The 72,089-nt window shown below is 35.5% G+C and overlaps 2 protein-coding genes across 4 annotated transcripts; one reads left to right on the plus strand and one right to left on the minus strand.

The window, feature by feature from the left end:
- Positions 1 to 29,907: 29,907 nt before the first annotated feature.
- On the plus strand, positions 29,908 to 36,173 carry LOC107941659 (MLO-like protein 10). Of its 3 annotated transcripts, none has more exons than XM_016875235.2 (16): positions 29,908 to 30,299; positions 30,393 to 30,626; positions 30,856 to 30,913; positions 31,046 to 31,266; positions 32,288 to 32,404; positions 32,519 to 32,579; positions 32,712 to 32,800; positions 33,278 to 33,352; positions 33,437 to 33,525; positions 33,646 to 33,695; positions 33,802 to 33,842; positions 33,923 to 34,096; positions 34,970 to 35,005; positions 35,146 to 35,213; positions 35,337 to 35,397; positions 35,597 to 36,173. In XM_016875235.2, exons 2-16 carry the CDS (start codon positions 30,435 to 30,437, stop codon positions 35,987 to 35,989), a joined length of 1,725 nt encoding a protein of 574 aa, XP_016730724.1. In that variant the 5' UTR covers positions 29,908 to 30,299; positions 30,393 to 30,434; the 3' UTR covers positions 35,990 to 36,173. The 3 variants fall into 3 exon arrangements, with proteins under 3 accessions (XP_016730724.1, XP_016730725.1, XP_040952544.1); XM_016875236.2 differs by having other exon boundaries at positions 30,028 to 30,322; XM_041096610.1 differs by having other exon boundaries at positions 30,064 to 30,148.
- Positions 36,174 to 38,716: 2,543 nt separating this feature from the next.
- Positions 38,717 to 41,847, minus strand: LOC107941662 (plant intracellular Ras-group-related LRR protein 4). Its single transcript, XM_016875237.2, has 4 exons — positions 40,568 to 41,847; positions 39,516 to 40,429; positions 39,258 to 39,425; positions 38,717 to 39,060 (listed from the first exon to the last, which is right to left on the minus strand). The coding sequence occupies exons 1-3, from the start codon at positions 41,190 to 41,192 to the stop codon at positions 39,279 to 39,281; spliced, it is 1,686 nt and encodes a 561-aa protein (XP_016730726.1). The 5' UTR covers positions 41,193 to 41,847; the 3' UTR covers positions 38,717 to 39,060; positions 39,258 to 39,278.
- Positions 41,848 to 72,089: the final 30,242 nt, after the last annotated feature.

A 72,089-nucleotide genomic window follows, 5' to 3' on the forward strand; every position in this document is an offset into this window, starting at 1 on the left:
AATTGAATTATGCTATTCTAAGGTGGAAGAAGGATCTTTTTCAAGAGGGAAATTGGCAAGGGAAATGGACAAGAAAAAGGGAAAAATAAATAGAAGAAGCGAGTGAAAGAGAGAGAGATGTGTGGGAATGAAGGTGTGTTGAATGAATAGATGAATGCGGTATTTATAGGTGGGATTGGCTGTTAAAAATAGTAAATAAGAAGCCAAACACTCCCCTTTTCCAGCCACACATAGAGCAAAGTTTGAATGTTTCAAACTTTGCTACATTTAGCTTGGGGCAAATCTTCAAAGGCACAAAAAGTGGAAGGGTTTGAATGGAGTTTAGGGAAATTTTGAGGGCTGTTTTGTAAGCATAAAAATTAGAAAAATTCAGCTAATTGGTTCAGCTTGTTAGATGGTTTTGGGCTGCCATTTCTCTTGTTGGATCACATTTTCCCCTTCAAGCTTTATATTAATATTTAACCAAATTAGCTTTGGATAAAAATTAAATATAAAGTGCATAAAATAATCATTATTTGGATCGTCATTGGCTGGAAAAATATTTAATCTTGCCCTTGGTTCACTCGATGCAAAAATTCCCCAACGGTTCAAGCCTTTCGAGGTGTTTGCCAAGCCACTTTTCACCTTTGTGCAAAACTGTCAAAAATAAACCAAATTTACGAAAATTTATTATAAAAATAATTAAACTTCAATATGTTAATAATTTAAGTGCAAATTAATTATTTTATAATTAAAGTATGAATTAGGACCCAAAAAGTGCTGAAAAAGTCTATATATTTTGTGTTTCCAGTTCTCATGAGCTTACCTTCGTGTTTTATATTATAGGTAAGTAGATTGGGTCTACTCCAGGAGGGACTACGTCAAGGCTGTGCCAGACGCGGCTAAAAGGGCTATTCTGCATACAAAACGTGTTGACAGTACATTTGTAGACAATATTATCACTAAGAATTAATATGCTTATAAGAAATAGAATAATGTAATTAAGTTACATTAATCACTAGTAAGTCCTCTCTATTTGAAAACTCTTGTAGAATGAATGTAATTATTTCAACTACGCCAAGTTGTAGATTATTTGGAACAGTATTCTTAAACAAGATGTAAAAGCTCAAATTTTGTATGTGTAGTTTTATGTAAGTTTGTAGTAGAGGTGTAACCCTTGAGATCAAGATCTGGATCCTGGGAATCAGACAGATTAAGGGTGTTACATGTTTCGTTATGTAAATTATTTGGTTGGCCATTAAATGATATGATTTGGTGATGTTTGAATGTGTTCTCTTATGTCACTTTGATGAATTTGTACTGGTGTAAGTTTTAGGTAAGTTTTGAAGACTTAAAAATGTGCATTTTTTTCATTCTACCATAAAGTCTTGAGACTATAAGAACAAAATTTACCATTTAGTGCAATCTGTTACGTAAGATCTCAAGACTTACTAAGAATGTCTCGAGACAATCTCATCTAGGTCTGAAGACAAAGTGGCCTTTCTCTCAAGACAAATGCCTAGAAAAGATAAAATAATTTTGTTGTCTCAAGTCTCGAGAGAAGAACCCCTTGTCTCGAGACAACAAACATTGAAGCTAAATTAAGAAAACTGGAGAGGCCTGTCTCAAGACCAGTCTTGATACTTGAGACATGTCCACATTGAAGCGAAAATATCTAAAATAATAATAGGCCTATCTTGAGACATGGATTTCCCTATCTCAAGACACAATATTGAAATTTTACAAAAAGAGTTTGGGTTTGAATCCTAACTACATTTTAACCTCCATACAACTCTCAAATGTATAGCATGGTATTAATGTGCATTCATTGATTTGATTTATGTGAATGAAACAATAATGTATGAGAATTTATTTAATTAACTTCCATATTGCTTGTCATTTTTTATTAAGTGAAATTGAGTTGTTTCGACAACGTAATGTGATGTCACACATTCGAATCTCGCAACTAGGTCGGGTGTGGGGTTTCACACATGGCCACGTTCACTTTTCATCTATGATGTAATGTCGATGAGAGGATATCGTTTACCCTTTGGTTGGGCTATGAATTCCACCATAATGGAATGATGCTACATACTGTAGAAGTTGTATACCTATCATACCAGCTTTGAGGCTTTCACTTACATCAAAGTAAGCGAGTCACACATGTCTAGTAAATCATCCAATCAGGATCAAGGTATGTCATACTATAAACATAACAAGTGAATAAATCTATAAAAAAATCTAGGATCTATTTTACTTAATCCTATCTAATGTACTGTGAGTTCAATTAGTCACATCTATGTCTCTAGCGTTTGGGAGTCGTCTGCTCCAATACTCAAGACAAGATATCTCCTTAATTATACTGAATAGAAAACGTATTAGTCTTTCAATTGGTTTGCTCATTTCTGATTGGACTAAGGAGATGTTTAGATTATCTACTAATATGAGCTTTCTTTTCGTATTACAATCGGAGCTCATAATACCGCTTAGTATTAGTTAAACATTAGATAATCGGTAAGTCAATATTTGCTTCCATTTTTCTTTGTGTGCAAAAACACATTCAGGACAATATACAAAGAACATTAATGTAGTAAATGGATATTTTATTAAAACAATTTGTTCGAAAAATACAAGTATGCATACATAAAAAATACTGTAATAAGGGCACTAGATCCAACACTAGGGAGTTTCAAAATTGGTTTGGTTTCTCTACAAGTGTAACACCCTAAAGTCGGCCTAGGAGTTATGGCCGAATCTGGCAGTGTCACATTGAGGTGTTTAGCGAAAATTGAACTCGTTTATAAAAATTTGTTTCTAGGTTTAAAAACCACTTTATTATTATTTAACAAACCATCTAGTCAAAACGTTTACCTTGTTATCTGCTATTGTTATAAAAGGTTGATCTAAAATCGTGAAGCTTTTGAAAACTCTAATGTTTAAATTTCGTGTCTTTGAAAATAACAATTATTTTGTAAATTCGTCTTCTACTAAATTAGCAGTTTAAAATAAGTAAGAAAAAGCCCAAAAAATTTAAACAAACATAAATGGCCTTATTACATAAACAAAACCCAACACAAACTTTAAATTTAAATAACAGCAAGTGTAGAACAGCTGCAGTTGTGTGGCCACCTTCGAGTCCCTCGCAACACCGACTCGTCTACAACTGGGGATTACCTGTACAGTTAAACAGAGGGGTGAGTTTATGAAAACTTAGTGTGTAATCCCCTAATAAGCAAACAGTCAATTAAATAGTAGATAAATACAGTTTGGGCCCAAGCCCGTTACAGTAACAGTCCAGTTTAGTGTGGGCTTAAGCCCTTTCCCGTAATAGTAAACGATTGGGCTTGAGCCCATCACAATGCCAGTAATCAGTAGAGCATTTGCCCAATTTTAGTAATATTACCAATGGGGCCTTGGCCCATAACAGTAACAGATATCAGTCATGCAGTGAACAGTATGTAATATCATTAATCGATGCAGTAACAGTATAAAATCCTTAATCAGTGCAGATATGCAGTTAGAAATCCTACCCAATCCAGCCTTTACACACCATTCCGTCCCGCCAAACACACCATGTGGGGATAAAATCGACCCACCCAGCCAGACACACCAAGATTAGCACCGATTGTGGCACTAAACAGTATTGCAGCAAAGCTGCCAGTAAAATAAACGGCATGTAGCCATCAGTAGGTCCACAGTCATCTTGGGCAACCCGTGCAACCTTATCAGCACGGCACACTTCCTCCAAATATAACAACCCATCCCCTTACAATATGTCGTGACATAATATCATACGTATATGCAAAATGTCATGCTCTATCATAGTCATACATACCATAGAGCAAATCAATCATACATAACATAAGGCCATAACAGTCATTTCATTTCCTAGGAGTATAACAATTATTTTACCCTATGGGGGTACTTCAGTCATTTTACCCTATAGAGGTATTTTGGTCATTTTACCCTATGAGGGTATTTCGGTCATAATAATGTAAATAGGCTCAAAGCCCATTACTCGGTCCAAGTGGGCCCACACACTCGTGTGGCCCGTTCAGCCCAGGTTTCGCCACAGTTATGAGATCTACACAACCCAGTCCAGAATTTGCCACAAATCATGGATTTCATCTGTGTAGGGCCCACAAGCCCATTGAGCCCACACGGCCCATTTTGACCCAACGTGGCCCATTACAGCCTAAGCCCATGGAAATGCTCATGGAGGCCTCTACTGTTTATCACCCATGATTCGTAGGTTTAGCTTTCCACACGAGTGATCGCACACTCGTGTGGTCTCAACACCGTATTTCGGCTTTTCAGCTTTTGTCGTTCTACAGTTACCGTGGGGTGGTTACACACCTGATGTGATTTGTGGATTCGCTTTATTCCAAACACTCTTATTTTGAAAATCAATGATCATCTCACCCTTGGTTCCCAGGCAATGTGCCAATCAACCTCAACCACCACCAGTTAGGAATGGAAGCAATGCAGGTTGGAGAAAGCGACGAAAACCTTATAAACCTCGCCGATCTCCCATCGAGAACAAGGAACAAATGAGATGGATATATATCTCTCCACAACAACAACCTCCCCAAATCTCAATATTCTCTCCTCAAATCTCTCCAAATATCCCTCCTCAAATCTCTCTATGATCAATTGAAACTCCATTTAGCAGTATTTCAATCCAACTCTACCACCCACATGAATTAGGCAGCAAAATAAATACTCCATTACGTAACCCAGAACTTAAACCTCAGACCTCACAGTTACACAACACGCCACCTTGGCACTACACCACAAGCTATTTTTGTGTCATATTTTAACCACAATAATTTAAGAACCTACTATCTAGATCCAAGGATTTTATTCACTTAAAAAAATAAAAAGTTTTGCATAAGCCAAGGCTTGAACCCCTAACTTCTCAGACACTTCCAAACATTCCTAAATCACTTAACCACTGAAGCAGACATTCATTTATGTCACTTCCTTGCACAACTAATTATTTATGTGCAGTCTCCTAAATGTTCCCTTATTCAAAGCCGATTTCTTTTAGGCCCAAAATTTGGGGTGTTACAATTAGATTACGCAGACCTTCCCCTTTAAAAAGTCTCAATTTGGTCTTGTGTTTGGTTTTTTGGATTAGATCCCATACTTTAAGCAACTAAGAGCTTAAGAATATCAAGGAAGATCAACTGATAGAAAGTTTGAAGAGATTATAATTTGATTCAAGTTTATCTAGAAGTTTAGGCATTAAAGGGCTCCTAAGGCTTAGACATTTCTATGCGGCCTAGATATCATGATAAAAATCCATTTTAGAATTTTTTTTTTAATTTTGCTTCATGGATTGAACTATTGTATTTTCTAACCAATTTCTAGTAATTACCCTAGCGCAATTCCATATGAATCTAACACATCGTCAAAGAAGGGATGTAGCAAAAAATGAAAGCCAACCTCGAAAACATACAAAGGCATGTTGAAACTTAAACCTTTGTTAAAGGTTGGACTCACCATGTAACTTCTCAAACCTGGCCTAGACGTTAGGACTAGATTGAGATTGCTACATTAGCCACCGAAATGGCTAAACTAACTTACGTTACTTTTTAAGGCCTTAAATAAACTCATTTTAGAGAAAAAAACATAGTTGTACCTTAAGTTAGCTTAAAACATTCATTTATTAGATCGTGTATACTTAGAATTCACCTTATTATTGATGGTGTTGTTTTAGAAAAAAATTGTTTGTTCCTCGCTTTACTTTGTAAAAACTTGATGTTAACTAATGCAATGGGAAAACCATTATTCATGTCATTTTTGAAATCTAGTCACGTTATCGATTTTTTTTTTTTCAAAACGATTTCTTTGCAATGTAATGGAAATTCAAGATCAATGTCAAATTTTACTTAAGTCAGATATCATGTGTTTTTCAGTTTTATGCTTGAGAAATCCATGTATGCAAAACTCCTCAAATGAAAAGTTACCAAGCCACAGATTAGAAATAATTGAAAATTACAAACCCAATACCAATAGAGGCCTAATAATACTTATTAAAAATAGTTTGAGCTCCAAGGTGATTCTCCGTATGCCAGGTCTGGTCCTAGTTTTGAAGCTTACCTGAAAAGTTAAACACTATGGGGGTGAGCTTATGATAGTTCAATGTGAGTCGAACAATTATTTAAACGGGTATAAACATCAAATATAATGAAACATATTAGCCATTAATAGAACACAGAACCATCATAAGAATTTCATATCATTACATAGTCATTATTAAAATCAATGTCAAACTTTGTTTGAGCATAGGCCATCATACATTCGAGTAACAATCATTAATTTTAATGTCGTTCAATACAAGACAATACAATACGTAGCATAAATCAATAGCATTCAAGTATGCTGTGAGCATGATGCAATAAAAAAAGGTTCCTACCCAAACCATCCGTTACACACCACGGGTTCCCCAGAACCCATCTTCCAAACTCCAATGAATGCAAGCAAAGCTCGATGTGGTAAAAACCATTGTATATCATAAATGTAGAAAATCTGTTGAATAACATATAATGCGATAAAATTGCCAATCCCCTCGGTACTCTACGTGTAGTGCACTTACTACGTATAAATGTGGACTTAATATGCCACATACTCCACGGAACTCCTCTGTCAACCACAAAAATAACCTGCCCCAATGTATATGCAATATGACATACAATCTCATACATAACCATATATCAATACTTTCACATTTAATTGGCATTTTAAACATATGCCCTCAATTATAAAATACTTTTAGTGAATGGAAATAATATTCCAACTTCCAATTTACAAATAGTGGTATCATTCACAAATCACAATTTCATGTTCATTTACAATTTTTCTTTGTGAGCATGTATAGTAGTCTTTTGAACATATCATAACAAATCACTAGTACGAATATATCATGTATAATCCTTATTTTCATTCATAAACATACTATACACACAACCAATCATATATCAAATTAACCAAACATTCATGGCAATGTCAATTATTCAATCATTCAGTCAAACTGGCAACATTGCTACCATGCCAAATAGTTAAGGCTCAAAACGTACCTGATTCGTCCACTTACAAATTAATTACTTAGCTAATTAAGCCAAGCCCAATAAACAAGCTAAATCACCAATTAAATTATAATAATTATTATTACCAATCAAGTTATTGAGTTTAGGACCCATACCTTATTTTACGCTTTTCTGCAGCACATTAGCGAATCTCCTAATTCCTCTAATAAGCTTTAAAATTAACCTAAATTAAATATCAGTATTAAACTCAATTATTAATCCTATTAAACATCCCCTAAACTCCCACTTATAGGTTCAATCCATTTGTCACAAATACATCAATTTTCCGAATCCAAACTAGTTAGATTTCTTACACTGATTTAAGGCGAATCGTATGCGCAAACGTCTTTTGGCTTTATTGTTGATTTGGGACATTTAAGTCGGCACCTAACACATTTAATTAATGAAAAATAAGTAGCTAATCTATGATTAAAATTCCTTATTTGATCAATTAACAACTTTTCCCAATATCTAAATCGAACCTATTCATTAGTTTACAATTAACCTCACTTCGCTTCCTGAATTATAATATCAGAATTGTCAATTGATCAAGATAGATTTTCTATAATTAGTACATGATTAAAGGCTGATGAGTAGAGGTTCAAGAACTCAAGGTAATGCTGGAAAAATATGGGAAAGATATAAAGAAAAATAGCCCTTCTTTTTCTTGCTCATCGGCACATGCACCACCACCCATGGTGGCCAAATCAGGGTTGACTTAAAACCACTTTTTAAATCAATTAAAAAGGTGGAAAATACCCATTAAATCTTTAAAAATTCCCAAAATTTTAGATTTAGAAATTTGAGTTTTTATTTAACAAGGTTTAACAAGAAATTGAGAGAAAAAGAGATCTTACACAAGTTAGATGCTATGGGCAGCAATGGCACTTCTTGGCAACGATAGGAATCAATCTTGGAGGTTCAATATTTCGTATTTGGGGCCAAATAAATTAGGGAAAATGGCAGCAAGGTGGTGAAGGAGATGATGCAAAATCTTGTGGTAAAAAGAAAGGAAAAAGATGATAGATTTAAGCGCTCATGGGCGATGGCAACAATGGAGGAAGAAAGAAATATTGTAAAACAAGAAAGAGGGGAGGAGAGAAGAAGGGAGGGACGAATAGGACTGATCAAAATTGTTAAAAAAATATCTATAACTAGGTTTACAAGGGTATGGACGACACACATAAAAAAATAAGGGATTTTTCAAAATAATGGAAACAATTCGAACTTGGGACCTTAATTTAATTCCATGCTTTTCCATTTATCAAATTAACCACTAGGTTATTTCCTTATTCTTGAAATAATTTTGAAATATTTATTTTAAAAAACAAGGCGTGTCACATACTAGGGTTTGATGAAAAATTTGCAAAATAATAAAAATAGTGCAAGAGAATGGATTAAAGTTGGGTTTCAAGGAATGTCTCACTAACACTTAACTAACAAACCAATACCTCATTTTTTCCCTAAAAATACACAGATAATCTCAAAAATTAGGGCATGACCACTCTATCTCAATTCTCCAACCCGATTCTACTAACACCAGATTTTTAAGATGTTACAAACCACAAAACTCAATAAATTCTCCTCGCTTGGAATTGAAAACTTGAATTCATAATTATCTATTTCTTCCTCCTATTGTCCTTAACCTTACCAACAGCCTTCCTATTTCCTTAACTAACCACTAAAGCAACTCGAGTAAAGCACACAACACTAGAAAAAGAGACAAAAAGAAAGAATGAAGACACTCACTAAAGAATAACATCATACACAACCAAAATGCTTCAAGCAACAACTTAAAGGAAAAAACAAAGAAAGGAAACTGATTCCAAAAGAAAATTGTACTGAAAAAGATAATAGTTTGATAAGAAACTATAGAGAAATTGTAACCTCCCAAACCCAGCCTAGACGTTATTGCTAGATTGAGAAGGCTACATTAGCCACCAAAATGGCTAAGCTAACTTAAGTTACTTTTTAAGACTTCAAATAAACTTATTTTAGAGAAAACCATAGTTGTACTTTGAGTTAGCTTAAAAGCATCCATTCATTAAGTCGTGTATGCTTAGGATTCATTTTATTGTTGAGAGTGTTGTTTTAGAAAAACTATTTTCTTGTCACTCTTCTTTAAAAAAACTCAAAGTTAAACTAATGCAGCGGAAAAACCATTTTTCAAGCTATTTTGGAAAATTAGTTGCCTTATCGATTTGTTTTTCAAAAACTGTTCCTTTGCAATGTAGTGGAAACTAGGGAACAGTATCAAATTTTACTGAAGCCCGATATCATGCATTATCCGGTTATTATGCTTGAGTAATTCATGCATGCAAAAGTCCCTAAAAGAAACATTATCAAGCCACAGACAAGAAATAATTAAAAATTACAGGCCAAAACCAATAAAGACGTAATAATACTTAATAAAAATAATAATAATCCAAGGCCCAAGTTGATTCTCCGAATGCCGAGTCCAGTCCTAATTTTGAGGTTTACTTGAAAAGTTAAACACTATTGGTGGTGAGCTTATGAAAAGCTCAGTGTGAGTCGAATAATTATTTAAACGGTCAAAAACATCAAATACAGTGAAACATAGCCATTATCAAATTTATGTCAAACGGTGTATGAGCATAGGTCATCATTCATTCAAGTAACAATAATTAATTTCGATACCATTCAATACAACAAAACACAATGCGTAGCATAAATCAATAATATTTGAATATGTTGTGCACATGATGCAATGCAAAAAGGTTCCTACCAATACCATCCGCTACACGCCACGAGTTCCCCAGAACTCATTTGCCAAACTCCAAAACATTATGAGCATAGCTCGATGTGGTAAAACCACCGAATAATCAATGATGCAGAAAAATCTGTCAGATATCAAATTAAGCGATACAATTCTCAATAACATATAATATGCGATAAAATCGTCAATCCCCTCGGTACTCCAGGTGCAGTGCACTGACTACAAATAATGCAGACTTAATATACCGCTGGTACTCCACAGAACTCCTCCGTCAACCACAAAATCCCAACCCAATGCATATGTAATATGTCACACAATCTCATACATAATCATATCTCAATATTTTTCACATTCATTTGACATGCTCAGCATGTCCTCAATAATCACATACTTTCAGTAAATGGAAACAGTGTTTCGATCTTTCAAATTACCATTGTGTTGGTATCAATCAATATCGTTCAATTTCACATACTTTAGAGATTTTCATTGTGCATAAATAGCACCCTTTTTAGTACATAATATAACAAATATCTCATGCATTTAAATCATACATAAGCTTCATATCTCAACACATGATATCATTCAATCAAACATTCTCATATCTCATAACTTAAATATGCAGTTACAAACTCAATCAAACATTCATACTATCGAACTAGCAATTTTGCCAACATGTCAATCTTTTAAGGCTCGAAAAATACCTGGTTCGGCCACTCACAAAATCAATAATTTGGCATTAGGCCAATCCAGTCAGTAAACTAATTTATCAAATATAATATGATATTTAACATTTTCAAACAATTTTATGAGTTTAAGACCCACACATTATTTTTCGCTTCCTCACAGCACACTAGCGAATGTTCCAATTTTCCTTAATAATTCCTTAAACGAACCTAAACAAAAATTTAGTATAAATACAATAAAGTTACCATTAAACCAGCCCCCAAACACCCACTTATTATCTCAAACCAATCGTTGGAATTATAACTATTTTATAAATTCAAACTAGTTAGATTCCTTACACTATATCGATGCAAACCGTACGTACAATCGTTTTTTACCTTTACGGATGATTTGGGGCATTTGGGTTAGCACCTAATTCAATAATATACTGGAAAATTAGTAGCTAATTAATTCTTAAATTCTTTAATTTAATCAATTCATAACCTTTACCCAACAACTATGTCGAAATAACAAACTAGTTAACCTTACTGCACTTACGCTTCACAATTTATGAGATCCGAATGACCAATCGATCAAGAACGTTTTTCCATAATTTAAATGGGTTTAAAATATGATTAGGAGGGTTTAAGAACTCAAATTAATGCTGGAAAAATATAGGCAAGAACCAAGAAACAAAACAGCCCCCTTTCTTGCACATAGGCGCACGCACCACCACTCATGGTGGCCAAAATTGGGGCTGAATTTTAAAATGATTTAAGATCTCATTAAATTATGGAAAAATAAATTTGAAATCATTTAAAATCCCAAAAATTACATATCTATAAATTTTTGTTTTTAATTGACAAAATTAATCAAGAAATTGAAGAGAAAAGAGACCTTACCCAAGCTAGTCGAGAGAAATGGCAATGGCACTTTCTTGGCAATGTTCGAGATCGATCTTGGAGTTCAAGATTTTAGATTTGGGGCTGATTTTAATGAGGAAAAATGAAAAAAATATGGCGGATAATATGTTAACAAATCTTGTGGCAAAAAGAAAAAAAAAAAGAAAGAGATGGTAAAACTAGGTGTAGGCGACGACAACAATAGAGGAAAGGAAAAAAAATTAAAATCAAAGAGAATGAGAGGGGGAGAGGAACGGCTAGGGCAATGAGAAGGAGAATTAAATGCTTATTATTAGTGAAAATTTAATATTTATACCTAGATTAACTAGGCTTGGATGGCCCACACATTAAAATAAGGGGTTTTTATCAAAAAAATTAAATTATTTGCATGAGAATGGAATTGAAGTTAGGACCTCAAGGATAAATTCACTAATGTTTAACCATCAAAATAATAACTCATTCTTGATATAATTTTAAATATTTCTTTTAAAAAACAGGGCATGTCACACACTAGAGTTTAAGGCAAAATAATAATTATAATAAAAATGATGCAAGAAAAGGTATTTGAACTTGGGTTTCATGAAACGTTAAGCTAAAACTTAACCAACAAACCAATACCTCATTTATTTCCTTTGTATAGATAATTTAATAAAATTAAGGCATGATCACCCTCTCTCGATTCACAAACCCGATTCTACTAATCCTCGATTTTTGGGATGTTATTGATGCGATCATGGTCCAAGACTCAACTAAGGCTACCGAAGAACTCATGCAACTACCAACGGGATCGATTACTCGTGCTCGAGCTAAGAGGTTCAAGGAAGCTGTTGCGGGCCTTATTGATCGAATTTGCGGTGAAACTGTTGCTGGGTTTATTGATCAATCATGGACATGCAATCCAAGCGTGCCATGCAACTTAGTTCAAGCTCAATTCTAGTTTTCTTCAGCTTGAGAATTTATTTGTTGGAATAAAGAATTAAATTCGGTTCTAGTTATTTAGTAAATTAATTTAACGTCTATAACTATGTCATAGTTTGAACATCATTCATTTGAGTTTAAACTATGTCATAATCGGAGCATTTTTAATATGTCTTGAGTCTAATAATTATGTCTTATTTGTACAACATTAATATGTGTTTTAATTTGGTCTTAGTTCAGACATCATAATTGTGTCTAATGTTTCTTATGTTTAAACCATGTCTTATAATTGTATTTAAGCCGAGTTTAATTTTGTTTTGCAAGTTAAACACATTGGCTGCTCAGCAAATAGATTCAGTGGACAATACTTATGAAGAGACATGCATCTGTATGTGCATGCATGAGAGAGCTGCTGATTGCTTTCTTCCAAGCAACTCTTCATGGAAATCAATGGACCAAGTGTTTTTGCACTTGATTAATCAGTTGGAAGCTAAGTTCCCACCAAAGTGACCGTCCAACTCTGGCTGTTCACAGCTAAAGGTTGTTCATGTGCCCACAAGCAGCATTAAATCATTGATGCACATTCGGCTTCCCAAGAAGGCATCAATCCATGTTCACACCTCCATAACTGATCAGATACTTGCATATCCAGCTCAACTTCAAAGTCTACATGGTTTGACTATTTGGGAATTGCAAATGGCAAGGCTATTGGCGTCCTCCATACCTAGGAATCTTCAAGGAAATTATTGTTCAATTCAATAGACAATCAGCTCAATTAAGCTGATCCAGAACATATCCATCCAGCTGGACCTTGTATCAACCTATAAATACTTGGTTTAAATAATGTAATCAAAACTTTTGAACCTTTTATGAATTTTAAACTATTTGTGAGTTATTCAACTCCCTTTGTTCTTTAATGACTCAATTTACTTATCTAGCTAAGTCTAGTGGCGTCAATCTGATTCATTCTAAACTTATCACTCCTAGCAAGTGTGGCGCTCAACCCCTATACCAATTGGTTCCTATCTTTCTAGATAGAGGGTTACGGTCTGTTCTCTTTAGCATATCCATTACTAAGTGTTGACATAAGAATCGGGTCAATATTCTCATATAATATTGGTTCATTCTTCAACCTTAACTTAAAACCCAACTTAGCCATTTCCATCAATCTAAACACCCCCTTACAAACCTACCATTTTTCGAACCCATTCATATTTAGCCTTCAATTACGAGTAGATGATGACCTCAAGAATATTAAAATGGCTATTCCACCATTCCAAGGGAAGGTCGATCTGAAGGTGTATCTAGAGTGGGAAAAAAAGATTGAGCTTGTCTTCGAATGCCATAACTACTCGGAGCGCAAGAAAGTCAAACTCGCGGCCATCAAGTTCTCTGACTATGTCATTATATGGTGGGATCAATGAACTATTAGCCGGAGAAGAAGCGGAGAACAACCTGTGTCCACATGGGCCGGGATGAAAGCTGTCATGAGAAAAATGTTTATTCTTGCTTATTACCATCGCGAACTATTTCAAAAGCTACAAAATCTTACTCAAGGCAATCATAGTGTCGAAGACTATTACAAGGAAATAGAGATTTTCATGATACGAGTCAACATCGAGGAGGATCAGGAGGCTACCATGGCGAGCTTCTTAGCTGGATTAAACCATGATATTGCCAACGTGGTGGAACTACAACACTATGTCGAAGTTGTAGACATGGTGCACATGGCCATCAAAGTGGAGAAACAATTCAAACGAAAAGGTGTCGTTCAAGCCTATCCCAACTCCACTTCCACATCAAAATGAGGTCAATGAGCCAGTAAGAAAGACACTTCCTATCGAGCGAAGGAACCTATCGTATCCAAAAAGCCCAACAGGCCAAGTGGAAAGACTAGTAAAGGCAAAAATGAAGCCATGCTCAACCACACACGTGACATCAAATGCTTCAAGTGCCTTGGGAGGGGTCACATTGCGAGTCAATGCCCCAATAAAAGTGTAATGGTTGTAAGACCCAACGGTGAGATCGAGTCTGAAAAAGAAAAAGAAAATGAATCTGAAGCACTCACCGAAGAAGAGGAAGATCTCGAGTATGCTATTGAAGGTGAAATACTCGTCATTAAGTGAAGTTTGAGCCTTCAAAGCATGAAGAATGAGTAGCAACTCGAGAATATCTTTCACACGTGATGCCATGTTCAAGGAAAAGTGTGTAGTGTAATCATCGACAAAGGAAGCTGCACAAATGTTGCTAGCAGCATGTTGGTGGAAAAACTTGGTCTAGCAACGACCAAACATCCGCATCTGTACAAATTGCAATGGTTTAACTATGGAGGTGAGCTAAAAGTCACCAAGCAAGCCATTGTCGCATTTTCAATCAGCAAATATAGTGATGAAGTCGTGTGCGACGTGGTGCCAATGCATGCTGGTCATTTGCTTTTGGGGAGACCATGGCAGTTCGATCGAAGAGTGATCCATGGTGGTTACACCAATCGATACACCTTCAAACACCTAGGAAAGAATCTGACCTTGGCCCCATTAACTCCTAAGCAAGTGTACAAGGATCAATTGAAATTGAAAGATTCTATTGAACAATTGAGAGCGAAAGAACAAAAAGAAAATACTAAAAAAGAAAAACAAAAGAAAATTGGAAAAGCAAAAGGAAAGAAAGAGGTAAAAGTGAGGGAAAAGAATAAAGAGAGTGAAATAAAAATGAGAGAAGAAAAAGAAATAAAAGATGAAAAAGAGATTGAAAAATTAAGTGTGTATGCAAAAGAGCGGTAGATTCGAAAGTCTTTATTGTTGAAACAGCCGATGCTAGTACTTATGTACAAGGAAAATTTCCTTAAAACTAATGACTTAGATGTCAACCTTCCTTCTTCAATTATGTCTTTGTTGCAGGATTTTAAAGATGTATTTTCGAAAGACGTCCCTAGTGGTTTACCACCTATTCAAGGGATCGAACATCAAATTGACTTCATGCCCGGAGCTACAATTCCAGATCGTCTAGCATAAGGTAACCCCGAAGAAATTAAGGAACTTCAAAGGCAAGTAGCTGAGTTGATGGAGAAAGGGTACATTCGAGAGAAATTAAGTCCTTATGTTGTGCTCGTGCTTTTGGTGCCCAAAAAGGATAGGACTTGGCGTATGTGTTTGGACTCCTGAGCAATTAACAAGATCACAATCAAGTATATGCACCCAATTTCGCGCCTTGAAGACATGTTGGATGAACTAAGTAGAGCCCAACTCTTCTCCAAAACAGATCTCAAAAGTGGTTATCACCATATCCGAATGCGAGAAGGAGATGAGTGGAAAACATCGTTTAAGACAAAGCACGATTTGTACGAGTGGTTGGTTATGCCTTTTGTCTTAACTAACGCACTGAGCACTTTTATGCGTTTAATGAATTATGTGTTACGTGCTTTCATTGGTAAATTATGTTTAGTTTATTTTGATGACATATTAATCTATAGTGAGTCTATAGAAGATCATTTTCTTCATTTGAAATCTGTCTTGGAAGTATTTCATAAGGAAACCTTGTATGCTAACTTTAAGAAATGTTCATTTTGTACTAACCAAGTTGTTTTCCTATGATTCGTGGTTAGCTCGGAAGGACTCAAAGTTGATCAATATAAAGTAAAGGCGATTCGAGAATGGCCACGACCTACGAGCATAAGCCAAGTAAGAAGTTTCCATGGCTTGGTGAGTTTTTACGGACGGTTTGTTCCTAACTTCAGCACTTTGGCTGCCCCATTAACGGGTATCATTAAGAAAAATTATACTTTTCATTGGAGTGAGGAACAAGAAAGATCTTTTAATTTAATTAAAGATTGTTTGACAAATGCTCCTTTACTTTCCTTGCCTTATTTTAACAAAATTTTTGAGATTGAGTGTGACGCCTCAAGTATAGGTATTGGAGCTGTGCTGACTCAAGATAGGCATCCCATAGCTTATTTTAACGAGAAGCTGAATGGTGCCACCCTCAATTGCCCAACCTACGACAAGGAAATGTACGCGCTGATCTGGGCATTGGAAACGTGGCAGCATTACTTCTGGCCCAAAGAATTTGTTATTCATATTGATCACAAAGCATTGAAACACCTCAAGGGCCAAAACAAGTTAAACAAGAGACACACCAAGTGGGTGGAGTTCCTTAAATCATTTCCATATGTAATCAAATATAAAAAAGGTAAAGAAAATGTCGTAGTAGGTGTGTTGTCGAGGAGGTATGCCCTTCTTAACCATTTAGATTCGAAACTACTTGGCTTTGCACATTTGAAAGAATTTTATAAAAATGATTTTGATTTTGTACATTTGAAAACATGGAGCTTTTGAAAAGTTTTATAGACATGATGATTACCTTTTTCGAGAAGGTAAGCTTTGCATTCCTCAAGGATCTGTTCGGGATGTGTTGGTGAACGAGGCACATAACAGAGGCCTCATGGGACATTTTGGAGTCACAAAGACATTGGCCATGATTCACGAGCATTTCTTTTGGCCAAGAATGAAACGTGTCATGGAGAGAGTGTGCAATCGATGCATCGCTTGTAAAAAGGCCAAATTGAGAATCAAACCTCATGGATTGTACACTCCCTTGCCCATTCTTGAGGAGCCTTGGGTTGATATTTCAATGGATTTTGTTTTAGATCTTCCTAGAACTAAAAATGGAAAAGATTCGATATTTGTAGTGGTTGACCGATTTTCTAAAATCGTTATCAAGTGTACATAGTCGTTATCAAGTAATAAGTAAATATCGAGTTATTATCTCCACAGGGATTGTATTTGTGCTAAGTCACTTAATTTGTAAAATTACATTAGCAATTTGATAAATAAAAACACAATATAGATGAAAAGTGGTGATTATAATATATTAAATTAAATGCAATGATCCCTAATACAAATTATCCTAAGTATGCAAACTATATGAATGAAATAGATTTTAGTAAAATTAAACACAATTTGCAACAATTATAACATAAATAAACTAGAACAATTACTTTAATTAAACTCAATTTATTATCGACATGCTTAATAACATTCCATGGCAACTCGATCTTTCATGAGTTTGGAAACCACATTAGGTCCTTTCGGAATCCTTTACTTAGTAAAGACGCATTTTACTGATCCTTATTTACTAAGGGTTTCTTAGCATTCGTGTGAGATAACAGGGACGTGTTAGGTTTGAAAAAATTTAATCACACAAATCTAAAAACTATGTAGATAACAGAGCTTGGTTAGAGTTGTTATGCAACCTACAATTTAATCGGGTTAGGATCTAAATTGAACATGCACATTTCAATTATGCGTCCATTAGCCGTCGTCTGGTTAGGATCACTCAGCTAATTCAGGTGCATTTCAATCATGTATGAACGAAATACAGACTTGATTTTAATTGAAAACATGATTGATTGAGGTACAAACATTATAAGTGTGAATCAAATAAATATTATTTAATCAAAATAATCATCCTAGCTTAAATAAAATTAAGCTATCATTGTTGTAAACAAGAACAAAGAACACATAGCAAACATCTTTATATTTAATTAAAGAAAAGAAAGATTAAACCCAATTCAGAGTGGCTGTCACCCAAGACTCTGACTGACGAGGCTCCTTCGTTCCTTTGCTTTGCTCCTTTGCTGATGGCTCTCCAAGGTAGCTGACCAAGGGCTTTTTAAGAGGCTTAATTGCTAAAATCCTTATTCAAGGATGATGACGGGGAAAGATAGCTAAGAGAGTTGAGAGAATGATGAATGAGTGAGAGATGATGGGATGAGGGATGATTGAAAAAGTGAGAAATGAGCTATTATTTATAGGTGAGGCAAGGGAGCTAGTTTGCTAAAAATAGAAGTGTCCATCCTTTAAAACTTCCTCCAAGAGTGGTCGGCCATGAATTGAGGAAATGTGGTTGATTTTTCCTTATTTTTTGTCAATTTGAGTGCCACAACAACTCAGGACTAAGACTCGGTCATCAGTAAATCTTTGGGAAAATCTCTGATTTCTTTAACTCTTCAAGGACTTTGTATAATTAAACCAAAAAAAATATTTTATGACATTCATGTGTAGTCGAAAATTGGGTTGACTTGGTCCCCAATTTGGACGATTTTGCAATTAAAAGAAAACTCTTAGACCTGTCCAAAAATAGTAGATAGTTTAAAGGACCAAATAATATAATTTAACCACTTTAATTAATCAATTTACTTAATTAATTAAAATCCAATTTATTAATGAAATATTAAAAATGAATTATTAAATATAACTTTATATTTTATTATTTAATTTAATCATATATGGCCCACTTTATAGCTTAAAAATATAATATGCTCAAATTAATATAAAATAAGTCATTTTATGCATGAAAACTATATAATAAAGTATAAAATCACATTTTAATAATTTTTATGTTCTAATTTCATATTTTCATATATTTCATTAATTTAAGTAAAAAGGTGATGAATTATATAGGAAAAATCCTATTTTACACCTTTAACTCTTCTAGTTCATATTCGGTTAGTTCCTAACCAGCTTACCTTATAACCTAACTGGCACAGAACCATAGCTGCAGGGTGCACTATACTATTAGCGTAAAGTCATACCCTAAAAATCATTTCACTTAACTGCAAATCTCATCCCACTAATCATAGTACTTTGACATGGAACCCTTATTCGCTTGTATTCATTTTGGAATTTGCCCACTCTATACGCCAAAAATGAAATTGGACGAATACTACTTCACCAATCACACTACTTTTAGACTATGCGCCAAACTTGCATCTACCAGAACCAGGGCTTTTCAGGCGCACTCATAGAATTTTTATACTTAATCAAATTCTAACACTATATACATTCACAAATTACTCTATATGTCTTACTGTCTTAAACAGTATTCAAACACTAATGCTTCATCGGGTGGGATGTTTTCCCAACCTAACAACATATTCAACCAACATCAGCCATATGTCACGAGCCGCAGTTGAAAACCCGTGACCATCGCACACAATGCATCCCATGGAGGTCTATCATTGACATGGGGATCATTTGACCCACGAGAGCTAGCCCGATTCAAAGAGTTGTTGGAGAAGCCTGTCCATTTGAAGCCTAACTGGCCCAATAATGCTTATATAAAAAGATAAGCTACCTTGGCAAATATGGAAGCTACTCTTAGAATATTGAGGGGAACCATATCTTATAAGATTAGATTAGATTTGATATTATAAATCTTATAAATCCTTTAATTGTAGGGATAGACTAATCTCGTCCATCGATGTAAGTTGATCTAGATCATGGATTTTGGGGGAGCTCAACTATAAATAGAGAGCCCCCTCCTCACTTGTAATGCATTCCATTCTTTATTGTTTCTTGTATTCTTTGACAGAAAGTAATACAATTAAGAGTATTTACTCAAACACCACTCGTGCTTAGTTTTTTGTGGCTACTATGTTCTTTTGAGCCTTCTTTTGGCTAAGTTGCTTCTACTATATAAATTGGTGCCTTGGAGGAATTCTTTGTGAATCATCATTTGTTTGGTGGTTAGACTGACTTAGGCATGTATGAATCGAAAGGATTGCCTAAGGCCGCACATTTTAAGAGACTAAATTTCTAGCCCATGAAAAGTGGTATAAGAGCTTTGGTCACGAAGGCACCATCGAGATGTCGAAAGAAGTTATCGATCAGAATGATTCAGAATGATCAGAATGTCAGCTTTAGAGGACCGAGTGGACAAACTCGAGGAGTCCAAAGACTTTGTGATCATGTCTCTCAATTCCAATGTAGATAAGGTAAACGAGTTATTAAATTCACATACGAATAAGTTGACAGAGAGGAATGATGCTCTTGAGGCCATGGTGATGGCTTTGAAGGAAGAAACAATGGCCACAACAAAGGCTTTGAGCACAAGAATAGAGGAGCTTGAGGGAGAGCTTGCCTTGTGTCGAGTAGCCATGAGGAATAGAGTGTCAAGTGCAGCACTCAATTGCGAGAATATCTCAAAGTCGAAAGAATTTGTGGGGACAAGGTCTGCATGCGACGTGGACAATTTCTTATGGAGGATGGAGCACTACTTCTATGCCAAAGGCATCATGGAGGATGCGAGTAAGGTAAATACTGCTTCTATGTTTCTTACTAATGTTGCACTTTTATGGTGGCAAGGCAAGTCCACAGATAAAAGGCATAGTGCGGTTCAGACGTGGGAAGAGTTCCAACATGAGTTAAAAGGGCAGTTTTATCTAGAATTTATTGAGGGATGCTCGAGAAAAGTTACAATGGCTTACGCAACGAACCATAGTAGGGGAGTATGTTCGAGAGTTCAAGAAGGTGTCGATGATCAACATATGTTGAAGAAATGTCTGAAGAAATCTGTGCTTTCTAATAAGGACAAGTCGAAAGGTAAGGCCATGAGACTTGGTTCGAGTGCAAGGGTGTCGAAGCCAAAGAGGCCAAAAGCGACAAGAAGCCAGTAGAGTGTTTCTTGTGTTATGGTCTACATAGGTTGTAGAAATGTCTGAGGAAGTCTACCATCGAAGGGGACAATGCGTTAGACAAAACGCTTAAAAAGCTTGGTTCGAGCAAGAGAAAAGTCGAAGCCAAGAGAGCAGAGAGGGCAACGAGGAGCAAGAAGAAGCGAGTGAAATGTTTCTTGTGACGTGGTTTGCATGAGTTGCAAAACTGTCCAAAGCAAGTCGTGGTCAAAGAAAAGGCAACATCAGAGCTTGTTGAGTCATCGAAGGGGATTCTACCTAAGGAATAGATGAGTTTGGCATCGAACTTTGAGGAAAAGAGGTGATGCAAACATTGAAGCTAGGACCAATAAGGCTCAATTCAAGGAAAGTGACGAAGTTGGCTGAGTCGTTGGCAGGCTTCCACCCATAGAAGAGGTGAGTTTTGCATCAGACTTAAAGGAAGAAGTAGCGATGCAAACTTTGAAGCTAGGATCAATGAGGCTTACTTCTATTGACACATTGGAAGAGCTACCAACTTTGGGTAAGGTGGGTTGTGCATCAAACTTTGAGAAATTGGTGATGCAAGTTGGACAGTTGACCAGAGTAAATGCTACGAGTAAGGTACATTCCGAACACTTTGGTAGTGTTTTGCATTCTAACTTGTTGGCTTAGCAAGAACGTATGAGGCCCTTTCAAAGTTCTTAAGCAAGGAGGCCGAGGGCCTGTGGGCAAGTCAAAACCAAGTTGAGTGAATTAAGAGGATTCCAGTCGAAACGAGTCTGAATATGAGCAAATGAGAGCCGTGGCTTCTTGCTAACAAGATGTACCAACAAGTGGAACAGTTCGAGTTAAGAGGAGATGAAGGCCGAGGCAAAAGTTCCAAAAGAAAGGACAACCCGATAATGAGACTAGTTGAGAAAAAGCTAAGGCATCGAGACGATATCGAGGTGAATCAAGTCAGTTTCATTCCGAATGCGCAACGAGGGCGTTGCGAGAATGGATAGGGGAGAATGTTAAAGGCCGCAGTTCAAATTTCATGACCATCGCACATAATGCATTCCATGGAGGTCTATCATTGACATGGAGATCGTTTGACCCACCAAAGCTGGCCTAATTCAAAGAGTTGTTGGAGAATCCTATCCATTTAAAGCCTGGGTGGACCAATGATGCTAATATGGAAAGATAAGCTACATTGGCAAATATGGGTAGTAATATTAAAAGATTGAGAGGAATCATATCTTGTAAGATTAGATTAGATTTGATATTATAAATCCCTTGATTGTAGGGATAGGCTAATCTCGTCCGTCGATGTAACTTGATCGAGATCGTCGGTTTTGGGGGAGCTCAACTATAAATAGAGAGCCTCCTCCTCATTTGTAATGCATTCCATTCTTTATTTTTTCTTGCATTCTTTGAGAGAAAGTAATACAATTGAGAGCATTTACTCAAACACCTCTCATGCTTAGTTTTCTGTGGCTATTTTGTTCTTTTGAGCCTTCTTTTGGCTAGGTTGCTTTCGCTATATAAATTGGTGCCTTGGAGGAATTCTTTGTGAATTCTCAATTATTTGGTGGTTAGGCTAACTTGGGCGTGTTTGAATCGGAAGGATCACCTAAGGCTGCACGGCTTACGAGACTAAAGTTATGGCCCCATGACACATACACATTGTTTGCAACTTATCATAACACATATAATGTGCACAGTTTAGGTAATGGCTAAGGCACATTTCTTAAGTCACACCACCATTAAGTCAACCATTACAAATTCAAATTTTGAATTGTTTTCAAAATTGTACTATCTTACACCATACTAAAACCTTAGTTTCTCACTTGATAACCACCCACTTGACTTAGGTTAGGGGAGAGGGGGCAATTTTTGTTCATACTAAGAGGCCACTCTGTCAAGACCAACACCTCACCTAAAAGTGAGGTTATGTCAAACCAGACCACTTTTTCAGCCTACAAGTTTCGTTTGACGAGACAATTGTCATTTTTAAAAATATTTATATCTAAATTTTAATTAAAATAGTTAACATTGTTTATTAGTTGAGTTAATGTAATTACAGAGGGAAGAAAGCTACTTTTTGTGAATTAAAATATGGAGATTATACCTTACATTAATAATGAGTCAGCAGCGGATAATATCGAGATAGAGATGCACACTTGTCTCCCTTGGTCCCAGCTTGTGTCGACGACAAAAACAAAAAAGTAACTAAAGAAAAGACAAGTTGATAAATAAATTAAGCTAATCGCATATGTTAATAATTAGAAATGCCTTTATGCCTAAGAAAACATATACATAAGTAATTTTAAAAACAAATGGTATGTATTTCATTATCGAGTCATAGGCGCATGGGCATAATAACGAGGCAAGGTAAGGGGGCATAGCAGACCCGCGGAGGCGGTGAGAGGGTCAAACCTATGTGACCTGACCCACACCCACCAACCTGGCCACCTGGTTAGACCTGGTTTGGCCGACGCTCTTGGTAAAAAGGTTAATGTCCAACTTTGAAATTGGAATCTTGAATTGCACAAGTTAACATGCGATAAATATGTACTGTAAAATTCAACTTGGAATGTTTTTTGATGGCTCGTCCATGCTGTACAACGCTGAGATGAAGTTTTACATTATTGTCGACATATTATGTGGAAATTATTATTTTATAATAAGATACACGTTTTGACCTAACCTAAAACACTTTAATCCATTCATATTTCCATGTCATAATACACATGCAATTTTATTTACTTGTTTGTTTGTGTTGGCAAGGGTGCAATTTTATTTTATTAATAGGAACCTGTACTTATTAAAGTTTCCTTATGCAACTTGTTAAATTAAAGTTAAGTGTCCAACTCATTACTAATAAAAAAATATAATTAAGTTTAGAAAGGCCCAAAATCAATAACTAAAATTAGTTCTCCAAAACGTTCATAAATCTCTAAAATTTTAAAATATCAAAGTTGACATTTTCTTAAAATGAGAAAGAAAACCCAAAAATAGCTAAAAGTAGCTAAAAACCTAAGAGAAAAAAGCAACCCACAAATTGTAGACTAAAAAATAAAATGGCATTCATTGGATATACCAGGTTGATTGTTTCTTTTGTTGGATATGAAATCCTATTGTTATGTTCAAATGGTATTTACCTTTCATATAAATTTAAACTCTAGGTTTTTTAGTGTAAGAGTTGTAGTGAAAACGTGAAATTTTAATTGTTATTAATATCAATTGTTGTCAATTGTGATTAGGTGGAAAGACATTATGAATTTTATTTTAATTATGATACTTATTCCAAGTGTTGAATCTATAAACCAGATTAGGAAAGAAATCAAAATCACCAAAACATAAGAAGAGTGATAGAAGAAGGGGGACAAATATTTAATTAAAATAAAAATATATAATCGAAAAGATTGAAAGGAAAAGAGTTAACAAAAATGTTCCAGTCTCAACCACGCCGTTTATTATGATTTAAAGGTATAAAAATAAAAAAGTATTATAGATTTAATGAAGGTATAAAGTCAATTTTAGTCTCCAATATTTATATTTTTTAATTTAATTATTATTTTTTATGTTAAATTTTATCATTATCTTTTTAAAAAAGTCGTACATGTTTGTTTAAACATTAATTTTTGAGTAAACTACCCAATTAGTTGACAAGCAATTTGCAGTGCATATCCCCAAAAAGATACTAGCAGCTATGAATGACTTAATATTGGACAAGTCATGTCTAGTTATGCTTTTTTCTTCTCTCATCTACACCATTTTGTTGTGAAATTCTAGGTGTAGTTAACTGAGATAAAATCTCGTTCTCTATGGTGTATATTAAGAACTCATCAAACACCTTGATTAGATCATTCTGTCTTAATCTTTCTCTATAAAAAAAAGTGGCAAAGATCTTAATTCCTAGAAAATAGAATTTATTTTGAGTAAATAAATTCTCACTATTTTCTGATAGAATAATGATAACTCAAATAATTGTGAAGTGTACATTATAGGTCAACCAGTGCCATTTATTTATGTGGAGAGGTACAATAATCTTGGTTAAACAAACCCTTGATAAATAATATTTATTTAATAGAAAACACACTCCTACTCTAACTAGAGTAGGACGTGGGCGACACACCCTAATAAATATTACTAGGGTTGCCGCAACTTGTTGAAAAAATCCAGTTAAGAAAACGATTTTCAATTACATCAAAAGTTTAATTTTTTTAAACTAAGCCAATTTGTGATATTTATAGCAATAAACATTTTCTCGAAAAATGCATGTGCTTTGCATGAGATGGATTTGTACCATTCCCCATTTTCAACCAAATGGCCTTTTTCGCTATTACTGTACATTGAATTGTGTCGAGTGTAGGCTCAAGCAACACAAACTAAACATAGAACAAGAAACGATTTAATTACTTTCAATAAGAAAATAATTCTCTCAATAGAAATGAGTAACAATTGTAATTCCCAGAAAATAGATTTTATTTTAAGAAAAATTGTCATTACTTTTTGGTAGAATAACAATGTATTGAACTTGTGTGTCAATAGCTCTACATAGGGATAAATAGGAGAATCTTGGTTGAATAAGGACTATACAAAGAATCTTTATTTAACAGAAAACATTCCTCTAGTCTAACTTGGAGAGTGATGGGTAGCACACATTAGTAAATATTACTAGGGATGTCGCCTCTCTATTATAATATAAGGGGTATTGAGCCTCCCAGGTATTGGGTTCAATTATATGTGCTTTTTAAACTTTTGACCCAATACTTTATAATTTAATCTAACTCAATGTTTTTCTATTTTTCAAAATAAATATTATTTAGTTAATTAATTCAATTAACTAAATTAATTTCTCAATTAAATAATTTTCTCAAGTCAGTTCTGATTCCATTAAATTCATGACAACTTTATCGTAAAAGAATCCATGAGGAAATATATTTAATTTCCATATTTAATATATTCATAAGGTCTAATTAATTTAATTTCATTTTTTAACTTTAATTATTTAATTTTAATTAATTAAATAATAATTTAAAAATATTAAATTAATTCTCAAGTCATTTCTATCATTAGTTAGAAAACACATTAATTTGAGAATGCGACCCATTTCTCTAACTTCGTAATTTCCATTATTTTATGTTCATTTGGTTCTACACGCAATTCATTTTTTTAATGAGGCTGACATCGAGGTGTCAAATCTTCCCATTAATGTGAGTTCTTGGGGAAGATCAACCTATTATCCCTAGAGTAACTTTTAATTATTGAGCGACAACCCTTCCACTCGGCACCGTCAGATCACTAAGGCCAACTTTCAACCCTACTCAACGGGTGGGTCTTCTTGTCAAGCTCCCTTCTGCCTTTGCACTCAATGGCCAACCTTTGTAAGACCCGAGGAAACCTTTTCACACCTTCGTTACCTTTTTAGAAGCCTACGCCCCATAGGAACTATTTACTTGAGACTGTCCTTTGGCTTGTAGGTCTTGACACAAGATTAGAATTCTAGCTCTTCCAGAGTGGTATCTTCCAAATGGCTCGGGCCCATAACAGAGGGATCGATTGGACATATATAATTAGGGCTCAAACAATTTATAATTAAGTTCCAAATTTCACCTATTAATTATAAATTTATTTAGTCACAATGTCATTCCACTATAGTATCGTAACTGAGCTCTTCCTAATTGCATACCACTACGAAAGCTACTCAAAAAGTGCTCGTCCAAACACCTTGCCATAAGTGTGTTACCCTCATAGGATATTCTTAATATTTTTGGGATAAATCTGTTCTCCCAATATGATCCTAGTTTATCTCATGATAATCATTACATATTCCTTCATGAAAATCCAATTACTATCAAATAGTAATCAAGCCATTTATCACAAAGACAAACAATCCATAGCCACGTTTACTTTTCATTTATCATGTAATGTCGATGAAATGATATTATTTACGCATTAGTTGGACTATGAATTTCACTATTGTGAATGATGTTGTATATTGTAGAACTTTTATACCTAACACATTAGCTTTCAGTTAGTTATCTATTTGAACTCAAGCTTTTATTTATATCAAAGTATACAAGCCACACATAGATAGTCCATCATCCATTTAGGATTAAGGTATGTCACACTATGAACATCACAAGTGAATAAATCCATAAACAGATCTAGGTTGATGAACTGTCAGTCTAATCAGTCACATCTATGTCTCTATCTTCTAGGAGTCATCCGTTCCGATGCTCAAGACAAAACACCTCCCCAATTGGACATGCTAGATAACATATTAGTCCTTCTATCGGTTTTCTCTAATTTTTTCTATAAAGAACTTTAATGATTACGATTAAGATTTCTCCAATCTTTAAATGGATGTCAACATTATTGGTATCAAAATTCATTTAAATTTTTAGAAAAAAAAATCATTTTGACCTATTAAGATTAAAGGTATGATTATGGAAAGAATCTAGAAACCTTGACACTTTACCACGTTATTGCCTAGATTTTATTCCTTGACCAATTTACTAGTCTCGTTGAGTTTGGAATACTTGACCATAACTAATAAAAATTAAAGGACTTTAATATCCATAAATGTTGAAATACCTTTGAAAAAATTCATATTTTGAGAAATAGTTTCTAAAGGCACTTAGTTTAGAAAATATTTTAAAAGTCACAATATTTTGAAAAGAAAATGTTAGGTTTGACTTGAATGAACTTAAACAAAGAAGAAATTAAAAATTTTAATTTTAATTTCATTCATCCCAATCTATAATTACTTTTAAATGAATTTCTAGTTACCTAATTTCTTTTAACTTTTGAAAGCTTCCAAACCCTATAAAAAAATAATGGTAATTACACCAATAGTCACCCAGCTTTGATGTAGCTAACAAAACAGTCACTCTGCTTTTAATTCAGTCACTCAACTTTTGAAAAATAACAAATCAGTCACTAACGTTATCGAAAAGTGACAAATCAGTCACCCATTAACATTTTTGTTATAGGTTTAATGGGACAACTGACGTGGCTAGTTAACTAGCTGACATGGCCAATTAACTTGCCACGTTGGACATGAGTTAGACATGAGGAGCATAAGGGTCTTCTTTTTCTTCTCCTCTTCTTCTTCTTTAGCTAACCATTAAAAGGAAAATTTGCAAAACAAAACCTATAGCACTTTTAAGGTTGTTGACCCTTACCACTACCATAGTCATTGTTGTTGCCTCTGCTTTGCTTGCCGCCTTTGTTTTCTCTTCTTCTTCTTACTCCTCTTCTCACATTTCTTCTCATTTCCCTAAGAAACTAACAACCTAATTTCTTTTTCATTTACATAAAAATAAGAACCCAAAGCAAGACCTAGAAAAAAATTGAAGAGGGAGAAGGTTAATTGCTTTCTCCACCATCTGAAATCTTTGATGGTTAAAAAGTGAAGTTACAACACTTACCATTATTTTCAAGTATAAAAAGAAAACCTAGAAAATAATGTATATTTAATTAAAAGAAAAATAAGGTCAGTAAGTTAGAGCTGTGGGAAGAATAAGTGTGGTAGCCATAACAATTAGTTGAAGTTCAAAAAAGGGTCATCATTTTCAAAATTTTGAGGTTAAAAAAAATGTTTTCACCTTAAAAAATTCTCAAATCTCAAACCCTAATTTCTAATTTCTCCAACATCAATCGATAATTGTTTCATATTTGATGAGTTCTCTTAGAAATGTTTTCAAAATTGTCCCTTAGAACTCTCAAATCTCTATGGTTGGTTGAATGGACAAAAGAAGAGAAAAAGCTTGATTTACATTAATGGATTTTGAAGAACTGTAAAATGAAATGGAGCAACGTGAAAGAAAAAGGGCGACATCTCAATTTCTTCTTCTTCTTCTTCTTCTTCTTCTTCTTCTTCTTCTTCTTCTTCTTCTTCTTCTTCTTCTTCTCTTTCTCTTCTTCTTCTACAGCCTAGTTAGAGTTCTTAATTTGGGGCTGCTTAAACGAAAACAAGCACTCCAACGTAGCCGGTCAGATGACAGGTCACTTTTTTGTTATGTCTGTAATGGGACATGGTTAGTAGGACTGATTTGTTATTTTTCAAAAGTTGAGTGACTGAATTGAAAGCATAGTGACTATTTTGTCAGCTACATCAAAGTTGAGTAACTGTTGGTGTAATTTACCCAAAAACAAATATATTCTCTCTTACCACTTCTTAAAGAAACCTTAGGCTCTTTGTTCTCGTCAGTGTGGTGGCTTTTATTCATTTTTTTCTCTATTATTTGATTTCCTTTCTTTTTGTTGTTTTTAGGCACAATAAGTTTCTAGACTTTGCTCCCTCTCTCTTATACAACCTTTGGCAATTTATTTGAAAGGCTTCTCTCTCCAGTCGCCTTGTGTGGGTTTTTTCCCTTTTTGTCCACAACATTGAGCTTGGTCTTCTTGTTTTCTTATCGGCGGCCCTGATTTTCTGACTAGTTGGTATCGACGCTTCTTTGATTCCTCGTTGGCCGGTGTTTAATAGATCTTAGGATACAATTGACTAGTTTTGCTCATCTAGTGATTGAGGTCACATCAATGGTTTTGGGTTTTTCTTTTGTCATCGTTTCCTAGCTAGTTCCATGGTGGTTAATGATGTTTTTTTTATGGCTAGCCATGGCATGGTCTCTGATCAAAGGCGTTATGGACATCAAGGGCAACCTCTTTTGTCTACGACTTCCTTAACATCCCGGACTGTTTCTCCCTCCTTTTTCCGGTGATGACAATGTGTAGAATAGTGATTAGGGTTTGCTGTTATGTTTGGGAGTGGTTTCCCTGACGACTTATAAGCCCATGAGTTCAATTGTTGTATTTTTTAAAATTTTGATCTGTCTCTTTCTTAACGAATACTTTATGTTTGTAAAAAATATATATAAATATCTTCAAACAGCTATGGTAAGTTGTAACCACTAGAGATATCCAAAGTCGTATTAAAAAATAAAAAGAAAAAGCAAAAAGCACCGGGAATTGACGGTTGACCAAGGCAAAGGGTGTGCATACCTGTATGACACTCGCAGCGACTTAGGCCACAATTGAGAATCAAACCAAAAAAAAAGAAAATAATAATTAATGATCATATATGTTTTCCAAATGAGAACCAATAATGAAAAAGAAAGAGCAGGTCAGCGGATTTGGGATGTAAATTCATAATGGATTTATTCATTGGACAACTTGTGTTGCCTAATATGTCTAGATTTGGACATATTCATTGCCTGCCTTAATCAATGCCATCCACCCAGCTACCACTTTCTACGCCTTTTTTTTTTTTATGTGAACTCAAAACTGAAATGTTGAAACTGACCAAATCGACATATAACATTAAAATTAATTGACTTCACTTCCTCTAAATATTTAGCTCAACCCAAAATCAACAAAAACGTATATCGTACTTTAGCTGCCTAACCTAAACATCATTCCAACTTATCTCTTTCAGGTACTGAGAATTGGGAACCGCGTTCATATTCATGGTTTTTGACTCAGTATCGGTGGTGCAGCAGAGCATAGGCCCCCATTTCTGAACCTTCTTTCTTTCTTCCTTCCAAATCTCCATTTATTTAGCACTCCCTTTAACAACACCAAAGCTTGTATTTTCTCTTCTCCTATTTAAGTAATTACCACCACTACTTTTTTGTTCTTAATTTCAGGAAACCCAAATTAATATTCTGTCTTCAATACAGATTGCATTCTTTTTGCTGTTTTGCTCTGTGAGAATATAAAAAATGAAGGGGGTGTTGCTGTGGTACTGTTCGTGGGTATGGTTAACAATGGAGGGAGGAAAGGTAATGGGGGCAACCGAGAGTTCAGGGGAGAGGAAGCTTGATCAGACACCTACATGGGCGGTGGCTGGGGTTTGTGCTGTTATCATCATCATTTCTATTGTCTTGGAAACAGTTCTTAACAAACTTGGAACGGTAATCCCTCTTTCCCTTTTCCTTGTTTTTTTTTGTCGGTTTTGAAATTAAATTCACTTTATTACTTCCTTTAAATTCTGTGTTTCTTTCTTCTTTATTTTCCTTCTTTTTGCAAAATAGTTCTGTACCAATAATGCAGTATTGTGTTATTATTTCATTGAACCATGTTGAGCTTTCACTAATACTGTATCTGCCACCCTAATTTCTTTTTTTCTTTTGTGGCATTTAGTGGTTCACAGAAAGGCACAAGAGTGCTCTGTTTGAAGCCCTGGACAAGGTTAAAGCTGGTAAGTCTTGTACACACAAGTTGCTTCTTGAATATTCTCCATTTCAATCCCACTGCTGCTTTTATGGTTTCTATAAGATGCCGCTGCTTTGTCCCAATAAAGAGTTTTTCACAATTGACATGATTATTGTAGAGCTGATGGTTCTGGGTTTCATTTCGCTGCTCCTCACTTTTGGCCAGAGCTATATTGCCAGAATTTGTATCCCTATAGATGTTGCGAATACCATGTTGCCTTGTAAATCTGATAGTGAGAAAGACACCTCTGAAAGCAGTGAAGAAGAACACCGTCGAAGACTGTTATGGTTTGACCGTAGATCTTTGTCTACTATTTCAACTGCTCCTAAATGCAAGGAGGTGAGCCTAGGCCAGCATCTATTCATATCCGTTTATTATCATTATAATGAACTAATTATTTGTTGAAAACTGGATGTTTTGATCCCACATGTGTTGCCAATTTTGTTTCCTCCTAGAAATTGTTTATTTGTGTTCATGTACAGAAAGAAAGTAAAACCATATGTCAACTAGCATCTAAAGTAATAATTTGTTTGCTACATAGAAAAAAATATTGACCTTTTCATGGGGAGAGGGGTTGCGTGCCAGGAAGACCAATGATAAAGCTATATGGAATTCAATATATCTAGAAACATATTGTCTGGTCTTGCCTTGACCTACTTAGGCTGAGTTCGGATGGGCGGTGCGTTTACCTGTGGTTAGTGTAAAAACAGCGGTGGCGGTAAGATTAGATACTGTAGTATGAGACAAAAAGTAGGCTAAACGCACCACACCGCACCCAATCGCCCATCCAAACCTACCCTTAGTCAGCCTTATTCTAAGTTCCATCACTGTATCATAGTTTGTCCACAGGCTTGTAAAATTTTGCCTGCCTCTCACAACAGCTTGAGGGAAAATGAAGTAGGGCTGTTCTGAAGAAAGATGCAACGAATAAGTTTAACCAAGTATGCCTACTTGAATTTTAAGTTTTCAGTTTTCATTTTTCCCCCTATTGAAATGAATTTCTAGTAGATTGTTGCTTCTGATTGCACCTAAAATGATATCCTTACTTGTGCTGATCCACCAGTGAGCACATTCAAGCTCTTATTTGCACAAGAATTGAGGTCACAAGCTAGGAATATTGAATCTGAGTCTCTTTTTTGTCATTCTACTTAAGTTTTGGTTTACAAGCTATTGAAGTGATGTTTGATCATTTACAGTTTCAAACTGGCGTTATAGATGGCATTTTTGTAATTTTTTCGAGGAAAAAAAAAGAAAAAGCCTTTTCTGGTTTAGTCTTCCTAATTACTTTTTTGTTCTTTTTCAATGCAACATTTTTTTCCTTGAATCAGTTGAACTGTAACTAACTGGGTTTTCTCTACAGGGGCATGAACCGCTCATATCGGTTGAAGGGTTGCATGAATTACACATCCTCATATTCTTCCTAGCTGTTTTTCATGTTTTATATAGTTTTGTTACTATGATGCTGGGGAGACTAAAGGTAATTAAATTGTCTTATCTGTGTTTCTTGTACATGATCTTCTTCCTCTGCTCCACACTGGACATATTCTTAAGGATAAGTATGTTCTTTTAAACTAAAACCTGCTTTGAACAGATTCGTGGCTGGAAGGTGTGGGAGCAGGAAACTCTATCTCATGACTATGAGTTTTCAAATGGTATATTTTCCACAATTATCAACTTCTAGTACATTTGATAGCTTTAAATCTTCTACTGTCAATCTTGAACTTTATTTCCTAACTTTACTGTTGAACCTTGGAAGCTGACTTGATGTGTGGTTGTTTTTGCAGATCCCTCTAGATTCAGGCTTACTCATGAGACATCTTTTGTAAAAGCTCACACCAGCTTTTGGACTAGGATTCCTTTCTTTTTTTACATTGTAAGTAATTATAGCTAGCAAAAATGGTACAATTTATTTAATAAGGTGGATTTTCATGTAACCAGATACTGACCAGAAAATTCTAGTGCAACCATTTTGGTTCTAGTTGTGACCTTAGGTGATGCACAAAGGTTCCATTGAAAAGAAATAGTTGTTCCACGTTAGAAATGACTGCATTTGGAAGACGTTGCACCGATTAATGAATAGAAATGAAAATTTGGGTGTGATTATCTTCTTGAATGCAGTGTAGTGGACTATGATAAATAAAGAAATTAAAAAGAATATTGAAGAGATTGCTGAAAGAATATGGGGACATTGCTGGAACTGAGGCAGATAAAGCTACTTGAGTTGATTTCTCAAAAGAAAAAAAACAGAACTTGCTTTACTTGAGTAATATTTGGTTCATTTCGTGGTTTTAGTATGTATTTCAATGTGCTACCTTTCTAGTTCAGTATTGATCTTAGACATTCATTGCAGGGGTGCTTCTTTCGACAATTTTTCAGGTCTGTTGGGAGGGTTGACTACTTGACATTGCGGAATGGATTCATCAACGTGAGTTTCTTTCAATTGCAAAGGCAACACAGTATATGATATTGGTTTGTCCTCCCTCCTGATTATTTCAACCTTGTCTTGTAGGTTCATTTAGCTCCTGGAAGTAAGTTCAACTTCCAAAAGTATATCAAAAGATCATTAGAGGATGACTTCAAGATCGTCGTAGGAGTAAGGTACTAGTTATATTTCTGTGTTGCACTAGACAACCTTCCTTGCTGTTAATATTTATGTGTTGCACTAGACAACCTTCCTTGCTGTTAATGTGTCTGAACCTAGGTTTACTCTGTTTGCAGTCCAGTGCTCTGGGCATCATTTGTGGTCTACTTGCTGCTAAATGTCAGAGGTGAGGCCCCTTTTCTTTAGTGGATCCTTTCAGATTAAATTTTTTCTATGGTAAACTGAATTAAAAGCTGAATTCTGTTTGCTAATATAACACATGCTTTTTCCAGGTTGGCATGCACTATTTTGGGCATCCTTAGTTCCTGTGATTGTAAGAAATATTTCTCAATAGCAGTTTCTTTATGATTACGGTAGAAGATTTCGAAGTTCTAATTGTTCGATTGATAACAGATAATCTTGGCTGTTGGGACGAAGCTTCAAGCCATTTTGACAAAAATGGCTCTTGAAATTACAGAAAGGCATGCCGTGGTCCAGGGAATGCCTCTTGTACAAGCCTCTGACCAATATTTTTGGTTTGGCCGACCCCAATTAGTTCTTCATCTGATTCATTTTGCATTATTTCAGGTTTTCATTAGTTCTACTTCAATTGATTCTTGAATATAAGTGTAGCTTCCCTTTAACAATAAATGAATATGGGATTAAAATCCTAACTTCGATTGTTCTTGTTTGGATACGTAACTTAGGTGCATGGGAACATTAGTAAAGACCATGAAAAAACTTCTTCCTTGCTTAGTTTATATATGAGGGGTCCTGATTTTAATAAATAACAAAAACTAACATTGAAGGTGTGTGATTTCCTTCTTGGAGGTCAACCCAGCTAGAAAGTCCTTTGGTTAATGCAAATTTAGCATGAGTAGGGTCCCAGCCTGTGTCATTGTTGCCTGAAGTGACAGCCCTCAATATCTTATTTTCTTATTTGCTTGCTGATGCTGGCCAATACAAGGCCTTTATGAAACTTGCATTTACTGCAAGCAATCTCAATTTTAACTGATTCACTAAGGCCCCGTTCTTCATTGCGTTTGGGGTCCAAAAGTGCTTTTCCACCGCAGAAACAATGAAGAACACCTGACCTTTGGGGTGAAAAGTCAAAACTACTGTGAAAAAGTGCTTTTCCACCCAAATGCAAAAGTTGGGATTTAGGTGCTTTTTGGCTTTTGCGTCCGGGAGTGAATATTATCTAAATACGCTTATTTATATTAACTATTTAAAAGGTATATAAAAAATTATATTAATTTATATTTTGTGTCATTATAGTAAATTATTTAAATATTTCATTCTAGTTTTATCTTGCAATGTTGGCTGTCTGATTCTGAGTTATAAAATTCTTTGCCTGTTAAACTATTTTCTGGACAATTTTAGTGTATCATTTCTTTCTACTTGCATTAACAATATCCTTATTCATTCTCTTTTTTCCCCCTTTTGTCTTCTTTTTGGCAGAATGCATTCCAGATAACTTATTTCTTGTGGATCTGGGTAATTAACTAAGCTCTACTAACTACCCATTTGCAGCTTTTCTCCTGCTCTTTTATCCGTCTCTCTGAACCCTCTTTTTCATTATTTAAATTCTGAAAGTCTGGTGTAGGTATGTAATTCTTTTTGAATTCCTTGTGCAGTATGCCTTTGGGATCAAATCGTGCTTTCATGCTGATTTCACGCTCGCCATAATTAAAGTTTCTTTGGGGTGAGCTTAAGCTTTTAGTACCATCAGTCTACTGTGAATAATAATATTATGTGACACAGATGTAAATGTGATTTATTTGACAGAAAAATACTTAAAAAACTTCTGCTTTGTGGTGTTTTGCAGTGTTGGAGTTCTGTGTTTGTGCAGCTACATCACCCTTCCGCTATACGCCCTAGTAACTCAGGTGCCTTTTTCTGTTCCCGAGATCTTCAAATAAAGCCGCTCCTAGGAATTGCTTGAAATGAAATTTACTTGCTTTGGAAATTTGCTAAGTCATACATTTCCTCCATGAGTTAATGCTAGCATTGGATGTCTCATCTTTGATGAGCAAACATCCAAGGCCGCCCTTAAGAAGTGATGCTTATAATGCCGGATACTTGCAGATGGGTTTGCGCATGAAGAAGTCCATCTTTGATGAGCAAACATCCAAGGCCCTTAAGAAGTGGCATATGGCTGCAAAGAAGCGAGGGAATGCAAGAAAATCCCCCACTAGAGCCCTGGGTGGAAGTACAAGCCCAAGTTCAACATTGCATTCCACTGGACACTCACTTCATCGATACAAAACTACTGGTCATTCAACTCATTCATCATATAATTATGAAGATCGTGACATGTCTGATCTTGAAGCTGAACCATTGACACCCACATCAACGAATTTAATAATAAGAGTGGATCATGATGAGCAAGCAACTGAAATAACTGAAACCTACCACACAGAAGCAAGAAATGAAGATGACTTCTCCTTTGCAAAGCCTGCTCCCGCAAAGGAACCGTGAACGATATGTGGGGTTGATGCTAAAGGGGAGGACCTGTTATATAAATCATTTGTTGAATACGATGTACGGAATATATTAATATCTTGGTTGAAATGATTTTGGTTAGGAAGTGTTTGTGTACATTGATAGTGCTTGTTTAAAAATGGCCTTCTGCGGAATATATTGAAATGATTTTGGATAGGAAGTTTGTTTTTCTTGAATACAGTGCTTGTTTATAAATTGGATCTTCCCTCTCTTCTAGTATGACTTCATTCCAGAAGTTGAACAGTCTAGTTTGCATAGTCATGTTTTAACCCGTAAAAGAGTAAAACAAGAAGGGACTGATTTAATCCACCTGATACCATGAGAGCGCTGTAATTGGGAAAGCAGCTAGTGGTAACTGGTAACATACAAAACTTGGATAGCTATGAATATGGCAATAATTGGGGCCTCCCTCGGTGACAGAGTGTTGGGTATCCACCGTCCAATCATTCAGTGCCATACCAGCAAAGGATGTATGCTGATTGACCTAAACAACAAAGCAACATATTACTAGTTAAAACCAACGAATACAACTTAATTTGTGGTTTCCTAATCTCCCTATCAAACATTCATTTCATATCTGGAAATCCCATCTACTACATTCTTTATGTAAAGCAATGGATGGTTTAACCACCTCAATGACGTGCTCAAAACAACTCTGGTGGGGAGTTTACTCACTCTACTACTGATATTAGAGTGTGTTTGGATTCAAAAGTAATTGTGGCAATGAGGTGAGAATAGAAAATGACTACTAAGGATTTTGAACTAAATATTTTATATATAGTTAAAGTTTTGGGCTACTTGATATTTATAATTTTTTTATATTTATTAAAATATATTTCATAAATAAAATTCTATAAAAAATTATAATTTCATCAAAAAAATAATATGTATAATATTTTTATCTTTAATTTTTTTAGTATTGACGTAATTATTTATTGCTTATTTTAAAGAATAATGTAATTTTTATTTGCTTATTTTTACATATTTATTAAATATTTTATGAAATATAGTTATATATTTATTATATCATAAATTTCATTATCTAAGTAAGTAATCCAAATGGTTATAAATATCATCTCCAATGAAGGGTTATAATGGTAAGACAAACCCTCCTACTAGAGGACTTTTTTATACAACGGTACCTAAAGCATCAATGAAAATTTTGAAATGCAGTTGCTTTACCATACTACAATGCTTATGTTCCACACACCATTTTACCTTTTGTGAGAAAGCATAACAAAAGATATATCCATGAGATTTCATCTCACTATGAATGAGATGAATTCAAAGGAAGCCTTAGTCTCGAATGTGGTGGAACAGACAAAAGAAAAGGGACTTTCCTTACAAGTAAGAAGAATAAAGAGAGAAACCAAACCTCCAATTGCAACCAAATTGTATGAACTGGTTAATGTTAGCTTAGATGAAGATAGAATGTGATAGTCAGGGCCCAAACGGGGGGGGGGGTAGCTTGTGTAGGGTTTTGGAAGAAAAGAAAACTTACTAGTAGTAGTAGTAGAGGAAAAACCGAAAAGGGAAGTCTGGCAGAAGCTGGCATGGGATGGTTGGTTTGAAAATTATACAAGGAGCATATTAATTGAGTTTGGAACATTGGTGCTGGCCCTGCTCCCCATATCTACCACTATGACATGTTCTTCTTCATAGTCCACAACATGGACAGCCACCAGTCAGCACCCTCCATACACTTTTGCTCATATCAAACTGTCAACCACTTGAAGACAACAACTGTGGCTCCCATCTCTTTGGAACTCACTTCATACCCAATGCCCAATGCCCAATGCCCTACCTTTTTATTCTATCAGCTACTCTTCTGCCTACTTCACAAATTATTTCAATTATCAAAAGGAATTGTAAATTTTAGAATTTAATTTATATCAAAGTGTAATATGATATTAATTGTATTTGGGAAACGAAAAAAAGTAAGATTCTGAATGTTTAACAATTAAATTAGGATACACTTAATGTGAGTGAAAGAGAATATTTTATGTAAAAAAATTATTTAACAATGATTACAAGGTAAAAATTGATATTTGGATGAGTAGCTTTTTGTTCTTTTATTTAAATATTATATAAAAAGAAAAAAACGTCATCCTAATAATATTAATTACCATTTAAAAGCAATGATTTCCTAACCAATTTGATACTCGGTTAACAAAAGCAAAGCAGAACTCTTTCTGTTGCACTTTTCATTCATTGCAGATTGCTGACAAGTTTCTGAACCCTTTTACTTGCTACCATTGCTTATCAGGAAGATATGATACTACTCCTATACGTTACCATAGACTTAAAATATTTACCCTGCTGACACATCAATCTTCCAGTGCCAAATCAAATGAACCAGAAACAAATCCTATCCAGTTTTTCGAATGCCATTTCCACAGATTTATTTCATGAATCTGCTCGTCTCAAGGTTAAACTTTATATTCCAAGGATCCTGAAAAATCATATCTCATTCATATGTGGACACAAAGGTAAGATACAAATATCTAAAAAAGAATGAAGAGTCAAAGCAACATAGGATAGAAGAACATAGGTGACTCGCATAAAGCCTACAAATAGAAACTTTACCAGTCTGTCAGACCTTAGAAGAAAGCCTGCACAGAGCAGAGGATCTTTATATCAAGATAGCTGCAGAAATGGAGAAATCATGCATCACTCTACACACTTTTTCAAAACCATTACGTCTTCAAATAAAACAATTTTCTATTACGGGTTGTTAAATGGTACTCAAACTTCATTTTACAATAGAAATACAGATTACAACATTTCTTCCCTCCCCTGTTTTCCGGCTGAATGGTACACCTCAATATAGTGCAACGACAAAATAAATAAAGTGGAAAAAAAAGAAGGGGGGGGGGGAGAAACAATTATAATTGATTAGGAGAATAAAGAAAAAAAAGAAAGGAAACAAATCCACGATTTTGAGAAGGAAAGTCAGAGCCATGATCTATGATCCACTTGGCGATGCCAACAACAACTCGTTGCATCGTCCTAATTGATGTCATCTGACTCACTAACAGCTAAAAAACCTGTAAGATAAAAAAAACAAAAGCAAGTACAGCTATGAGTGTAAATCCTGCTATCAGCTTCCTTAATGAAGATATTGCCACTAAGACTAGATTTAGCTACAAGTGTTCCAAATCCTTTTCATTATGTTTGTGTGGTTGGACACTGGGGCAACTCGGCAACAAAATATGATAACACGGTTGCTTTCCTGACAACTTACCCAAACATAAAGTGCTGTAAATCAGGCTTTTACATAGTCCATCCCATTGCGCTTCCTTTTGTTAGACTTGGAGAAGAAGCATATTTGAGCCCAACTCTTCTTCTGCTTCACCGGTTGTAATTTAACATCCCTTTTCTCAACCAGATCAGCCATATACCGGACAACAGCCTAAGTAAATGGATAAAGTAGCTTTAGGCCATGGGATAACATTTTCTTTTCTTTTATCAAAGAAAAAGCATACAAAACGGATTATATTACCTGTGCACCCTGCTCCGCAATGTGCCTAGGAGGCACTTCCAGAGGATTTTGATCCACGCGTAGAACTTGAAGTCGTGTTAACATCCTAAAAGAGTCTGGGAGGACCCGGATCTGATTATTGCTAATGTCCAGCTCTTCAAGCATCTCAAGATTTCCAATAGACCTTGGTAGGGATCGCATATCAGCAAAATTGTTGCCTACGTTCATCTTGACTAGTGTGGTGGCAAAACATAAACTCTCAGGCAAAGACTCAAGCTCATTGAAACTGACATCTAATTCCTTCAGGTTTGCCAAAGATGACATCGTCGTAGGTAATTGTTTGATGTTGTTATAGCGCACGGATAAAACCTCTAAGGTTTCTATCTTCCCAACTGCTTCTGGGAGGGCTTTGAGCCGGTTATAATCTGCACGAAGCTCTTTAAGTGAAGAGCAGTGACCAATAGTATGTGGAATTTCTTCTATGTCATTTGTCTCCACATTCAGTTTCTTGAGGCTAATGAGTGAACCTATAGAGTCAGGGAGTGAAGGAAGGTGATTGGAGCTCAAATCAAGCTCCTCGAGGCGAACCAATCTCCCAAATGTAGCAGGCAAAGATGATAGCTGGTTCGCACTGAGATCTAGAAAGACCAAGCTGAGTAGATCTCCAACAGAATCTGGGAGTTGAGCAATCTTATTCGAATGCAAATCGAGTTTCTTCAAGGATGAAAGGCCGCCAATGGTGTCAGGCAAAGCTACAATACGATTATCAGACAAATCCAGTGTAATTAAACTGCACAACTTCCCTATTGAGTCAGGAAGCCAGTCAATTTGATCCATCAACTTGGCTTGGAGGTTGAGATCTCGAGTGCCTTTCTTTGAAGAGACTTCAATTATACTAGCTAGCTTAATCAAACTCAACTTCTCACCATCATGAACTGCACAAGCAAGTAATATGCATGGAATATTAGAGAGAGAGAGACAGCAGTAGGCACTAAAATCTTAAAAACGAAAAATGGTGCGAGAAACACGTAGTTGGTAAATTCAAAATAAAGGGAATTGAGGTAGAAGCTAACCCGCAGCAGTGGCTCCCCCGGACTTAAGAGAAGAGTCCAATATGTGAGGTGAAGAAGACATAGAAATACCCAACCCATCAGTGGAGTTAGCATAGAAGGAAGACTTGGCCTTCTTAACGTAACTGTCATCTCTGGAGAAGAGTGGTCGTTCTGATGCAGGCTCCCTAAAGGAGGAGGGCGTGGCAGGGGTAAATGAGTTGTTGGAAGGCGGAGGAGTGGCGGCGGTGTGGGGCAAGGCGTTTGAAAGGGTGGTTTTATCATTGAGTTTGGAGGAGGTAGAGGAAAGGCAGTTGGATGCCCTCTGGATAAATTCATCGAACAGAGCATGGACAGACTCGAGATCCAGCAATCTGAAGGCCTCCCTCTTCTGCTCCTTGCTCTGGAAGTAAACACAGTTCTTTTGCATCTCGAGGAGGATAAGGAAGAGCTCCTCGGGGACATTAGGGCTCTTGGTCTGGCGAGTAATGGCTTCCAGCCTAGCTTGGTCTTCCTTCTCGACATTCCGAATGAGAGCCTTGGCAGCTAGGACCTCGTCGACAGCAGGGCGCGGCGGCAGAGATCTGTGAATTCTCATGATCTCCTCCACCGCTTCGTCCGTGGAGCGAACCACGCCGAATTCAACCATTATTGTTGTACGGAAGAAATCACTGAATAGCCGAAATTCAGGAGAAGAAGAGACACAATTGATTCTACAACTACTCCCACTCAACTAAACGGTTAATGGAAAAGAATCTAGATTGAGATTGAGTTTGAGATCGTCATCATGACCGGATCCCACACACACTAAAAGAAAAAACCCGAAACAAACTGAATCAGGAATGGATTCTCAAATTCTGAAATACTTTCAGGCCTGCCTATGCAACAATTACAACACAATATGATTAGCAGAGACAAAGAGACAGATCATGGTGCTATTTAAATTAAAGCTTAGCAGTGAAAGTAGTAATAAAGATAAAGATTTTTCCAGAAATAAGAAACTCATGTAAAATTAAATCTAGTAATGGTCACAATCACATAGAGAAGAGAAGAGAAGAGAGAGTGGCTATGGCTGGGCCTGGCTTTACCACCAAATTACTGCTAATTTATATTTTACTTTGATTGATGATGGCTTTGGCTTTGCTGTCGCAGTCCCCCCTTATCCACAAAACTTGTAAATAAATTGGACTAAAGTTGCATTGAGGAAAGGTTATTATTATACGGTAATTTTATCACATTTTTGGTGCTTCATCTCAACTTTATTTTTGTCACAAAGGGAAGGCAATTAGCAGTTTCTTTGGTTATGTAATGTAGGCTTCCATCGCATTGCGCTTTTAAGGAATCGAGAAAGGGATCAAATCCAGCTGTTTCGGTGCTCTGCTCACTTTTATTTATTATATTTATAACATTATTCTTCTTCTTCGCAGCTGCAAGTGCTTAGGAGCCAAGCCAACTACTATTTTCTAGTATTTAATTTCTTCTATAATTTCTTAATCATTAAACATATTTTACCTGTATACTTTCCGGATCATAAAATAGCTTCTTCTTTTTTGTTTAAAGCCCTAGCTTTAAAGTTAATGGTCTTTTTTAAAAGGTTTAATTGTGAACATCCTTATTATAAATTTTTCCTACCCTTTCTCAGACGTGTGTTACTGATGGTTGAAAACAACGATGTTAAAAAAATATTAATTTATTAAAAAAAGTGGACAGTGTATTAAAGTTGAGTATAAATTATCAACAAGTATCGGATACAATGTTAAGTTGTATTGCATTTTTAATAAGAGAATGACTATTGGAGCTTTGGAGATAATATTGTTGGAAGAGACAACCACAAACTTCAAACATAAACTATAAAACAGACACGAATGATATTAAAAAAAGAATGTAAATTTTAATATATCTTTATTATTATTTAAACTCTAGACTAAGCTGGTACTTCAAGTCAACTGGGTACCAGCTTGGTTAGAAAAATTACTAGAATGTCCTTTCATATTTAAAATTATTTGAGCGTACTTTAATCTTAAAAAAAAACAAAAATATGCATATTGTGAGATTTGAACCAATGCTAATTGCATTGGTAAAAACTTAGATTTAACAATCAACCAAAGCTTTATTTTAATTTTTTTTATACATTTTAATCTTAATATGCACACTTTATTATATCCATCAATTGTATATTTATACATTATTTAAACCCCTGACTAAGTTGGGGTTACAAGTCAACCAGACACCAACTTGGTTAGGAATACTATTATTTAAGCTCTTGACTAAGTTGTGTAACAAGTCAACCGGACAATAAGTTATATTATTCGAGGTATTCTAGTCCTTTTATTTTTAATAAGAACCAATGAAAAATTTACATGTTTTTGGATTTGAACCCATGTCATTTATATCAATAAGACTTTAACTTTACCATTAACCAAACCTTTATTTTAATATAATATTTACATTTTAATTATATTATGCATACTCCATTACCCAATCAATTGTATATATCTTGATAATATTGTTGTTTAAGTTGGAGTCACAAGTAAACTCGACACTAACTCAAGATTGATGACAACGCCATGATAAACAATTGTAGCCCATTTAGTATATGTAATCTGATGTATTTACATGTTTAGATTTCATTTTACTCACAATTTAATCTATTGTTTTTCATTTTAATATCGTACTTATTTTTATGTGTTATTATTAATTAATTTCAAACGATATATTTCATTATTTATTGTCTATTATTTTTAAACTAACATTTGTATTCAAAGTACGTAGTTTCCACACGCATATGCGTAATAGAATTTCTAGTATATATAAATTGACATACATAAATACCTTTACTAAATATATATAAATTTGTTCTCCAGTATGATCATATTTTATCTTATGGTAATCATTACATCTTCCTTCATGAAAAGTCAATTGCTATCGAATATTAACTATGCCATTTATCATAAAGACAAATGACTCATGGCCACATTTACTTTTCATCTATCACGTAATGCCAATGAGAAGATATCATTTACCTATTAATTGGGCTATGAATTCTACTATTGTAAATGATGTTAAATATTGCAGAAGTCGTATACTTAACGCACCAACTTTCAGTTACTTATCTATTTGAAGTCAAGTTTTACTTACGTCAAAGTATACGAGTCACGCATACATAGGCCATCATCCACTCAGGATCAATGTATGTCAAACCGTGAACATCACAAGTGAAAAAAATCCATAAATGGATCTAGGATTTATTTTACTTGGGTCTTGTCCGATGTACCATCAATCCAATCAGTCACATCTATGTTTTTATCTTTTAGAAGTCATCCGCTTTAGTGCCCAAGATAAAGCATCTCTCTAATTGGACTTGATAGATGACATATTAGTCTTTCAATCGGTTTGCTCATTTTTTATTAGACTAAGGACATGTTCATACTAATACAAGTTGTCTTTCTGTATTACGATTCAACTATGTAATATGAATTAATATTAGTTAAATATTAGATAATCATTGAGCTAATATTTGCTTCATTTTGTATTGCGTGCAAAAACATTGAGGACTATATGCAAAGAGTATTAATGTAACTAATGGATATTATTATTAAACCAATTTGTTCAAAAAATACAAGTATACAAAACAAATATACTACACTTATGACATTAGATCCAATAGTCTCTCACTTGCCCTAATGAAGTAGATGAGTCATATTTCGCATTCACATGCTCTCTACATGTTTCTCAAAACTCCTAGCTATTAGAGTCTTGGTAAACGGGTTGGCAAGGTTGTCCACTAATGCGATTTCGACTACATCTACTATTCCATCTGCTATTGCCTCTCTTATGATATGATACTTTCTATCAATCTATTTTATCCTCTTGTGGTTTCTAGTTTCCATGGTGCTAGTTATTGTCGCACTGTTATCCCTATATAGTGTGATAGTTTTTCTTAACACTTCTCCATACTATGGACCTGTCGCTTAGGACAAAAACACAATCCGGTGTCGATTTCCTCGAATCTCAATATGTTCAGAAGTTTGAATCGATATAACTGATAGGAGTAAAATCTTTTCTGAAATACACAAACATGTAATCCCTCATTATCTATAAACATGTGAGTATATGATTAACTACTTGCCAATGTCTTGACCAGGATTCGCTTAACATCAACTTACCAACCCTATTATGGAACAAATATCTTGACATGTGTATAACATAGCATATATGAGACTTCCTACTACTAAAGCAAAAAGAATGTTTCTCATGTGTTCTCTTTCTTTTGTTGTCTTAGGATAATCCTTTAAAAACAAAATGAAATCCTGATACAAAAAATTGAGATCCCTTATTTGAATAATTCATTGCATAATGTTTCAATATCTTGTCTATGTATGAAGCTTGTGATATTGTTATCACTCTTTTTTTTTCGGTCTCTTAGGACTTGATTACCTAGAAAAAAAGTTAGTTTTTCCCAAGTCTTTCATGCTAAACTGTTGACTTCACCACAGTTTAATCGATGACAATATCCTTACATCATTTCCAAAAGTAGAATGTCATCAACATATAGAACAAAAAAGACTACCTTTCCATCCCCAATACGTTATAAACACAAGGTTCTTTTACATTTTGCTCTAATCTAAAAGTTTTGATCACTTGATCAAATCTTTGATTCCATAAGCAAGATGCTTCCTTAAGTTCAGATATAGATCTAAGTAGTTTGCAAACTTTATGCTTGTTTCCTTTAACTATATATCTGGTGGATTGTATCATATAAATGGTCTCTTCAAGATAGTCATTCAAGAATGTTGTCTTGATATCCATTTGCTAGATCTTGTAATCGAGTGTCGTTGCAATAGATAATAATATGTGGATTAACTTGAGCATGACAACTAGAGAGAAGGTTTCTTTATAATCGATGCCTTCTTTCTCAATATAACCCTCTGCTACAAGTTTGGCTTTATATGTTTTCACTTTTCCATCCACATTTCTTTTCTTCTTATAAATCCACTTACACCCTATAGGTGATTTGGATTTTATAGAACCCATCTCAACTTTCATAGTTATTTTCCAAAGCTTGAAATCAACACTCTACATCGCTTCATCTAATGTTAGTGGCCATCATCTTCCTGTTTGATAGACTTGGTGTTTAAATCAATTCCACCATATTAGAAGAAATCAGGCCTACAAGAGACTCTTCGACTACGACGAAGCTCCCTATGTTGTTGATCATTTGCAGGTCTACTATTAGGAGTTGGTTTTAAAATCGTTACTATAGGTCTTTGTGTATTTCTCGAAAGCTTATTTAGTTCTTCTTTACTACGAGGTTTAAAATCATTCATGTAACTCTTTTCAATGAAGGTAACATGAGTTGAAACTATAATTGTTTACTCTTTTGAGTTATAAAATAAACCATCATTTGTTTCTTTAAGATATCCCACAAACAAGCACAATATTGCCCATGAATTTTTCCTTATAAATTTATCCAATACGTGGGCTAGACATCCTCAAATCCTTAAATGTTTTAGGCTTGGCTTCTTGCCATGCCACAATCTATATGGAGTTTTAGGTACGACCTTAGTTGGTATATCATTCAAAATTTATCAAGTTGTTTGTAAAATATATCCCTAAAAGGAGACTAGCAGGTGTGAATAACTTAACATCGATGTCATTCTATTGTGGAGTTCCCGAAATGATTAATTAGGATAATATCTCTTTGTATACGAGGCATTTTAGGAACTCATCATATAGGTATTTCCCACTTCGACCAGACCGAAGTGTCTTTATGGGTACATCTAGTTGTTTCTCCACTTCCACATGAAACTTTTTGAATTTATCAAAGGTTTCACTTTTGCGATGCATTAGGTACATATACACATATTTGGCATAACCTTTTATAAAGGTTACATAATAATCATAATCACCTCACACACTGACATTCATGGGGGCCACATACATCAATGTGCACAAGTTCTAAAGGTTTCACGACCCTCGTTCCTTTTGCATTAAAAGATCACTTATTCATCTTACCTTTCAAGCAAGATTCACATTGTGGAAGTTCAACTTCCTTAAGCTAACTTAAGGTGTTATCTTTCACAAGTCTAGTGATTCTTTCTTAGTTAATATGACTGAGTATCAAATGCCAAAGGTATTCTTCATTAGAGTGACAAGTTTTAAGTCTTTTATTCTTTAATTCAATTTCAAGCAACGTGTATTGATTGTGCCATGGTGTACAAACACCGAGCAGAGAATTAACACAAAATTATCAAAAACATATGCAGCTTCACTGCAAGTGTGATAGGTCACTTGTAATATTTATGTTACAATGAAAAACGAAGTATTCTGAGGATCAAACCCAAGAAATATCAGCCTACAAGGTGACTAACAATGATAACGCATGCATCTAAGAAGTCTAGCTAGCTAATCACTAAGCATTATATTACAATAAATCATCATTTAAGATTAATTACACTAAACTACACCTAGGGGGATTAAATTGAATATAAAAAAGTACACAAATGTCAATCTAACGAGATAAAGTGGTCAATTAATATTCATATTGCTAGTTAATTCTTAGATTAAGGATCTAAATTGCTCATACTCCTAATTGGTCCAATTTTACCTTTAGGTCCCCATTTTATCCAATTAGATGATTTAGTCTGGTTTATCTCTCAATCTCATTAAACTAAATTGGGACAATCAAATTGGTTCACACAAGCTCTCCTTTCGATATCATCTATCTAAATGTTCACCTAAAACCGTCAATTATAGGTTTTGAAGTCTATTTGATTTAGTCTAATTTTTACGAATTCATCCCTGACCCTAAAACATGAAATATTTCAATCAATCAACCAACCACCAAAAGATTTAGTGCATATGCATCATCTTCATTCTTAAATGACTTATCAAAGAAAACATAAAAAGGCAAAGATGATAAGTTCTTTGGGTCTAATATCATGTCTAATTACGAGTACTTTCTAGACTTTTAACTCAATACATTATAATTCAGTCCAACCCGATATTTTTTTTTCTATTTCATTAAATAAACATCTTAAGTTAATTTAAATAAATAAATTTCCAATTAAATAATTTTCTCAACCCAATTCTAATTTGATTAAAATCATAACGACTTTACCGTAAAAGAATCTATAAGAAAATAATTTTAATATTTCCACATTCAATGATCTTTCCATGACCAATAAATTTATTTTCATTTTCGAACTTCATTATTTAATCACTTAATTAAGTAATAATTTGAAAAATCATAAATTCATTTTCTAGGTTATTTCCATTTAGAGAAAACCACACTCATTTCCAAATGTTTCCTATTTTTCTAACTTTATCATTTCTATCCATTTATGTTTATTTGGTTTAACATGCAATTCATTTATGGTTTCAATGAGCTAGTGGAGGGATCGATTGGACATATGCAATTAGGGCTCAAATGATTTATAATTAAGTTCCAACATTTTCCTATTAATTATAAACTCATTTAGCCATGAAGTCATTCCATTATAGTATTGTGACTGAGCTCTCACTAACTGTATACCATTACGAAAGCAACTTGATCAGTGCTCGTTCAATGACCTTTTCATAAATGTGTTGCCCTCATAGGATATCCTTAATGTCTTTGGTAACCATTACATCTTCCTTTATGAAAAGTCAATTACTATCAAATAGTAATCAAATCATTCATCACAAAGACAAACGACTCGTGGTCACGTTTACTTTTCATCTACCATGTAATGCCAATGAGAGGATATCATTTACCTATATCTTGGGCTATGAATTCCAATATTGTGAATGATGCTACATAATATAGAAGTCGTATACCCAACGCAACAACTTTCAAATCCTTAACTATTTGAACTCAGGCTTTTTACTTACATCAAAGTATACGAGTCGCACATACATAGTCTGTCATCCACTTAGGATTAAGGTATGCCACACTTTAAACATCACAAGTGAATCCATAAATAGATTCATGATCTATTCTTCTTCGGTCTAGTCCAATGTACTATCAGTCTAGTTAGTCACATATATGTCTCTATCTTTTGGAGTCATCTACTTCGATGCCCAAGCCAAGGTATCTCCCCAATTGGACTTGATTAATGACATATTAGTCTTTCAATCGGTTTGCTCATTTTTTACTAGACTAAGGACATGTTTAGGTTTATTTACAAATATAAATTATCTTTCTGTATCACGATCCGGCCATGTAATACTACTTAGTATTAGTTTAAACATTAAACAACCAGTGAGTCAATATTTACTTCTATTTTTCTTTGCATGCAAAAATCACATGAGGACATTATGCAAAGTATATTAATGTAATCTATGATTTTTTTATTAACCAATCTATTCGAAAAAATTATAAGTGTACATAGACGAAAATACTACACTTAGGACACCAGATCCAACAATATATAGGGATCCTCGATGAGACCCAGATTGTGATCAAAATATTCATGGATAATAGTTATAGATTCACTTTTTTTTTAAAAAAAGAGATGTTATGTCTCTACTATTGCTAAAAGTCATGTAGCATAAGTATTTATTTCATTATTTAATTTTTCGTACTACATGTATTAACTATACCATTTTTCTGATCTTGGTACTTAATTGTTTTTTTTGTCACAAGTGATACCCTTTTTGCTCTAGTTAGTACCTCCGTTAGTTAAACAATTAAATCTATTTTAAAAAATATGTATTAACTATACCATTTTTCTCATCTAGGTACTTAATTATTTTTTGTCACAAGTGATACCCTTTTTGCCGTAGTTGGCACCTCCGTTAGTCAAACAGTTAAATCTATTTTAAAAAAGTGTAAATTATAAAAATAGTCACCCAACTATTAGGGTGTTTCTATCTTGGTCACTCAAGTTAAAATTTTTCTATTTTAGTCACTAACGTATCAAAATTTAATATTTTCGTCACTCCTCCGTTAAATCACTAACGATGACCTTTTCTTTTATTAGCATAATAACAAATTTAACCTTCCAATGTTGATAGATTCTATCAATTTAATACTAAATCTAAAAGTTCAATAAATTTAGCCATAAACTTTACACATTCTGCCAACTTAGTTTTACTTCTTAAAAATTAAAAATTAAAAATTAAAAAAAATTTAAAACTAAAAATTATTTAAAAAATTATTTTTATAAAAATACATACAAATTTATAAATAAATGAATATTTATTTTTCTCTTTTGTTAACATGACATTTATTTATTAAAATAATACTTTTATAAATAAAAAATATTTTTTAAAATAAAATCGCACAAACAAGACTTAAATCATATTAAATTATTTTATTTTATTTTATAAATAATAAATTTTATTATACATCTAACATTGCTCCTTAGTCCTCGTCAAATTTTTCGAGTGTTGGGCACCACTAGACCTGTCCATGGGCTGGGTGGCCCCCTTGAAAAGTGGTAGGGTTTGGGTAAAAATATAGGCCTGAAAAATGGCATTGGAAAAAAAATAAGGCCTGTATGGAAAATGGGTCGGGCCTCGGGAAAGGCTTTTTTGGCCCGAGTTTGACCCAAATATGCAAAAAAAAGATTTTTTTTACTGTTTTCTTGTTATTTTGTTCTTGTTTTTTTTCACTATTTTGCTAGCGTTTCACTATTATATTGCTAATATTTTGTTGTTATTGTTTGGTGATTGTATAACTCTTGTTTTATTGTTAATTTCGTTACTATCTTAGAGGCATTTGCTTGCTAAGTTGTATCTATCTTAGTGTTATTTAAGTATACATATTACTTTTTTAATTTATTTTCAATTTGTTGGGAAACATTTATTTTAATGTTTTTAGTATTTTTGATTAATTATATATATTTTAAATTTTATATTAAAAAATAATATAAAAAATTAATACGGGTGGGTCGGGCTGAGTTTGGGTTTTAGAATTTTTATCCAGGTCAGGCTTGGGTAAAATTTTAGGCCCATTTTTCAAGTCGAGCTCGGGGCCTAACAAACGGGCCTACAATTTTTCTTGGGCCCCACCTGGCCCATGGACACCTCTAGTCACCTTCGCCCACAACCACTAACACCAACGACCTTTACTCTAAACTCTTCAATTTCTACATCCTTCATAATTGTGCCATCGAACTAGAAATTGGTTGTAGAGTTGTCGACATGGCCTTCCACTTGTTGGGCCTCTAAGACCTCATCCTCACCTATATATAACTAATCATGCCTGCACTCAAGCACAACCTCAAACGCAATAGATCTATTTTAGGCAACAACCTAAAGACATCTATTCTCACCATTTTCAACCTCAAGCTCTAGTTTTCTACCCACATAATGGTCTTTAATGTTGAAAAATGGGAAAAGTTGAATTTACGTAAATCTTCTTCATGGTTTTTCGCTTAAATTGTTTTTATTTATAATATTATTATTTTATTTTTAAAATTATAAATTTAATTAATAAATAAATTTCATGTAAGAAAATGAGAAAATAGATATTCATTTATTTATAAATATTTTCATAATTTTGTATGTATTTTTATAAACTTTTATGTATTTTTATCGAAAAATGAACTTTAATATAAGTTTTTTTTTATTTTTTAAAATTTTTAAAGCTTATTTTTAACAAGAACAACTAAGTTAAAAAACGTGTAAAGTTGATAGATTTAAGATTAAATTGATAAAATCTATAAACATTAGAGGGTTAAATTTGTTATTATGACAATAAAAAAACCATCGTTAGTGATTTAAAGGAGTAACCAAAATAATAAATTTCAATAACGTGAGTGACTAAAATAAAAATTTTTAAAAATGGGTGATAGAAATAGAAACACACAAATAGTTGGGTGACTATTTTTATAGTTTACCGTTTAAAAAAAAGGCTTAACCCACAAATTGGTACCTGAATTGTGCCCCTTTTTTTTTTCCATTTTGGTATCTAAACATTTTTTTTTGTTACAAGTGACACCTAAACTATGTTTTTCTAAGTTGGTACCTCTATTAGTCCAATCATTAGTTAAACAATTTTTTTTTGTACAAGTTCTAATTATATTTGCTCTTTTTGACATAGTGCTTAGAACTATCTATAGTCCCTCCCCAACCCATAAATAAAAGGATAATGCGCTTCAGCACACTCAAACTCACATCCTCCTGCATTGATAACAATGCCCATGCCAATTGAGCTAAGACTCAATCCACATCATTAGTTAAATAATTAAGTATTTTTTTTGGAAAAAAAAGATAACCAATTAAAAAGCCGAAATATGAAAAAAAAAGACAAAAAAATAGTTTCTCTTTTGTATTATTTTTTTCATTTTCATTTTTTCTTTTTATAGAATTAGACTGATGGTCAAACCATTCAGGCCACTAGATCCCGATTTGATCAGTTTGTCCGGTTTAATCCAATAAATTATTAAAAAAATCATAAAATAAAATATATTTTTTAAAAATAGAAACTTGGTTCAATTGTTTTTTAGTTTGGTTCAATTAGTTTGTACCGGTTCGCGGGTTAATCAGTTCAACTCCTATCTCAGGATTAATACCCTGACAGGTTTCCAATCTAGTTTTGAAAACACTAGTTTTAATCGAAGAAATAACTTTTCCAATCTTGATAGGTAAATCAAATAGGTGGTGAAGTTCGAAAATAGAGATAAACGCTAGCATCTTGATCTCAGAAGGGTTTTTGAGTATCGTTGGTATTTCAGACATTATAAAAGAAGAGAAAAGAAAAAAAGAGGAAAAAAATAAAGAAATAGAAAAAAAATGGAGAAGGAGAAATAATGTAAAATAAAAAAAAAGAAATGAAAGAATTAAAAAATATTTTTTAAGTCTATATGACATGGCAATTTATTATTGGCTAGAATTTTTTTTAACAGATATAACATTTTGGTGTAAAATGGATAATAGAAGATTAGTTTAGATATTTTTGAGAATATGCCTAAAGACCAATCATATGATTATTGTAATAACATACTTTTACCTTGTTTATTAGTAAAGACATTACTATTGTTATTTTTAGTATTTATTTATGTGTTTAAATAAATTGTATAATGGTATTGTCCAAAGAATGATATGATCGTTCTTAAATATCCTTAGTTAAGTATTATTGTGGGGTTGGAGAACAATAACACATTGAGACTGATATGTGCTTGATTGATGACAAGTGTTGTTATAGATATGTGATATCAAATCAACACATAAGTATATCCTAGAGAATAATATACTAGACTGACCTGACATGAGAATGTTTCTTGGATTATTATGTAATAGTCACAACATTTCTCATAATGATAATTGTATATTTGATCCTTAGACTTGAGATAATCACTTTTCCAACATCGTGAGCCTTATGCTTTCACACAATCAAACGTCTTCAGTAAATGGTTCTACTATAAAGAATGATGTTATGATGCGAACTCGTCCTCGTAGGATGATTATGAGTCGCGAGAGTTTCAAATCGAAATTAAGAAGTATCAATGTAATGTACTTTGTAAAGGTTAAAACGTTAATGGTCAGCTTTTAAAGAAAAGGGTGATTTGATGAATAATAATGGAAGAAGGAAGGATAAGCTTTGATTCGGTTTAAGGACTCAAGAATGAACTAATATTATAGAGCAATACTGACCCAATCCTTATATTAGTACTTAAGATGGATACAAAAGGAAACATGAATCGTGACCCTCTATCGAGCAAGATAGAAACCAATCGGTATAAGAGATGAACGCCACACTTCTAAGAAGTGATAAGTTCGAATGAAATCAGATTGATGCCACAAGGAATGCTTGATAAGTCAATTTGAGTCAAATGAGAACCAAGAGAGTGAACACTCACAATAAGATTAAAATTCATCAAAAGTTACAAAATGTCTCAAGCATCATATTTATAGGCTGTACACGGAACCAACCGAATAGGCATGAGATAACAATCAGAATAAATGTGTTTGATGTCCATTAATTCGTCCAAGGCATCCCTTGAGAGTTTCTAGACATTGATGATGCCAAAAGCCTTGTTCACATTGTGAAATTTGTGTTCCCAAAGAGCCAATTACATTGGTCCTTGTGAGTTCATGGAATTGAATGATCTCAATAGTGTGAACATGAATTGATGCTGCCTTGATAACCAAATGGTCACTTGGGATATGTTGTTCATTAGTGTAGATTGTGTCACACAAAGAGTTACAAGGTGTGAACAGTAAGAAATGAATGGCTCCTTAGGTGTGAACTTGGTAGCCAACTGAATGGTCAAGTGCGAAAACACTTGATGCTTTGCTTTTTACGAAATGGCTCATGGGAGGTTGTGTTTAGCTCCTTAAACGTAGTTTACACAACGTGAATAGTTTGGAAGGAAGCTTCATTGCAGTAGGAATGTGAACAATCTGGACCAAACTAAGACAAGGTTTAAATGCAACAATTTAAGACCAAAAACACACATTTAATTTGTATGAACTTAGACAAATATTTATGATGTAAGAATTAAGATACATAATTAAAGTGCAGTATTTAAGACACACATTTAAGATGTCTAAACTAAGACATAATTAAAACTTAAGCTAAAATAACTAAATAACTAAATGGATAAAATCCTTATTTCTAGCAACCGAATTTAAACACACAAACATTAAAGTTTTACATGCAGCACATTGCATGGAATGCATGGTTCGCATGAAATGCATGGATTGCATGGGATGCATGAAATGCATGTTTTGCATGGAACGCATGGAGTGCATGCCCAAAATCGATCTATTAAACCCGTGACAGCTTCTTTAAACTTCTTGGCTCATGCGCGAGTAATTGGTCCTCTTGGAAGCTTGATTAGATCGTGTAAGGTTTCACGAGTTGCTTATTCAACATTAAGGGTTTTGGTTGGGTCCATGTCCATGCTCGCCTCATCCCCTCCCCCTTCGAAGCGATTTGTTCCCAAGTCATCCCCTATATCAGAAGGAGAGAGATTAGAAACATTGAAACTTGCACTAACATTATACTCACCTGGGAAGTCCAATTTATATGAATTATCGTTAATCTTCTCCAACACTTGGAAATGTCCATTGCCTTGAGGTAACAACTTAGATCTTCTTTGAGCAGGGAATCTTTCTTTTCGCATGTGGATCCAAACCCAATCTCTGAGTTCAAAAACTACTCATTTGTGTCCCTTATTGCTTTGTTTGCATACTACTCGGTTCTCTTCTCGATGTTTTCCCTCACTTTCCAGTGTAGATTCTTCACGAACTCAGCATTCTTTTTGCCATCTTCATGCACAAAATGATTAGTAGGTAAGGGAATTAAATCTAATGGAGTCAAAGGATTAAAATTGTAGACAACTTCAAATGGTGAGTGCTTAGTGGCCGAATGCATAAATCAATTGTAACCAAATTCAATATGCGGCAAGCACTCTTTCCATGTTTTCAAAATCTTCCAAATGATTTCTTTCAACAAGGTGGATAGAACTCGATTAACCACTTCGGTTTGGCCATCCGTTTGTGGGTGGCATGTTGTGGAAAACAATAACTTGGTACCAAGCTTGCTCCACAAAGTCCTCCAAAATGACTAAGGAATTTTGCATCTCGATTTGATACGATCGTCTTTGGTATTCCATGTAGTCAACCACTTCCTTGGAAAATAGATTTGCTACATTAGAAGCATCATCAGTCTTGTGACATGGAATAAAGTGAGCCATTTTAGAGAATCTGTCAACTACTACAAAAATTGAGTCTTTTCCACTTTTAGTCCTAAGAAGTCCTAGTAAAAAATCCATAGAAATGTCTACCCATGGTTCTTCGGGAATGGGTAGTGGAGTGTACAATCCATGGGGCTTAATGTGAGATTTTGCCTTCTTACAAGTGATGCACCGGTCGCATACTCTCTCAAAATCTCGCATCATCTTGGGCCAAAGGAAATGTTTGTAGAGAATGGCTAAAGTTTTGGCCACTCCAAAGTGCCCCATGAGACCTCCACTATGCGTCTTTTTCACGAGAACATCTTGAATGGAAACTTGAGGGATACATAATTTACCTTCTTTAAAAAGGTATCCATCATACTTATAGTACCTTTCGAATGCCCCATTTTCACAAACTTTGTAGATCTCCCCAAAATCAACATCAGTTTTATGAAGTTTCTTAAGATACACAAAGCAAAGCAATTTAGAATCTAATTTATTGATAAGTGCGTACCTTCTTGATAATGCGTCCACAACGACATTTTCTTTACCTTTCTTGTATTTAATCACGTAAGGAAACGATTCAAGGAATTCCACCCATTTGGCATGTCTCTTGTCCAACTTGTTAACCCTTGAGATGTTTTAATGCCTCATGATCGATGTGAATGACAAACTCCTTGGGCCATAAGTAGTGTTGCCAAGTTTCCAATGCTCAGATTAATGCGTACATCTCCTTACAATATGTTGGTTAATTGAGGGCAGCATCATTCAATTTCTCACTGAAGTAGGCTATGAGACGTCCATTTTGTGTTAAAACGGCTCCAATCTCTATTCCTGAAGCATCGCATTCAATCTCAAAAGTTTTTGTAAAATCAGGTAAAGATAATAGTGGTGCATTTGTCAAGCAATCTTTGATCATAGTGAAAGACTTCTCTTGTTCCTCACCCCAATAAAAGTTTGAACTTTTCTTGATAATTCTAGTTAAAGGAGCAGCTATGGTGCTAAAGTTAGGGACAAACCTTTGGTAAAAACTAGCAAGACTATGAAAACTTCTTACTTGGCTTATGCTAGTAGGTCGTGGCCACTCTCGGATTGCTTTTACCTTCTCTTGATCGACTTTGAGCCTTCCAAGCTAACCACAAAACCTAGAAAAACAAGTTTGTTAGTGCAAAAGGAACACTTTTTAAGATTTGCAAATAAAGTTTCCTTTTGTAATACTTCTAACACAGATTTTAAATGATGAATATGATCTTCTAAAGACTTACTATAAATCAATATGTCATTAAAATACACTACACAAAATTCACTAATAAAGGATCAAATGACATGATTCATTAATCGCATAAAGGTGTTGGTGCGTTTGTTAGGTCGAAGGGCATAACCAACCACTCATACAAACCATGCTTAGTTTTGAATGCGGTTTTCCATTCGTCTCCTTCTCTCATCCTTATCTGATGGTAGCTACTCTTTAGATCTATTTTGGAGAAAATGCGAGCTCCACTTAGCTTGTCTAACATGTCATCTAAGCATGGGATCGGGTGTCGATATTTGATGGTAATCTTATTGACTGGGTAATAGTCGATGCACATGCGCCAAGAGCCATCCTTCTTAGGTACCAATAGCACAGGCACGACATATGGGCTTAGGCTTTCTCGAACATACCCCATTTTCCATTAGCTCGGTAACTTGCCTTTGGAGCTTTTTGGTTTTTTCAGGGTTACTTCGATAGGTTGGCCGATTCGGGATAGTGGCTCCAGGAATAAAGTCTATTTGATGCTCGATGCCCCTAATGGGTGGCAACCCACTCGGGATGTCCTCCGAGAACACATCCTCGAACTCCTACAGTAAAGACATGATAGAAGAAGAAAGAGTGTCATCTAAATCGTTAGTACTAAACATACTTTCCTTGTACATAAGTACAAGCAAATGATGTTTCAACAGCAAAAACTTTCTGATTTCCCTTTCTTTTGCAAAAATCCTCAACTTTCCCAACTCATTCTCTTCTTTTCTTTCATTTTTCTCTCATGTTTTTACCTTGCTCTCTTTGTTTTTCTCTTTTATTTTTAACTCATTCTTTACTTTTTTTCTTTCCTATTTTCTTGTCTTTTTCTGTCTTATTTTTTTCCTCATTTTATTTTATTATTGATTTTTCCTAAGACTCTCTTAATTGGAGCTGATCTTCATAAACTTGACTGGGAGTAAGTAGTGTCAAAGTAACGTTCTTCCCATGGTGTTTGAAAGTATACCAATTGGTATATCCATCATGTAATACTCGGCAATCAAATTGCCATGGTCTCCCTAAAAATAAGTGACCAGGATGCATTGGCACTACATCACAAATAACTTCGTCTCTGTATTTGCCAATCGAGAAAGTGATGACAGCTTGCTTAGTAATGTTGAGCTCACCACCATCATTGAGCTATTGAAATTTGTAAGGATATGGATGTTTGGTGGTTGCTAGGCCGAGCTTTTCTACCAACAAGCTTCTAGCAACGTTAGTACAACTACCACCATCTATAATGACACTACATACCTTTCCTTGCATGTGGCAGTGCGTATGAAAGATGTTTTCAGCTTGCTACTCATTCTCTATGGTTTGGATGCTTAAGCTTCGTTTAATGACAAGGATTTCTCCTTCCATGACATACTCCAAGTCATCCTCCTCGTCAGTAGGTATTTTGGGCTCATCTTCCTTTTCAAGTTCAGATTCTATCTCACCATTGTCCTTTAGAATCATAACGCTTTGATATGGACATTGGTTAGCAATATGGCCCCTCCCAAGGCATTTGAACTCGATGTCTCGAGTTCAATTTGGCACGGCCTCGTTCTTTCCTTTACTCGAATCTCCACTCGGCTTATCAGACTTTGTTACACCAATGTTGTCTTTGGTTCAAAAGGTGGTATCCTTTTTGTAAGTTCCTTGACCTCACTTTAATGTAGAAATAGAGTTAGAAAAGGGTCGGGTGGTACCCTTTCTTTTCAATTGTTTTTCCACCTTGATTACCATGTGAACCATATCAACGACCTCAACATAGTGCTGCAATTCAACTATATTGGCAATGTCTCAATTGAGGCCAGCTAGAAATCTTGCCATGGTGGCCTCTCAGTATTCTTCAACATTGGCACGTATCATTGCTATTTCCATCTCCTTGAAGTAATACTCCATGCTTCGATTACCTTGGGTGAGATTTTTTAATTTTTGGTACAATTCTCGAAGGTAGTGGGCTAGTATGAACCTCTTTCTCATAATAGCTTTCATTTCGGCCCATGTAAACACAGGTCATTCGCCATTTCTTCTCCTACTCAAGGTTAGTTGATCCCACCTAACAATAGCATAATCAGAGAATTCGATGGCAGTAAGTTTTACCTTTTTTCTTTCTAAGTAGTTATGGCATTCAAAGACGAGTTCAATCTTCTAGGTAAGCTTCGGGGTTGACTTTTCCTTGGAACAGAGGGATTGTCATTTTAATATTGCTAAGGTTATCATCAATTTGATTTCGTTCCCTCGACCCTCGATTTCTTTGACCTCAACACCTCACACTACGACTAGAGGCTCAATCACTCTCCATGTGACTCGGATCATAGTAATCTTCTTGATTTGGCCTTAGAGGACCTCGTTCCCTCATTTGATTTTGAGGAGAACGTCCCCTTTAGGCTCTTTCCTCCAATTGGTCCAATTGATCTTGCATTGGCTCCAACCGGCGTTGTAACATTCTGTCCATCTCACGGATGAGAGCTTGGTATGCTAGATCAAGCACACACCACCACCACCAATAACATTCCTTTCGGGACGCACACCATCTCTACCAACAATATTCCTTTCGAGACGCACACCACCACCACTAGCGGTACTCCTTTCAGAACTTCAAGACATGATGTTTTTCTCACAAACAAATCTCACTGGTACTCTAAAAAAGAAATGTTCACTCCTTTCGTGTTTACACTCGTTATTGGCTTTTAACTCCTCTAATGCTCTCACGGACTATTGCCTTTTACCACTCTTGCTCTTTTCTCTAAGTTCTTATGTGACTTCCTTAGACTTAAGCAACAAACCTTATGGAACTAGCTTCAAAAGTGATGTAAGGTAGGTATTAAGGTTAGATGTTGGGGAAGGCTTAGAAGAAAAATCTAAGGTAATTTGAAGTGTGGCTGAAATCGTTGCGGTCAAGGAAAACTTGTACTTGGAACAGAAACACTTTTAAACTAGCCTTTTTTATATAGAATTTCGAATCTCCCATTTGTAATTTCAAACTTGGGATGTAGATATGTTGTATTCTCATTTTTTTTGAATTTTTCTTAAATTTTTTGAAATACCAATCCCGAGAAAGATAAAAACATTGGATACTTACTTAATTTAGCTAGCTCTGATACCAAATGATGCAAAATCGTCCTCGTAGGATGATTATGAGTCGCGAGAGTTTTCAATCGAAATTAAGAAGTATCGATGTAATGTACTTTGTAAAGGTTGAAACATTAATGTTTGACTTTTAAAGAAAAGGGTGATTTGATGAATAATAATGGAAGAAGGAAGGATAAGCTTTGATTTGGTTTAAGGACTCAAGAATTGTAACACCCCGAACCCGAAACCGACACCGGAGTCGAACACGAGGTGTTAACTGACTTTAACCCCTTATAAAATTTATTTTCCAGACACTGCCCAATCTGTGTACTAGTCGTTTTAAAAATCATATCTTGAGTTTCGTAACTCGAAAATCAGTTTCGTAATTTTTCCCAGAAACTAGACTCATGTGCCCATCTATGTATTTTTTTCTAGAATTTTTGGTTGGGCCAATTAGTACAGTTTATTAGTCAAAATCTCCCAAGTTGCAGGGGTCGACTACACTGACCTTTGCCCATTACGACTTGAATATCTCCCTGCACGGGGCTTCAATACTGATGCCGTTTGTTTCTATGAAAACTAGACTCAGAGAGGAATCTGTACATATATGGTATGACCCCTAATTATCTCTGGTTAATTTGTAATGAATTTCCAAAGTCGGAGCAGGGAATCCAGAAACCGTTCTGGCCCTGTCCCACAAAAATCTGATTATCTCCTAATATACTGCCCATATGATCTTTTCGTTACTTCCTCATGAAAACAGACTCATCGAGCTTCGCTTACATAATTTATTCATCAATTAATTCCACTCCTACTATTTTTTAGTGATTTTTCAATCTCATGACACTGCTGCTGCCAGCATCTGTTACGAAAGTAACTAGGTTCATTTCATGCCTACCCTTGATCCAACTCAATCGAACATTCGTGCCATTTTCGCATGGCTTAAAGTTTACATGCCAAAGTTCAAACACAACGTAATAGCTTATACATGCCAAAATGTTCTTCTAAGCCAACTAAGAAGAAAGTACCAAAACTTGCTATCCGGTGTGATGACTTCGATGACGGCCCGACCACGCAAAAATAGATGAGTCCAAGCAACCTATAATGGGTGACAAGGAAACACCGAGTGAGTTTATAACTCAGTAAGTCATAAGCTATGCACTACCATCCATCAATAACGTTATCACAAGAGAAAACAAAATGGAACGAGGCTAATTACTCCATCCATTCCGAACCATACCATAGTTCCTCCAACCTATCAATTCAATTTCATATCAATTCATGCATTCACATTCCATATACTCATCAATAGGACATTGAAGCATTTTCATAAATCAATTTATTTTTGTTACAATCAAACGACTAAACGGCCTTTCACCCATCCTACGATAAATTTTATGTACGTGACTTCATGTATATTTGTCACATAGGTTCAAACTTACCGAGCTCAACACCAAGTATAAGCATAGCACCTATTAGCCATGTACTCAAGACACTTACCAGATCCGCTGTCCGCGATCGACTCAATAGTGTCGCACACATAGTGTCCATAATGATTCACGAATGTATATTGAGTCCGCACACTCAGTGCTATATAATCAACTCGCACACTTAGTGCTACGTAATCAAATCGCACACTTAGTGCTACATAGTCAAACTCGCACACTTAGTGCCGCATGGTCAGTTCGCACACTTAGTGCATCATATTCATTTCGCACACTTAGTGCAACATAGTCAAATCGCACACTTAGTGCTGTACAATTTAATCCCGCGCACTTAGCGCCAATCTCATGGTCATAAATGGTTATCCCGCACGTTTAGTGCCGAGATCAACAACTCAGTACATCTTACCTCTTTTCTTTCTTTCAACAATTTCATCATCACATACGTACATGCACATATATATATATGTATATTTATTCATTCCATTCAGCATCAATACATAAACATTATGACCATTGAAATAATACCAACTACATGCTTAATGACTTACCTCGTGTTGGGTAAGACGGTTCCAACTCGACTACTCGATAACCCTTTTCTTTGCCTTTGCTCAATTCACCTCCTTTAACTCCTTGAGCCAAATCAATAATTTAAAATAGTCATTAATCGACTATTCAAGTATTACTTTCAGAATAATATATATATTGATTTGACTTTCACACACATAGCTTATAGTAAGCTTTATAATATAGTCAATAAATAACTCATTGGCAAATTTTCATTAATGTTTACAACAAAATCACATATTCACTACGAGCTGTTTTCCTGAGCAGTAGTCGCTAAATTGTTTATAACTGGAGCTACAAAACTCCAAATCACTAGCCGTTAATTTTCCCTGAATATAGACTCGTATATCTTCCATCCATAAAATTTTCAGAATTTTTGGCTTGGCCAATCAATACCAGATTTTTCTTAAAGTTTCCCCTGTTTCACTGTTTGACTATTCTGACCACTCTTCACTACGAATCAAATTTCTCATTTTACAGAATTCAAAATGTGTTGTATTTGATCTCATTTGAAACTAGACTCATTAAGGAGTCTAAGCATATAAATTTTATCTTATAATCATTTTTGTACAATTTATAATGATTTTCTAAAAACAGAACAGGGAATCTAGTAGTCATTTTGACTCAGCCCCACAATACTTCAAATATCTCAAGATCGGTAACTCTTTTGTTCTCATAGTTTCTTTTGTAAGAAAATAGACTCTTCAAGCTTTAATGGCATAATTCACTCAGCTTCTAATTCAACTCCTACAAATTATGGCGATTTTCCAAAATCACCTTACTGCTGCTGTCCCCAAACAGATTATTACCGAATCAAATACTAACATTAGCATTTCACCTTAATAGCTAGCTTGCCAAGCCTTAATTTAACATATTTTCATTCAATTTGGTCTAATAACGCATAAATGGGTAAATTACATTTTTACCCCTAATATTTCGCACTTTCACAATTTAGTCTTTATTCCACAAAACACAAAATACACAAAGTTTGGTCACACTCCTTAACGGCCGAATCTTCCTAGTGCCCATATAAGTCCATACATCTCATTTATTTCACCTTTGAGTCCTTCAAAAATTTGTTTTTGTAATTTAGCCCCAACTACTCAAAATCACCAAAAACTTCAACACAAAACATATTAATCTTTAACATATCTTTCACTTTTCATCAACAACTATCAAAAAGCTCAAGCACTCATCAATGGCAAAACACAAAATCATCATCAATCCACAAAATTGAACCATGGGTTTTTAGAACTCAAGTCAACTACTAAAACATGCATGCAACTCAAGAACAACATCAAACATACCTTAGTCTAGCAAACCACCATAGCCAATTTTCTCAAGCTCTTCCCCTTCCTTTCTTTCCTCTATTCGGCCAAAGGTGTTCAAGGATGAACACACATTTTTTTTTGTTTTCTTTCCTCAACTCACGGCAACAAGGGGGGGTATGGATGAGACCATTTTCTTTTTTCATCACCCTTCCTTTTCATTGTTTAATTCCTTTCTTTAATTTATTTTAATTATCATACTTAATATTTTATTTTCCTTACCATACATCACTAACACAACATGTTGGTGACATGTTTCCACCCATAGCATGGCCGGCCACTACATATTAGGGAGGGGGAATTTGACATGCAAGTCCCCTTTTTCTTCCACATTCACTAATAGGTCCTCATGCATTGACCTATCACATTTTAAAATTTTCTCATATTAGTCCTATTGACTAAATTCACATGCAATCGACTAAATCGAAGCTTGAAATTTTCACACATTCATGATTACATATTCTAGATAATAAACATCACATTCAAACCTTTCGGTGACTCGGTTTAGCGGTCCCGAAACCACTTCCCGACTAGGGTCAATTTTGGGCTGTCACAACTCTCCCCCACTTAAGAAATTTTCGTCCCCGAAAATCTTACCGGTAAATAGGTTTGGATATCGTTCTTTCATCGAGCTCTCGGTTTCCCAAGTAGCTTCCTCGATCCCGTGTTCGAGCCATAACACCTTTACTTTCTGTTCGGCATCTTTAATCAAATCAACTCCGAAAATTTTACTTTCACCAAGCTCAGTCCAAAACAATGGTGTGCGGCATTTACGCCCGTACAAAGCCTCGTAAGGTGCCATCTTAATACTTGATTGAAAACTATTGTTGTAAGCGAATTCAATCAAAGGTAAATACCGTTCCCATGAACTACTAAACTCGAGGATGCAACATCTCAACATATCCTCAAGCATCTGAATTATCCGCTCGGATTGACCATCGGTTTAGGGGTGAAAAGCGGTGCTAAAATGCAGCTTGGTACCCAAAGCTTCTTGCAATTTCTTCCAAAATCGTGAGGTAAATCTCGGATCTCTATCCGACACGATAGAAATAGGTACTCCATGTAATCTCACAATCTGAGAGACATACAATTCGGCTAGTTTATCCAATGAAAGATCCGTACGCACGAGGATAAAGTGAGCCGACTTAGTCAGCCTATCAACAACAACCCAAATCGCATCCTTCTTACTTGCGGACAATGGCAGTCCGGACACAAAGTCCATTGTGACTCGGTCCCATTTCCACTCGGGTATCATGATCGGCTAAAGTAACCCTGAAGGCACTTAATGTTCCGCTTCCACTTGTTGACATATTAAACATCTCGAAACAAAGTCGGAGATGTCTCGTTTCATACCATGCCACCAAAACCGACGTTTCAAGTCGTTGTACATTTTCGTGCTCCCCGGGTGAATTGACATTCGGCTACAATAGGCTTCGTTCAGAATCATCGGAATGAGTTCCGAATTCCTTGTAACACACAAACGACTTCTAAACCTCAAACAACCATCATCATCAATCTGAAACTCCGATTCCTTGTTCGGAACACACTCAGCTCGTTTTGCAACCAATTCATCATCGACTTTCTGAGCTTCACGAATTTGATGAGTCAATAATGGTTTGGCTTTTAATTCAGCTACTAACACATTGTCAGGTAGAACAGACAAGTGTACATTCATCGCTCGCAAAGCAAACAGTGATTTCCGGCTTAAGGCGTCCGCAACCACATTAGCCTTTCCCGGGTGGTAATCAATGACAAGCTCGTAATCTTTCAACAACTCAAGCCAACGTCTTTGTCGCAGATTCAAGTCTCGTTGAGTCATCAAATATTGAGACTTTTGTGATCCGAAAACACATGGCACTTCTCACCAAACAAATAATGTCGCCATATTTTCAATGCAAACATAATGGCGGCTAGTTCGAGATCATGGGTCAGATAATTTCTCTCGTGTGGCTTCAATTGTCTCGACGCATAGGCCACAACTCGACCTTCTTGCATCAATACGCAACCCAACCCAAGTAGGGATGCATCACTATAAATGACAAACTCTTTACCCGATTCGGGTTGCACCAAAATTGGAGCTTCAGTCAAATGAGTTTTCAGTTGATCGAAGCTTTTCTGACATTTCTCCGTCCATTCGAACTTAACATCCTTTTGAAGTAACTTCGTCATTGGTGTGGCTATCATCGAGAAACCTTTGACAAATCGTCGGTAATAACCGGGGAGCCCTAGAAAGCTCCGGACTTCGGTAACACTTCTCGGAGGCTTCTAGTTAAGTATGACTGAAATTTTGCTTGGGTCAACTCGAATACCCGATGCGGACACCACATGACCCAAGAAGCTAACCTCTCTTAACCAGAACTCACACTTACTGAACTTAGCATATAACTGCTTATCCCGCAAAATTTGCAACACTTGCCTCAGATGCTCAGCATGTTCGGTCTCATCTCTTGAATAGACCAAGATGTCATCAATAAACACAACTACGAACCGATCCAAATACGGCCTGAAGATCCGATTCATCAAATCCATAAACACCGCAGGGGCATTAGTGAGCCCAAACGGCATCACTAAGAACTCGTAGTGACCATATCTCGTCCTGAAGGCAGTTTTGGGTATGTCCGATTCTCGAATTCGCAACTGATAATAGCCCGATCTCAGATCTATTTTTGAGAACATTGAGGCTCCCTTCAGTTGGTCGAACAAATCATCAATACGCGGTAACGGATACTTATTCTTTATCGTCACTTTATTCAGTTGACGATAGTCAATGCACAACCTCATGGTTCCGTCCTTCTTTTTCACGAACAATACTGGTGCACCCCAAGGTGAGAAACTCGGTCGAGCGAAACCTCTATCCGTCAATTCTTGCAACTGAGCTTTCAACTTTTTTAACTCGGTTAGTGCCATACGATACGGAGCGATCGAAATTGGCGTAGTTCCAGGTACAAGCTCAATACCAAACTCTACCTCCCGAACAGGTGGCAAACCCGGTAACTCTTCAGGAAAAACATCCGGGTATTCACAAACCACCGGCACCGATTCGGGTTTCTTTTCTAACTCCTTGTCATCAAGTACATACGCGAGGTACGTTTCGCACCCTTTCCTTACATATTTCTGGGCCAACATTGCTGATATTACAGCTGGCAACCCCCTTAAGTCCGCAGACTCAACTCGGATTATTTCGTTATTTGCGCACCTCTAATCGATAGTCTTGCTTTTGCAATTCACAACCGCATCATGCGCGGTTAACCAATCCAAACCAAAAATAACATCAAACTCGTCGAACAGCAAAAGCATCAAATCGGCCAGAAAACAGGATTCTCGGATTATTAGAGGGCATCTCTTACACACTTTATCAACAAGTACGCATTGACCCAAAGGGTTTGATACTCGAATTACGAGCTCAGTAGACTCGACAGGTAGAGTCTTACTGGTTGCTAAGGTTTCGCATACATATGAATGAGTAGAACCAGGGTCAATCAATGCAATCACATTAGTATCAAAGAGAGTGAAGGTACCAGTGCTGACGTCGGGGGAGGATGCCTCCTCTCGTGCGCGAATGGCATATGCTCTAGCAGGAATACGGTTCTCGGCTCGATCGGCCGTATCAGAGGCCCCCCTCTGACTACCACCCCTGCCTCCTAAAATTCTCGGTGGTCTACCTCTAGATGTCACTCCACTAGGTCTTGCACCTTGAATCTTATTCTTCTCATCCAGCTCCGTGCAATCTCTAATGAAGTGGTCCTTCGAACCGCATCCGTAACAGACCCTGCTAGTAGACTTGCCCCAACATTCACCTAGGTGTCGTCTTCCACATTGGGGACATTCAGGTTTCTCGTGACGATTATTGCCCACACTAGCTACCGAAGTAGCTCGGGAGCCCATCGATGGTCTTGCCCTGATGGAAATTCCCGCAGTCGCCCTCGACTTCTTAATGTCCTCCCTGAACTTCTTTACAGCTGAGAACGGAGCTTTACCCGTCGATCTCTTACGATAATCCCTAGCTTCAAATTCAGCCTTCCTCTTCTCCTTTCCAAGTTCTTCCGCCTTGCAGGCTCGTTCGACTAGTGTTACGAATTCTTTTATTTCCAAAATACCCATTAGTAGCTTTAAATCTTCATTCAATCCTTCCTCGAATCTTTTGCACATAGCAACCTCGTCAGCTACACACTCCCGGGCATACCTACTGAGTCTTACGAATTCATGTTCGTATTCAGATACAGTCATACGGCCTTGCTTGAGTTCCAAGAACTCCTTACGTTTCTGATCAATGAACCGTTGGCTAATAAATTTCTTCCGGAATTCCATTTGAAAGAAGTCCCAAGTTACTCGCTCGTTCGGGACTATGGAAATCAAGGTCCTCCACCAATAGTAGGCTGAGTCTCGCAACAAAGATACAGCACATTTTAGACATTCGTCGGGTGTGCATGACAATTCATCGAACACCCGAATGGTGTTATCTAGCCAGAACTCGGCCCTTTCGGCATCATCAGTTACTATGGCCTTGAACTCCTCGGCCCCACGCTTCCTAATCAAGTCTACAGGTGGCTTACTCAGCCTCACAGGATCAGCGACTGATGGCATTACAGGCTCTTGGGGTGGATTATTCAAATTCGGGAATTGTTGGACAGCCGGGTTGGTTCGGGCATATTGCGCGACCCACTCATTCATCATGGTAAAGAAGGCTTGTTTAGCCCCCTCACCTTGATTATTCGCAGATGACTGAGGTTCAACAGGCGGCGTCCCTTGTGCAGGAGCAGCCGCTACGCTCTCAACGTCATCCGCTAGGGTTCTTTCTTCACCGGGGTCCATTTACTAATCAAAACAAAAACATTTCAACCGTCGGAAGTCATCACACATTTAAACATTAACATTCGGCATGTATAGCTAGACTCATACGCGCTATGGTAGTCCTAGAACCGACTAAACCATAGCTCTGATACCAATAAAATGTAACACCCCGAACCCGAAACCGACACCGGAGTCGAACACGAGGTGTTAACTGACTTTAACCCCTTATAAAATTTATTTTCCAGACACTGCCCAATCTGTGTACTAGTCGTTTTAAAAATCATATCTTGAGTTTCGTAACTCGAAAATCAGTTTCGTAATTTTTCCCAGAAACTAGACTCATGTGCCCATCTATGTATTTTTTTCTAGAATTTTTGGTTGGGCCAATTAGTACAGTTTATTAGTCAAAATCTCCCAAGTTGCAGGGGTCGACTACACTGACCTTTGCCCATTACGACTTGAATATCTCCCTGCACGGGGCTTCAATACTGATGCCGTTTGTTTCTATGAAAACTAGACTCAGAGAGGAATCTGTACATATATGGTATGACCCCTAATTATCTCTGGTTAATTTGTAATGAATTTCCAAAGTCGGAGCAGGGAATCCAGAAACCGTTCTGGCCCTGTCCCACAAAAATCTGATTATCTCCTAATATACTGCCCATATGATCTTTTCGTTACTTCCTCATGAAAACAGACTCATCGAGCTTCGCTTACATAATTTATTCATCAATTAATTCCACTCCTACTATTTTTTAGTGATTTTTCAATCTCATGACACTGCTGCTGCCAGCATCTGTTACGAAAGTAACTAGGTTCATTTCATGCCTACCCTTGATCCAACTCAATCGAACATTCGTGCCATTTTCGCATGGCTTAAAGTTTACATGCCAAAGTTCAAACACAACGTAATAGCTTATACATGCCAAAATGTTCTTCTAAGCCAACTAAGAAGAAAGTACCAAAACTTGCTATCCGGTGTGATGACTTCGATGACGGCCCGACCACGCAAAAATAGATGAGTCCAAGCAACCTATAATGGGTGACAAGGAAACACCGAGTGAGTTTATAACTCAGTAAGTCATAAGCTATGCACTACCATCCATCAATAACGTTATCACAAGAGAAAACAAAATGGAACGAGGCTAATTACTCCATCCATTCCGAACCATACCATAGTTCCTCCAACCTATCAATTCAATTTCATATCAATTCATGCATTCACATTCCATATACTCATCAATAGGACATTGAAGCATTTTCATAAATCAATTTATTTTTGTTACAATCAAACGACTAAACGGCCTTTCACCCATCCTACGATAAATTTTATGTACGTGACTTCATGTATATTTGTCACATAGGTTCAAACTTACCGAGCTCAACACCAAGTATAAGCATAGCACCTATTAGCCATGTACTCAAGACACTTACCAGATCCGCTGTCCGCGATCGACTCAATAGTGTCGCACACATAGTGTCCATAATGATTCACGAATGTATATTGAGTCCGCACACTCAGTGCTATATAATCAACTCGCACACTTAGTGCTACGTAATCAAATCGCACACTTAGTGCTACATAGTCAAACTCGCACACTTAGTGCCGCATGGTCAGTTCGCACACTTAGTGCATCATATTCATTTCGCACACTTAGTGCAACATAGTCAAATCGCACACTTAGTGCTGTACAATTTAATCCCGCGCACTTAGCGCCAATCTCATGGTCATAAATGGTTATCCCGCACGTTTAGTGCCGAGATCAACAACTCAGTACATCTTACCTCTTTTCTTTCTTTCAACAATTTCATCATCACATACGTACATGCACATATATATATATGTATATTTATTCATTCCATTCAGCATCAATACATAAACATTATGACCATTGAAATAATACCAACTACATGCTTAATGACTTACCTCGTGTTGGGTAAGACGGTTCCAACTCGACTACTCGATAACCCTTTTCTTTGCCTTTGCTCAATTCACCTCCTTTAACTCCTTGAGCCAAATCAATAATTTAAAATAGTCATTAATCGACTATTCAAGTATTACTTTCAGAATAATATATATATTGATTTGACTTTCACACACATAGCTTATAGTAAGCTTTATAATATAGTCAATAAATAACTCATTGGCAAATTTTCATTAATGTTTACAACAAAATCACATATTCACTACGAGCTGTTTTCCTGAGCAGTAGTCGCTAAATTGTTTATAACTGGAGCTACAAAACTCCAAATCACTAGCCGTTAATTTTCCCTGAATATAGACTCGTATATCTTCCATCCATAAAATTTTCAGAATTTTTGGCTTGGCCAATCAATACCAGATTTTTCTTAAAGTTTCCCCTGTTTCACTGTTTGACTATTCTGACCACTCTTCACTACGAATCAAATTTCTCATTTTACAGAATTCAAAATGTGTTGTATTTGATCTCATTTGAAACTAGACTCATTAAGGAGTCTAAGCATATAAATTTTATCTTATAATCATTTTTGTACAATTTATAATGATTTTCTAAAAACAGAACAGGGAATCTAGTAGTCATTTTGACTCAGCCCCACAATACTTCAAATATCTCAAGATCGGTAACTCTTTTGTTCTCATAGTTTCTTTTGTAAGAAAATAGACTCTTCAAGCTTTAATGGCATAATTCACTCAGCTTCTAATTCAACTCCTACAAATTATGGCGATTTTCCAAAATCACCTTACTGCTGCTGTCCCCAAACAGATTATTACCGAATCAAATACTAACATTAGCATTTCACCTTAATAGCTAGCTTGCCAAGCCTTAATTTAACATATTTTCATTCAATTTGGTCTAATAACGCATAAATGGGTAAATTACATTTTTACCCCTAATATTTCGCACTTTCACAATTTAGTCTTTATTCCACAAAACACAAAATACACAAAGTTTGGTCACACTCCTTAACGGCCGAATCTTCCTAGTGCCCATATAAGTCCATACATCTCATTTATTTCACCTTTGAGTCCTTCAAAAATTTGTTTTTGTAATTTAGCCCCAACTACTCAAAATCACCAAAAACTTCAACACAAAACATATTAATCTTTAACATATCTTTCACTTTTCATCAACAACTATCAAAAAGCTCAAGCACTCATCAATGGCAAAACACAAAATCATCATCAATCCACAAAATTGAACCATGGGTTTTTAGAACTCAAGTCAACTACTAAAACATGCATGCAACTCAAGAACAACATCAAACATACCTTAGTCTAGCAAACCACCATAGCCAATTTTCTCAAGCTCTTCCCCTTCCTTTCTTTCCTCTATTCGGCCAAAGGTGTTCAAGGATGAACACACATTTTTTTTTGTTTTCTTTCCTCAACTCACGGCAACAAGGGGGGGGGGTATGGATGAGACCATTTTCTTTTTTCATCACCCTTCCTTTTCATTGTTTAATTCCTTTCTTTAATTTATTTTAATTATCATACTTAATATTTTATTTTCCTTACCATACATCACTAACACAACATGTTGGTGACATGTTTCCACCCATAGCATGGCCGGCCACTACATATTAGGGAGGGGGAATTTGACATGCAAGTCCCCTTTTTCTTCCACATTCACTAATAGGTCCTCATGCATTGACCTATCACATTTTAAAATTTTCTCATATTAGTCCTATTGACTAAATTCACATGCAATCGACTAAATCGAAGCTTGAAATTTTCACACATTCATGATTACATATTCTAGATAATAAACATCACATTCAAACCTTTCGGTGACTCGGTTTAGCGGTCCCGAAACCACTTCCCGACTAGGGTCAATTTTGGGCTGTCACAAGAATGAACCAATATTATAGAGCAATACTGACCCAATCCTTATATTAGTACTTAAGATGGATGCAAAAGGAAAACATGAACCATGACCCTCTATCTAGCAAGATAGGAACCAATCGGTATAAGGGATAAACGCCACACTTCTAAGAAGTGGTAAGTTTAAATGAAATCGGATTGACGCCACAAGGAATGCTTGATAAGTCAATTTGAGTCAAATGAGAACAAGGAGAGTGAACACTTACAATAAGATTAAAATTCATCAAAAGTTGTTACAAAATGTTTCAAGCCTCATATTTATAGGTTGTACAAGGAACCAACTGAATAGGCATGGGATAACAATCAGAATAAATGTTTTTGATGTCCATTAATTCGTGCAAGGCATCCCTTGAGAGTTTCTAGACATTGATGATGCCAAAGCCTTGTCCATATTGTGAAATTTGTGTTCCCAAACAGCCAATTACATTGGTCTTTGTGAGTTCATGGAATTAAATGATTTTAATAGTGTGAACATAATTGATGCTGCCTTGATAACCAAATGGTCACTTGGGATATGTTGTTCATTAGTGCAGGTTGTGTCACACGAAGAGTCACAAGGTGTGAACAGTAAGAAATGAACGATTCCTTAGGTGTGAACTTGGTAGCCA

This window comes from Gossypium hirsutum, chromosome D07, assembly GCF_007990345.1.
Source record: "Gossypium hirsutum isolate 1008001.06 chromosome D07, Gossypium_hirsutum_v2.1, whole genome shotgun sequence".
Taxonomy (NCBI): Eukaryota; Viridiplantae; Streptophyta; class Magnoliopsida; order Malvales; family Malvaceae; genus Gossypium; species Gossypium hirsutum.

Excerpts from the sequence above, each read along its gene's own strand:
- LOC107941659 (XM_016875235.2), top strand. The coding sequence starts at position 30,435 with ATGAAGGGGGTGTTGCTGTGGTACTGTTCGTGGGTATGGTTAACAATG. Across the intron at positions 33,696-33,801 it reads CTTGCTGCTAAATGTCAGAG|GTTGGCATGCACTATTTTGG; the intron begins GTGAGGCCCCTT and ends TGCTTTTTCCAG. Across the intron at positions 35,006-35,145 it reads CTTATTTCTTGTGGATCTGG|TATGCCTTTGGGATCAAATC; the intron begins GTAATTAACTAA and ends TTCCTTGTGCAG.
- LOC107941662 (XM_016875237.2), bottom strand. The coding sequence starts at position 41,192 with ATGGTTGAATTCGGCGTGGTTCGCTCCACGGACGAAGCGGTGGAGGAG. Across the intron at positions 40,430-40,567 it reads CGGGGGAGCCACTGCTGCGG|TTCATGATGGTGAGAAGTTG; the intron begins GTTAGCTTCTAC and ends TTGCTTGTGCAG. Across the intron at positions 39,426-39,515 it reads TTGCGGAGCAGGGTGCACAG|GCTGTTGTCCGGTATATGGC; the intron begins GTAATATAATCC and ends CCATTTACTTAG.